The 69,915-nt window shown below is 50.7% G+C and overlaps 2 protein-coding genes and 1 non-coding gene across 4 annotated transcripts; 2 read left to right on the top strand and 1 right to left on the bottom strand.

The window, feature by feature from the left end:
* Positions 1–10,656: 10,656 nt before the first annotated feature.
* On the bottom strand, positions 10,657–63,503 carry ACIN1 (apoptotic chromatin condensation inducer 1). Its single transcript, XM_060255352.1, has 18 exons — positions 63,193–63,503; positions 57,583–57,645; positions 54,319–54,430; positions 46,077–46,165; positions 44,668–45,942; positions 38,630–38,848; positions 38,359–38,456; positions 34,420–34,558; positions 27,309–27,354; positions 25,376–25,518; positions 25,127–25,282; positions 20,610–20,757; positions 17,671–17,816; positions 17,477–17,584; positions 16,368–16,475; positions 15,130–15,448; positions 13,137–13,240; positions 10,657–11,337 (listed from the first exon to the last, which is right to left on the bottom strand). The coding sequence occupies exons 1-18, from the start codon at positions 63,328–63,330 to the stop codon at positions 11,044–11,046; spliced, it is 3,705 nt and encodes a 1,234-aa protein (XP_060111335.1). The 5' UTR covers positions 63,331–63,503; the 3' UTR covers positions 10,657–11,043.
* On the top strand, positions 40,255–40,329 carry TRNAS-GGA (transfer RNA serine (anticodon GGA)). The gene has a single exon. It is a non-coding gene; the product is annotated as a tRNA-Ser (tRNA).
* Positions 63,363–68,734, top strand: C15H14orf119 (chromosome 15 C14orf119 homolog). Of its 2 annotated transcripts, XM_060255405.1 has the most exons (3): positions 63,363–63,866; positions 65,358–65,427; positions 68,235–68,734. In XM_060255405.1, exon 3 carries the CDS (start codon positions 68,236–68,238, stop codon positions 68,581–68,583), a length of 348 nt encoding a protein of 115 aa, XP_060111388.1. In that variant the 5' UTR covers positions 63,363–63,866; positions 65,358–65,427; position 68,235; the 3' UTR covers positions 68,584–68,734. The 2 variants fall into 2 exon arrangements, with proteins under 2 accessions (XP_060111388.1, XP_060111387.1); XM_060255404.1 differs by lacking the exon at positions 65,358–65,427 and having other exon boundaries at positions 63,671–63,866.
* Positions 68,735–69,915: the final 1,181 nt, after the last annotated feature.

The following is a 69,915-nucleotide window of genomic DNA, read 5'->3' as shown; positions in this document are numbered from 1 at the left end:
CAAACCACCCCGTAAAAAGTCTGCCGTGAAAACGTTGTGAAAGCAACGTCACCCCAGAGTCGGAAACGACTGGTGCTTGCACAGGGGACCTTTCCTTTTCCTATACTCTCTGAGAGAAGAGCCCCGTGGTGCAGAGTGTTAAAGCTGCAATACTGCAGTCCTAAGCTCTGCTCACAAACTGAGTTCGATCCCCGGCGGAAGCTGGGTTTTCAGGTAGCCGGCGCGAGGTTGACTCAGCCTTCCATCCTTCCGAGGTCGGTAAAATGAGTACCCAGCTTGCTGGGGGGGGAAGTGTAGATGACTGGGGAAGGCAATGGCAAACCACCCCGTCAAAAGTCTGCCGTGAAAACGTGAAAGCAACGTCACCCCAGAGTCGGAAAGGACTGGTGCTTACACAGGGGATCTTTTCCTTCTTCAACAAATTCTAATTAGCGACAGAACACCGACGCCACCCGCTGGCCAAGAAAGGAACTGCAACCTGGGCTTCCTTCTCTTGCTTCCATCGTCCCCGGGTGAACTTACACCTCAATCTATACCACCTCTCTGCAGGTTCAGCCTAGGAGAGGCCTCCCCGCGGGCACTGCGGAAACCTTCTCTGACTTTCTACCGCTGTCTTCAGATAGCCAGGGCTTTCCTCAGTACTAAAAAAAAATAAAAAGCCCTACAAGGCACGATTCCTGCAAGATGAAATTTGAAAGGTGCAAAATTGTGTTTGCGTTTCTTTTTGGACGTTGCCTAGATAACAATTCTGCAATTCGAGAAAGACAATAAGTCCCGCCAGCTCCTGGCAATGCGTTTCAGCATCACACGAAGACCGTGTCAAGCACTGTCCACACGTTGCTGAAGTCTTATCTTCAAAGCTATAATGATCAGACAGGCATTCCTCATCCAAACAGAGCAAACAGATTCTGCAAATACTGCATTCTGGACCTTGCTGTTATTGGATCTCTGAAGACCCTTGCCCTGGGGACAGTGGTATCCGTGACCTTCCAGATCAGCAGCTAATCTCTGCGGAGGAGTCTCTACGTTGAAGGTGGGCCTGCCACCCCACCCCGCTGAACCCACTGCTTCCTTATAGAGCTCTTCTGGGACTAGCAAGCCAATCAGGCATGAGCAGTTCATTTGGGGCAACGAGAGGGCCATTGGGACTCCAAAACAGGTATTCCATGCTGGTAGCCTGCCTCCTAGTGGCCACGGAGGGCACAGCACCTGTAGCTGAACACTGCATGGTCCCAGACTCCCCAACAGGGAGAAAAACTAGGTCTGTTCCTGCAAAGGGTGTCAGAAGCAAAAGGTCTGATGCTCCCTCCTCCCAGTTTTCTGCATCAAAGCAGGAGGCTGGAACTGCTGGCTTCTGCCTGGATCGAACTCTGCCCCAGGGCAGGTGAGTCATAGAGCCAAATCCAATCATTCCAAGGAGAAAAACAGAAATCGATCCTGTTAACAGGCCCAGCCCAGACCTGGACGGCCTAGATTAGCCCAGTCTCATCAGATCTCGGAAGCTAAGCAGTCAGCCATGGTTAGTATTTCAATGGGAGACCCAGAGTTGCTACACGGAGTACGGTTGCCAGGTCTGTGTTGGGAAATACCTGGAGACTTTGGGGGTGGATCCAGGAGAGGGCGGGGTTTAGGCAAGGGAGGGGCCTCAACACGGTCCAATGCCATGCAGGGGTGGCCAACGGTAGCCCTCCAGATGCTTTTTGTGTACAACTCCCATCAGCCCCAGCCAGCATGGCCAATGGCTGGGGCTGATGGGAGTTGTATGCAAAAAAACATATGGAGGGCTACCGCGGGCCATGAGCAGTGGCTCCATAAGAACATAAGAGAAGCCATGTTGGATCGGGCCAATGGCCCATCCAGTCCAACACTCTGAGTCACATAAGAACATAAGAGAAGCCATGTTGGATCAGGCCAGTGGCCCATCCAGTCCAACACTCTGAGTCACATAAGAACATAAGAGAAGCCATGTTGGATCGGGCCAATGGCCCATCCAGTCCAACACGCTGTGTTACATAAGAACATAAGAGAAGCCATGTTGGATCGGGCCAATGGCCCATCCAGTCCAACACTCTGAGTCACATAAGAACATAAGAGAAGCCATGTTGGATCGGGCCAATGGCCCATCCAGTCCAACACGCTGTGTTACATAAGAACATAAGAGAAGCCATGTTGGATCAGGCCAGTGGCCCATCCAGTCCAACACTCTGAGTCACATAAGAACATAAGAGAAGCCATGTTGGATCAGGCCAGTGGCCCATCCAGTCCAACACTCTGTGTCACATAAGAACATAAGAGAAGCCATGTTGGATCAGGCCAATGGCCCATCCAGTCCAACACTCTGTGTCACATAAGAACATAAGAGAAGCCATGTTGGATCAGGCCAATGGCCCATCCAGTCCAACACTCTGTGTCACCTAAGAACATAAGAGAAGCCATGTTGGATCAGGCCAGTGGCCCATCCAGTCCAACACTCTGTGTCACATAAGAACATAAGAGGAGCCATGTTGGATCAGGCCAGTGGCCCATCCAGTCCAACACTCTGTGTCACATAAGAACATAAGAGAAGCCATGCTGGATCAGGCCAGTGGCCCATCCAGTTCAACATTCTGTGTCACATAAGAACATAAGAGAAGCCATGTTGGATCAGGCCAGTGGCCCATCCAGTCCAACACTCTGTGTCACATAAGAGAAGCCATGTTGGATCAGGCCAGTGGCCCATCCAGTTCAACATTCTGTGTCACATAAGAACATAAGAGAAGCCATGCTGGATCAGGCCAGTGGCCCATCCAGTCCAACACTCTGTGTCACATAAGAGGAGCCATGTTGGATCAGGCCAATGGCCCATCCAGTCCAACACTCTGAGTCACATAAGAACAAAAGAGAGGCCATGTTGGATCAGGCCAATGGCCCATCCAGTCCAACACTGTGTCACACAGTGGCAAAAAAAAAAAACCCAAGTGCCATCCGGAGGTTCACAAGTGGGGCTAGAAGCCCTTCCACTTTCCCCGCCCCAGCACCAAGAATACAGAGCATCACTGCCCCAGACAGTTTTAACAATATGTTGTTGCCTAATAGCCACTGATGGACCTCCCAACCTCATTTTCCTTGTCAAGGTCTTAGAGGCGTTGCCTTCTGCTATTTTTTTGCAGTCCGGACTGTTGGGGGCATCGTTCTGCACAACTTCTCTTCGAGAGAACACAGACCGGGATTACTTACGGTTTCATAGGAGTAACCTTCGTCAGTATTAAGAACATAAGGGGAGGAACATTAGGGGAGGGACGGTGGCTTAGTGGTAGAGCATCTGCTTGGTAAGCAGAAGGTCCCAGGTTCAATCCCTGGCATCTCCAAAAAGGGTCCAGGCAAAAAGGTGTGAAAAACCTCAGCTTGAGACCCTGGAGAGCCACTGCCAGTCTGAGTAGACAATACTGACTTTGATGGACCGAGGGTCTAATTCAGTATAAGGCAGCTTCATATGTTCATATAAGAGAAGCCATGTTGGATCAGGCCAATGGCCCATCCAGTCCAACACTCTGTGTCACACAGTGGCCAAATATATACACACACACACACACACACACCACACACACTGTGGCTAATAGCCACTGATGGACCTCTGCTCCATATTTTTATCCAATCCCCTCTTGAAGCTGGCTATGCTTGTAGCCGCCACCACCTCCTGTGGCAGTGAATTCCACATGTTGATCACCCTTTGGGCGAAGGACTTCCTTTTATCCGTTTGAACCAGACTGCTCAGCAATTTCATCGAATGCCCACGAGTTCTTGTAGTGTGAGAAAGGGAGAAAAGGACTTCTTTCTCTACTTTCTCCATCCCATGCATAATCTTGCCAACCTCTATCATGTCACCCCGCAGTCGACGTTTCTCCAAGCTAAAGAGCCCCAAGCGTTTTAACCTTTCTTCATAGGGAAAGTCTTCCAACCCTTTAATCATTCTAGTTGCCCTTTTCCGGGCTTTTTCCAATGCTATAATATCCTTTTTTTTTTTTTTTTTTTGAAGTTATAAATTGTCTTTATTAAGCAAATTCAACATACAGAATGTGAAGGCATCCTTACATGTATTCATAACATAATTAAAACAACATTAGGCAAAATTAAACAAAAAATCATATTAAACCAAACTATATCTAAATAAACAAAAATCCCATATCTTCCCTAATGTACCATAAATTAAGCTTTTACAGATAAATTAGTTTTTTGTAATACTCTTTACTAGGAAGGATGTTTTTTTCATAGAAATAAGAAACCAGAGGGAACCACACTGATACCACGTGTTTTTCATACTGTTCATATTTTATATCATAAGAATTGTAAGCTAATTTTATTAAAATAAAGATTTCCCATACTCTCTGGTGCCACATGTCCACTGTCGGGATAATTTTGCCCGTCCACCAAGTAGCAATAGTAAGTCTCGCTGTTGCTATTAAAATATGAACTAATTCTGCAGTACTAGAACTCACTTCTGGAACAGACCAATTATGGAGTAAAAATATATCAGGTTCTAGTGGCAGGTCTATTTGAGTGATTGAGTAAATTTGCTCTTTGATTTGTTGCCAGAATGTGGTAATGAATTTACATTTCCACCAACCGTGGAAAAAATCAGATTGAACACCACAAGATTTCTTGCAAAGCGGGTCTATTGAAGGAAATATTTTGCTTACTCTTTTTGGGGACCAATACCATCTTAGGAGAGTCTTATGAAATTGGAATTTTAAATTAAAAACCTTAGATTTGTTACAATAAGAACTCCAGATTATTTCCCAGTGATCATCTGGAATAACCTTTTGACAATCTTCATTCCACCTCTTTTGGTATTGGAGTTCTTGTTCATTAAAAAGAAGAAGGCATAACTTGTATGTTTTGGAGAGTATGCCCTTAGTATTGTCCTTAAGGTTTTTGATAAAATTTTCATATTCTGTCAATGGACGCTTAAAAGCTTCCCTCACTTTGACTGAGACAAACATGTCTCTGACCTGTAAATATTGAAACCATTTGATCTCATGGTCAAGTTTCTTTTCCAGTTGTCTTTTTTCAAGAAAGCTATTGTTAACACAAAGATCTATTAATCTAGAATAACCTCTTTCCCTCCACATTAGGTATTCATTATTCTTTTGTCCAGGAGGGAACCATCTCTGATTTAGGAAGGAAGAGTATCTTGACAGTTCAGGAACTAGTTTACTTCGTTTGTATCTCCAGAAAGTCAGTAAGGGGTATAAAAAAAGGTTGGTTTTGTTTCTGGTTTTATAAAGTAAATTGCTGTTCCAAATCACATCTGATACGTGATACGGAGTTAAATAATTTGCCTCAATCTGCTGCCAGTCTGATGTAGACTTCCCCATTATGTATTTAGTAATTTGTGCCAGTAAAGCTGCCCTATAATAGGTAATTAAGTTAGGGTAATCCATTCCTCCACGTGATGAAGGCTGAGAGATAATGTTTATTCCAATCCTTGACTTTTTGTATGACCACAGAAATTTATTAAGATCTGCTTGCCACTTGATTAATGTAGAGTTGGGTAAATAAATAGGTAAAGTACGAAAAAGAAAGAGATACTTTGGGATTATGAAATTCTTTATGAGATGAAATCTATCAGGCCACGAAAATTTTTTCTTGTCCCAGTTTTTTAATTGTTGTAAAATCGTTTTATGTAAAGTGTCATAGTTGTATTGTTTGAGCTTAGTAATATCCCTAGGGATATAGACACCTAATAGTCTCCAGGAACTTTCTGTCCAGTTTCCATGTCCTAATATAGTCAATTGTTGATGTGAAGCTTTAGAAAGATTAATAGGGTAAGCGTCTGACTTCTTATTGTTAAAGGTAATGCCAGAGATTAAACTGAATGATTTAAGTAATGTTTGAAGAGCTGTAAGAGACTCTACTGGTGAGGATAGATATAAGGTTAAGTCGTCAGCATAAACAGCTAGTTTGTGGATTGAGTGTCCTATCTCTATCCCTTTTATGTCTTTATTTTGTCTTATTGCCTCCATTAGGGGTTCAAAGGCCATAAGAAAAAGAAGAGGAGACAAGGGACAGCCTTGCCTCGTTCCTTTTTGAATTAAGAAGGGCTGAGAGGAGTTGCCATTTATGTAGAGTCTGGCCGAAGGGCGATTGTATATTGCCTCAATTGCATTTTTGAAGTTTGGACCAAATCCCATAAGATTTATGACCTCTTTCAAATAGAGAAATTCAACACTGTCAAAAGCCTTCTCTGCGTCTAGTGACAGTACTAAAGCTTCTGTTTTATTTTGAGTACAATGTTGTATTACGTTTATAGTCTTTCTAATTGTGTCTGTCATGTTGCGGTGAGGAAGGAAACCGGACTGTTCTATCTGTATATAGTTGTGAAGAATAGATTTAAGTCTGTTGGCCAGGATTTTTGTAAAAATTTTAGTGTCTAAGTTCAAAAGTGAGATAGGGCGGTAAGAGGCTGGAAGCATAGGATCTTTATTTGGTTTAGGAATGACAATGATATTAGCTTGAGCCCATGAAGGAGGCATAATCCCTGTATCTAGTATCGAGTTGCACAGGTCTTTCAATGGTTCAATTAAGTCTTGTTTGAAAGTTTTAAAAAATTCTGGAGGGTACCCATCATTGCCAGGGGAGGTTTGATTTTTTAATTGGCTGATCGCTATATCTATTTCTTGTGAAGTTATTTCTGATTCCATTAATTGGCAGTGTTCTGCCGATAATTTATTGATCAATTTGTTGTGATGTAAGAAAGTATTAATCTCCTGTGTGTCAGGTGATTTGGTTGAATATAGATCCGAATAATATTTTGCAAAACTATTGATAATTTGGTCTGTGGAGGTGTGAATTTTCCTGTATCATCTTTTAAGGAGTGGAGAAATCTAGATCTTTTTTGCTCTTTCGCTCTCCAAGCAAGGAGGCGGAGTGACTTTTTGGATCTTATGTAATATTTCTGTTTTGTATAAATTAAGTTTTTTTGGATTGCTTCATTTTCCAGAGATTCCAATATTCTTCTTTCTGCTAGTAATTTCTGATAAATTAAATTATTTCCTGTGTTTTTATGTGCTAACTCCAGATTTTTTATCGAGGTGTGCAGCAATGTAATTGTTTCTTTTCGCTCTTTTTTCAGGTGTGTCGTTATTGAAATGCATTGACCTCTGAGGGTCGCTTTAAAGGCTTCCCATCGAGTTAAATGAGATGTGTGTTCTGGCAAATTTTCTTTGAAATATAGTTGAATGTGCTTGGATAATTGTGATCTGACCTCCTCTTGTCTTAGGATTGAGGTCCTGAGTGACCATCTTCTTTCTGAAGAGGTCTGTTTGGTATTGTTAAGCATGCATGTTACTGGAGAGTGATCGGACCATGCTTTGATCTCTATCTCCGCTGATGAAATGTTCTCTGCTAGAAGTTGTGATGCTAATATATAGTCTATACGGGAGTAAGAATTAAATCTATGTGAGAAGTACGTATAGTCTCTTGTTATTGGGTTTTTAGCTCTCCATATGTCAATTAGTGGGATTGAGTCAAATAAAGATTGCAACTGAGTAAAGGTGTTTCTTTGGTGTGAGGTGAGATGTTTCGAGCTTGATCTGTCCATTTTCTTATCTGCAATGTAATTAAGGTCTCCACCTAATAGCACTTCTCCTTCAGCAAAATTTTGCAGCTCTTTAAAAGTGTGCTTTAAAAAGGTGATCTGGGCAGAATTGGGGGCATATATAGAGCCCAATGTTAACAGTTGCCCTTCTAGCCAGCCCTTCACAAAAATAAACCTGCCATGTGGATCTGTCAATTGCGCTTTAAGGTCAAATCTGATATTTTTTGCAAATATTATTGCTGTGCCCCTGGCTTTTGAGGAGCCTGGGGCTAAAAATTGGGGTCCAAACCATGTTGACTTGAAGAGCGTCTGGTCAGAGGATTTAATGTGGGTCTCTTGCAAGAATGTAATATGTGGTTTAAGTTTGAGTAAATGAGACTGAATTCTTTTTTGTTTTATACAATTATTAAGGCCACGGACATTGAGCGAAACAATTTGAATTCCTGAGGACATTCCCTAGTAATTGGATGTTACCGTAACACTAATCAATGAATAAACAGTTATATAATAGAAAAAACTGCAAAAAATAATAATAATAATAATAACCTTTTCGTTTTCTATGTTAAACAATTGCAGTATTCAGCAAGATCTGTATAATCTTCTTAATGAGTAAGTTTGCAGTGAAGCTAGCCAATATATATGCAGTTGTGTTCGCTACCAAACAGTTGTGATCCGAAGTAACAACAAATAGAGAATTACAAAAATTTAACCAAAAAAAAAAAAAAAACCCCAAAAAACCCCAAAAAAACCCAAAATAAAAGGAAACTTATTCAAAAATTCTAAAGTTCTTAACAATCTACCACTTATTTCCCCTTACCCCTCTTGCTAACTGTGAATCTATTTTCTACAGATCCTAAAGTAATAAGCTTGTATTTCAAAATTATTATTGGAGCTTAGGTCCTAACTTACTAAATCTCCCTCCCCCCCTCCCTTATAAAGGTAAAGTTTTTGCAATTCTAAAACGGACTTTGCATAAAATAGTTCTAATAACCATTAAACCCTTAATACAATTATAAAACTTTGCATCAATCCACCCTGCAACATATTCCTTTAGATAACCAACAGGCAGGTGAAGGCATGGCCATATTATTTACTGAATCTGTCCCCTGTCAGCTCACCATTGGTATTCAGACACAGACATGCACTAATGTCAATTAGTACTCTTTATCCTGGAATCTTGTTTGACTTCAGTGGAGGTGAAGAAAAGGGCAATTTTCTTTTGTGTGTTTTTGTAGGTAGATCTGGATTAGTGTCCAGTTTTAAGGCTTTAAGTAGTATCATACCCGACTGCTCATCAAATGCCTGAAAAGTCTTGCCTTGGTAGTGCACAGAAAGTTTCCCTGTTGGGTTCCAACGATATTTTACTTGAGCTTCTTGCAAGCGCTTGGTGACTGGCTTCAGAGATTTCCTGATGTTGAGAGCCTCTGCAGGTACATCAGGGAGGACAAGAATATGGGAGCCTTTAAAGTCCAAGAAACCTTTTTCTCTTGCCACCTGCATTAGAGCGTTTCTGATGCTTAAGTCCTGCAAAGTTATTAAAACATCTCTTGGGAAAGGCTTATTTGCAGCTTTAATAGATCCCAGCCTGTATGCCTTAGTAATAGCTATTGGGAAGGATTTATCAACATGGAGCACTGAGGAGAGCCATTGGGACATAAAGTCAGCAATATTTGAGTCTTGTTCTAATCCTTCCTCCATCCCCCTGAATTTTAAATTATTCTGTCTCACCGTTGATTCCAGTGTGACCATTCTGTCTTTCATAGTCATTATGTCTTCCTGAGTTTGTTTACAGTCATCTTTAAGGATCATGCTGAGGTTCATGGCTGATTCTGCAGTCTGTGCTGTGAGAGACAGAGCTTCTGATATTTCTTGTAGCTTCTGTGTTGTTGGTCTCAAAATTTCTTCCATTTTTTCAGTCAGAGTTTTTAACAAAGTAGCTTCCATTTCTTTAAAAGCGCTCTGGAGGGAGGAATGGAAAGACTCTTGAAGGGTGTCTTGTAAAGATTTGATGTTAGAGGCTTCCATAGACATCTCCTCTGTTTTTTCTGCCTCACCCGATTTTCCCGCCATTTTTTCTCTGTTTAGTGTCCTAGGCCGGGTTTTTGCTCTCAAATTTAGCGTGGTATAGTAGCTCTATTGTCTCAAACACGTAACCGCTACGTCTGTAAAGGTTTTAGAAAATGTCATCAGGTAAGGACGCTATTTTTATTTTTATTTTACCGTCCGTTTTAGTGAGTTTCGTGAGGGGGTTTGGGGAGCAGCAGGATCATGCGTCCACCATTACTCGTGGCTACGCTCCGCCCCCCATAATATCCTTTTTGAGGTGCGGTGACCAGAATTGTACTCAGTATTCCAAATGAGACCGCACCCTCGATTTATACAGGGGCATTATGATACCGGCTGATTTGTTTTCAATTCCCATCCTAATAATTCCCAGCATGGCGTCGGCTGGGTATGTTTACTGCGCTGCTGTTTCGTAATATTTTGTTTTTAGGATATTATTTTGACTCTGTTGTTTTATCGTTGCAAGCTGCCCTTAGCCCGCTTGCGGGATAGGGCGGGATATAAATCTAAAAAATTAAATTAAATTAAATCAGTACTTGGATGGGAGCCCACCCGGGAAGTCCGAGATTGCTGCAAAGGGGCAGGCAAAACGGCCTTGAAAACCTTGCACGGTCACAGCAGATTAAAAAGGTAAAGGCCATCCCCTGCGCAAGCACCGTTACCAATGCATGGGGTGACGTCACAGAATGGCGTTTTCACGGCAGACTTTTTTATGGGGCGGTTTGTTATCGCTATCCTCAGTCTTCTACACCTTACCCCCAGCAAGCTGGGTGCTCCTTGTACCGACCTCGGAAGGATGGAAGGCCGAGTCAACCTGGAGCCGGCGACCTGAACCCAGCTTCCGCCGGGTTCAAACTCAGGTCGTGGAGCAGAGAGCTCGGCCTGCGGTACCGCAGCTGACTGCTCTGAGTCGCGGGTGAATTAGCTGCTACTTAAACTTGACAACGTTTCGCCCCCGCCAACGGGTCCGACGGTCACCTCTTTCCCCCTGCGCAAGAAAGACAACACCGCGGGTATAAAACTAACGCCATCTCTTTATTATGCTCTCTTTTCCTGTATCATCGGAATAAAAAAAAAAAAACATTTTCCCAAAATAAAATACAAATTAATGGGGAGGGGCCTGGCCCCGGGAGAAGAGAGGAACGGCGGAGGGGGGGCGGTAAGGGATGAAATACGCTCCCTGGGGGGGGGGGTGGAAGAAAAGCCCCCCACAGCTGCCTCTTCCACGCACAAACACACTCTCCTCTTCTCCCTCACCCCCTTCTTCCATCACTGCTGGAAAGGGGAAGGCCAAATCTATCCGCCCCAGTCCCCGCCCCCCCCCCAACCGGGGCTAGATTTGGGGGAAGCCATGCCAACCCCCCCTCCCCCTCAAAAGGTCAACGTAAAGATGTTGGAATAGCTCAGCGACGCCCCCCCCTGTCCTGTACAGGTGTACTGCGACTCCGGCTCCGGCGGGTCTTGGCCTCGCGCCTCTCGCGATCCCGGCCGCTGCTGCGCTCGCCTCCCCGGCCTGCCCCGCCTCCTCCCGAGGCGTTGGGTCGCTCGCGCTCCCGTTCCCGGCTGTGTTCCCGCCGCTTCTCTCGCTCCGCTTGACGGCTGCGCTCCTCCTGGCGGGCTTCCTCCGCTTCCAGCTCTTTGCGCCGGCGTTCCCGTTCCCGGGCTCGGGCTGCTCGTTCCGCCTGCTTCTGGTTGATCTGGGTGGGAAGAAGCAAGAGTCACTGGTCGCCTGGAAACCGGGGCTCTTTCTGTAGCAGGAACGCCTTTGCGTATTAGGAGGCCGCGCCCCCTGATGTAGCCAATCCTCCAGGAGCTTACAGGGCTCTTAATGCAGGCCCTGCTGTAAGCTTCTGGAGGATTGGCTACATCAGGGGGTGGGGCCCAGGGGTGGAATTCTATTATTTGCATATCAGGCCACACCTCCCTGATGTAGCCAATCCTCCAGGAGCTTACAGGGCTCTTAGTGCAGGGCCTGATGTAAGCTCCTGGAGGATTGGCTACATCAGGAGCGTGTGGCCTAACGTGCAAAGGTGTTCCCGCTACAAAAAAAGCCCTGCCAGAAACACATGCAGCCCCTGGCCATCAGGGATCTGGAACAAATGCAGAATCCAGCATCATAATGCCCCTGTATAAATAGATTTGGAATACTGTGTGCAGTTCTGGTTGCTGCACCTCAAAAAGGATATTCTAGCATTGGGGAAAGTGCAGAAAAGGGCAACTAGAATGATTAAAGGGCTGGAACACTTTCCCTATGAAGAAAGGTTGAAACGCTTGGGGCTCTTTAGCTTGGAGAAACGTTGACTGCGGGGTGACATGACAGAGGTTTACAAGATTACGCATGGGATAGAGAAGGCAGAGAAAGAAGACCTTTTCTCCCTTTCTCACAATACAAGAACTCGTGGGCATTCAATGAAATTGCTAAGCAGTCGGGTTAGAACGGATAAAAGGAGGTACTTCTTCACCCAAAGGGTGATTAACATGTGGAATTCACTACCACAGGAGGTGGTGGCGGCTACAAGCATAGCCAGCTTCAAAAGGGGATTGGAGATATATATATATATAGGAGAGGGACGGTGGCTCAGTGGTAGAGCATCTGCTTGGGAAGCACAAGGTCCCAGGTTCAATCCCTGGCATCTCCAAAAAAGGGTCCAGGCAAATAGGTGTGAAAAACCTCAGCTTGAGACCCTGGAGAGCCGCTGCCAGTCTGAGAAGACAATACTGACTTTGATGGACCAAGGGTCTGATTCAGTATAAGACAGCTTCATATGTTCATATGTGCGTGTGTGTGTGTGACACAGAGTGTTGGACTGGATGGGCCACTGGCCTGATCCAACATGGCTTCTCTTATGTTTTTATCCTTCTGTTCTTAGCTTTCACTCATCTTTCTAGGACAGAAAAAAGCCACCCAGTGACCTGGATGGTTCTACTCCTTACCTACACCTAGCAACTGTACGATTTAGGAAAACCAAACTCCACATGGCCGTTGGCTTGATCTGCATCTTATTTATGCTACCTTACCCTACCCTTCAGCCCCTAACCCCCTCCCAGAAGCCCAGGGTCACAACACAGAGGCAGACAAAAGCAAACCACTCCTGAACGTCTCTCGCCTTGAAACCCCAACTTGGGTCACCGTAAGCCAACTGTGACTCGATGGGCCCTTTTCCCCACTGCCGCCACTCTCCAAAGAGAAAGAAGATCCTGCTTCTTTCGCGGCCACAGAGAAAAGCTGAAACCTTCAGCGCCGTTCCTTTCCCACACAAGACAGACGCCACCCACAAATTCCACATTTAGCAGCAGACACACACTGGCTTTCCTAGGTTCCCTTTCAGAATTGGGGCAGGGGCACCAAAATGAGATGGCCTGACCTCACGCTTTCTTGAAGGAAAGCATCTTTGGAAAACGGCCGGAAAAGGAGGAACTCCCTAAGGGCCCACAAGACACAAACCAAAGCCCGGCGTCTTTCCCCAGAGGTCACACAAAGGGTACCGTCTCTTACCTGGGAGTCTGTGAGGGGAAGCCAGTAGATGCAGGGAGCGGCCTTGGTTTTGCGGAAAAGGTCGTCCAGCAGCTTGGCCGGTGGCTCCTCCTGGGCCTTTTCTGCTGGGGGGGGGGGAGAAGAAGGGGGACAAAGGTCAAGGGAGAAGCGCTGAGCTTCCGCTTCAGACATCCCAGGCACACTGCAAGGGAAGACCTCCCTGCCCTGACCCAGGAGGGACAAGCCTTCAAACTCTGGATGATGCTGAATGTAGAAAGGGGGTCGTGGAAAGTGCAATCTGATAAGTCCAGGCTGTCCAAATAGCGGCTCAGGAACCACACGTGGCTCTATCACACATATCGTGTGGCTCTTGTCAGCCAGCTTGGAGAAGGCGTTTAAAATTAAAGTGGCTTTCTTTCCGCCTCCCCCATCTATTTTCCTTCCTTCCTTCCTTGCGGCTCTCAAAACATCTGACGTTCACGTCTTGCGGCTCTCAAACGCCCGATGTTTATTCTACGTGGCTCTTACGTTAAGCGAGTTTGGCCAGCCTTGCGATAAGCAAAGGCGGCAAAAACTGGGGGCGACGACTCATACTGGCACGGTTGGCTCCAATGTTGCCAGGGCGCTCGTATCGGGCGAGCCAACCTACGTGGCTTGGGACTGGGGTACCTGAAGGACTGTCTTGCCCTACGTGTTCCCACCTGTGAACTCAGGTAGCAGAGAGTGGCCCTCTTCTCTGACAGCCGTGCAATGATGGAGCCACCTCTCCAACGGAGACGGGCCCGGTCCCCTCGCTTCCGATCCTCAGGCCGCGGCAGATGGTTTTTATTCAGGGCTGCACGTGGCTCATACATATTGTGTGGCTCTCGAAGCCAGCGTGGAGAAGGCACTGCTCTCTTCAAATCGCATCGCCAAGCCAGCTGATGGCTTGGAGAATGCATTCAAAGTTAAAGTTGCTTTCTTTCCATCTCTCCTTCCCCCCCATTTATTTGCCTGCCTGCCTTGCAGCTCTCAAAACATCTGACTTCCGCGTCTTGCGGTTCTCAAAACATCTGACATTTATTCTATTTGGCTCTTACGTTAGGCAAGTTTGGCCACTCCTGAGCTAAGCTCACTAGGAGTTCTGGGTTGTGATTTTTAAATGGTTTTTTTTTTATGTTTTCAGGGTATTTTGTTTTATGGGCTTTATCTATACGGTAAGCTGCTCTGAGAGCTGTTAGGGAAGAAAGGCAGCTAACTGATCAGGGGTGTCAAACTCATTTGTTACGAGGGCCGAATCTGACATAACTGTGACCTCTTCAGGCTGGGCCTGGTGTGTCATAAAACGTCATGCCAGGTAGCAGAGATATAAATTTTATAAAGGACACAGACAAACACAACGATTTTTTTAAAAGCTTAAAATAACAACATGCTTAAAACAGCACTCGTTGGTCTTAAAGGTGCTTTCTTTGTATCTCTCCTGCGCGATCCAGGGAACTGGGCAAAGGAAGCTCCGGCTTTTTCCTTCCTTCCCCAGGGTACAAGGAGGGGGAGCAGCCTCAGCCAACAGAAGGAAGAGAGGCTTGGCTCAGTAGCTCTGCTGTGTGATTGAGAGAGCCTGGCAAAGCAAGCGCCGCCTCCCCACCTTCCTTCCCAAGGGAGGAGCCTCGGCCAATGGAGAAAATAAGAGGCTTTGCACAGTAGTTCCTGTGCAATAGAGCAAGCCTGGCCAAGCAAGCTGTGAGGCAGAAGGAAGCAAAAGAGAGGGAGAAGGAAGCAGATGACAGCCATTTCCTCAGAGTCCTGATAGGAGCCCTTTGGAGGCCCGATTCAGCCCCTGGGCCGCATGTTTGACACCCCTGCTATAAATGAATGATAATATAGGAGGGTCAGCATGGTTGGAAAGGGGTAACTCAGCAGGCAACGATCCTTTTTCTGAAATACCCCACCAGAATCACAAATCAGGCCCCCACAAGATGGTATGGGAGGGAGAGAACTTGGCATCCACTTCCATTCACACCAAACCCCAACCTACCCTTCTTCTCTGCTTTCTTCTCCTTTGACTTGGGCCGCTCCTTGCGGCGTCTCTCTCGGGAACGTGAGCGAGAGCGTGGCCCTTCTCGCACCTTGTCGCGGTCCCACTCCCTCTCCGCCCTTGTCCGCTCCCGGCGCTCCATCTCCCGCTCCCGTTCGGCCCATTGCTCTCTCACGGCCGCCTCCCGCTCCCTCGCTTCCGAGCGCCGGGACATCTCCCGCTCCCCTCGGGCTGCAGGGCCGACTCCTGGGAGCGCTAACGGCTCGTCTGCCTTGGCTTCCGCAGGACGCTCAGCCAGCAGACCCCGGTGGAAATCCAGCTGCCGAGGAGAAAGAAGGCAAATCAAATCCACGCGACAGTCTAGCATTGAGAACTTCCGCTGCTCAAAAGGCTTTTTTTTTAAATTGTAAGGGATTACTGAACAGCGGTTGGACAGATATCCACAGAGAGATTGCAGGGACTATCCCATCAAGCAGAAAAGCTCGTCCAGTGGGCACATGAGAGAGGGCCTTTTCAGTAGCAGCCCCACGGTTATGGAACAGCAGTGTTCTGGTGGATCGTGATATTGAAAAGTACTCTGTAGATGCTCAGGTGTACCATGGAGGTACACCTGGCCCCTCACTTTTTATCTTCAGGAAGCCACTGAAGATGGCTTTATTGAGGACTGCCATTTGACTAATTTATTTTTTATTTATCCGCAGTCCTAACAGAGATTTAAATGGTCTTTCATGTGTTCCCAAGGCTTTTTTTGTAGCAGGAACTCCTTTGCATATTAGGCCACACGCCCTTGATGTAGCCAATCCTACTGGAGCTTACAGTAGGCTCTGTACTAAGATCCCTGTAAGCTCTTGGAGGATTGGCTACAGCGGGGGCAGGGCGTGGCCTAATATGCAAACGAGTTCCTGCTACAAAAAAGTCCGGTTTATAACCATGATTTTATTTATACTATAAATTCCCAGAACCTGGCAATCACAATGACCCTAAACACCACTGTTCCCATTCCTCACCATCCTAGCTAACAGCCATCAGTAAGATAAATTCACCTCGTTTTTTTTTTTAAAAACCGACTTGATCTACAGGCCCTCCGCGCATCTTGTACCAAATAACTCCTCGAAAATACGCATCGAAGGAGAAATATTTCTGCTCTCGATCTCCCCAGCTGCACGATTCCCCAGGGCCGGCGGCATTTGTTCCCGCACATCCCTTCCCAAGGTAGATGGGAGCCCGGACGTTTGTACCTCGTCTTGTTCAGCGAAGTCAGCCGATAAGAACTTGGGGTTCGACTGCGGCCACTTGACTCCGTGAAGGGCATTGCGTGTCGCGACAGCTTCCTCCACCGTTGAATACTGAGGAGAGAACGGGAGGCAAAAAAGACAGACAGTTGGCACCGAAGTGTTAGCTCAGCTTTCCGACGTGCTGAGCAAGGCTGTCGTTCGCTGACACGGAAGGCATGGAAAATATCCTTGCAAAGAGACTTATGGGGGATTTCTGCTTCACGCTCATGCCTTACAGAAAGTTGAGTTCTATGCAAAACTTGACAGGTCAATAAAGATTTTTTTTCAATTTTAGTTCATTCTGCGAACTACCTCTCGGTATTAATAGCCTGGGAGCTCTCGTCTGTGCGTGCCTGTAATAATTTGTGTAGCATCCTTCTTAGCAGTGTTCCGGTAGATCATGATATTGAAAAGCACTCTGTACCTGGAGGTCCCTTCCAACTCTATGATTCTATATTCCACTCAGAAGGCAGGAGGGGTGTTGTGAAAGGTGGACTCAGGGTGTAGAAGTACAATGTAAGCTACCTCATGAACAGGCTTCCTCCTTGGGAGGTGGTGAGCTCCCCTTCCTTGGAAGTTTTTAAACAGAGGCTAGATGGCCATCTGACAGCAACGAAGATCCTGAGAATTTAGGGGGAGGTAGCTGTGAAATTCCTGCACTATGCAGGGGGTAGGACTAGATGACCCTGGAGGTCCCTTCCAACTCTTATGATTCTATGATCTAGATCAGGGGTGGGGAACTTTTTTTCAGCCAAGGGCCATATGGATATTTATAACATCATTCGCAGGCCATACAAAATTATCAACTTAAAAAAACAGTGCTCTGCTGAGGGAGAATGATTCAGAAGTGCTATCGTTCCAAGGATCGCTTAACACGTTTTTAACAAATAACCTCTCTTTCGTTTGTTATATACGTCTAGGACTGCCTGAAGACGCTGGTGTGAAACGCACAGGGGTATTGCTCTTTGGAATCAAGGATTTCTTCCTACTGCGCCATTGCTTTTTCTTCATCCCTTGCTCCGATCGGGGTGGCCCTTCCTTCGTCTCCCAGGATGCAAAACCGAACGACTCACCGTGACGTAGCAGTGGGACTTGATCTTGTCGATCCAGAAGGCATCCTCTACCAAGGTGCCTGTCCGGCCCAGCAACTCCTTCAGCTGCCCCAGAGTGAAGGGTCTCACCTGCGTGCCAAACATTCAAGGGTCAGGGAGGGATCAACAGACCCGCATCCTGTTTGCGTCACCTACGGCCTCCCCCGAGTACTCACCAAGTTGCAGATGTGGACGATGTTGCTGATCTTACCGCGTGGGGGAGAGGGGACCTGGGCCGTGCGGACGGGGTCGTCGATGGTGATGGAGACGCCCATGCGCTGCTGGCTGATAGACCGCCTTGTCAGCGTGTCGCTAAGTGTGACTGCGGGGTGGGAAAAGGAAGACAACGGCTTAGGGGGGAAAAAAAGCAGAATGAGGGGAGTTTAACAGAGGTTGCGTCAATCGTCCTTAAAAGTCCCGCCTCTCATCCAAGGCTCTGAGCCAATCCTTGTGATTTGGACCTCATGCATAGGCAAGTGACTGCCAGCCAATCAAAGCCCAGGGAACTCCGCTGGATGGAGCTCGTCCTTTGGAAGGAGGACGTTTTTATTTCAGACGGAGATTTCATAGCTCTGGAAAGGAGTCTCAGCTCAGCTAGGGTTTACCTGGCTTTTTTGTTAGGGTTTGAGGGTTGGCTGGGGTGGGGGGAAGCTTATTTTAGTGGTAGAAATAAGCATTCTGTTAAGGGCCCATCGTTGCTAGTGTGCGTAGGTTCTCTGGAAAGGTTCTTTGTGAGAGAAAAGAACCGTGGCACAGAGTGTTAAAGCTGCAGTACTGCAGTCCAAAGCTCTGCTCATGACCTGAGTTCGATCCCCGGCGGAAGCTGGGTTTTCAGGTAGCCGGCTCCAAGTTGACTCAGCCTTCCATACTTCCGAGGTCTGTAAAAATGAGTCCCCAGCTTGCGGGGGGGGGGGGGAGTGTAGATGACTGGGGAAGGCAATGGCAAACCACCCTGTAAAGTCTGCCGTGAAAACGTTGTGAAAGCAACGTCACCTCAGAGTCGGAAACGACTGGTGCTTGCCCATCATTGCTAGTGTGCGCAGCTTCTCTGGAAAGGTTCTTTGTGAGAGAAAAGAACCTGCTGAGGTACCCTGTCCAGACAAAGGGGACTCAAAATCTCCCCTCAGGGGCTATATACTTTTATTTGAGAGCCAACTTTGCACATCACGTTTACCTTACTAAATACTTCATTTCCTGTCAAGCAAACCTTTGTTGTTCGTCTCCATCTCCGTCTTGTCTGCCAAGTGAGAAATCTAAGAAGCGGGATCCCTGTCTACCTGACGTAAGTACAGTGCCGTCTTAATACGTTTCCAAATAAGAGACCTTTACGGGGAGGGCGTGGCTTACTTACATGCCACCAGTCATTAATTGAAAACTTTTAACCGATGGTGGGTGGGCGGGGAGGATCCACAGGGGAAGCCAGAGAGGGAGACTTGGGATACTTTTCAGTCAAAAAGGCAGATGCCTCAGAGCCTCCCCTCTCCCCTGCCATGTCTCTCACTCAAGAGCCACCACATAAGTCTATAAAATTAGGCATGGTGCCCTGAACCCTGGCAAGTACTTGGATGGGAGACCTCCTTGGAATACCCAAGCCGTGAGGGAGAGGCAGGCTTTAGTCAGCCACCTCCCTGAACATCCTCCAGGCCCCAGTAAGGGTCAGTCATCAGGAGTTGCCACGACTTCCAAGTAAACACAAACCCACACACACAAATAAAAAATACCAAAATAAAATATGCAGAGAGAGGACAGGGAGAAGACCTCCCTCGTAATCAGACAGTTAGGTGTCGTGGGTGAGTGCGCGGACTCTTACCTGGGAGCACCGGGTTTGATTCCCCACTCCTGCACTTGCACCTGCTGGAATGGCCTTGGGTCAGCCATAGCTCCTGCTAAGTGGTTAAGTGTGCAGATCCTTATCTGGGAGAACTGGGTTTGATTCCCCACTCCTCCACTTGCAGCTGCTGGAATAGCCTTGGGTCAGTCACAGCTCTTGCTAAGTGTTTAAGTGTGCAGATTCTTATCTGGGAGAACTGGGTTTGATTCAGCTCTTGCTAATTGGTTAAGTGTGCAGATTCTTATCTGGGAGAACCGGGTTTGATTCCCCACTTCTCCATTTACAGCTGCTGGAACGGCCTTGGGTCAGCCATAGCTCTTGCTAAGTGGTTAAGTGTGCAGATTCTTATCTGGGAGAACTGGGTTTGATTCCCCACTCCTCCACTTGCAACTGCAGGAATGGTCTTGGGTCAGCCAGAGCTCTTGCGAAGTGGTTAAGTGTGCAGATACTTATGTGGGAGAACTGGGTTTGATTCAGCTCTTGCTAAGTGGTTAAGTGCATGGACTCTTATCTGGGAGAACCAAGTTTGATTCCCCACTCCTCCACTTGCACCTGCTGGAATAGCCTTGGGTCAGCCATAGCTCTCGCTAAGTGCGTGGCCTCTTATCTGGGAGAACCGGGTTTGATTCCCCCCTCCTCCACTTGCAGCTGCTGGAATAGCCTTGGGTCAGCCATAGCTCCCGCAGGAGTTGTCCCTGAAAGGGCAGCTTCTGGGAGAGCTCTCTCAGCCCCACCCACTTCACAGGGTGTCTGTTGTGTGTGGGGGGAGGGAGGGGAAGGTAAAGGAGATTGAGCCGTTCTGAGATTCAGAGTGGAGACTATCACCAGTATCATCACCATCCTCCTCCTCCGCTGGAGCTGAAGGGCGGGAGATTCCAGACCGGCAAAAGGAAGAGCTTTTCCACCCAGCACAGAGTTAAACGATGGAACTCACTCCAACAGGAGAGGGCGATGGCCGCCAACTTGGAAGGCTTTCAAAGGGGGATGGACAAATGCGTGAAGGGCAGGGCAACCAATGGCTACTAGCCAAGGTGGAGATACACTCTCTCCAGAGGCAGCCTGCCTCTTTACATCCATCAGTGGGGAGCATGGGAAGGAGGATGCTGGTGCACTTATTCGCTCATGGGGCTTCCCAGAGGCCTCTGGTTGGCCACTGGGTACACAGAAGGCCGGACTGGGTGGGCCTTTGGTCTGCATTCTCAGCAAAGAAAGGGGCTCAGAAACGTAACGGTCATTTCTGACCCCCCCCAGCTCCTTTCCAATGTCCACATGCCCCCTCCTCACCTTTTTTCACTTCGTGTTCTACGGGGGGTGGCAGCACTGTCTCCACGGCGACGACAGGAGGGGCCTCCGGCGGCTCTTCCTCGCGGGCCTTCTCCTCCTCTTCCTCCTCTTCTCCTTGGCCATTCTCTTGGCCCTCAGCCGGCACAACCTGCGGAGAAAACGAGAATGAGAACGGCCTGCCCCCCCCCCTCTGGACAGAACGGCACCCCATGCCTGCTGTCCTCCAAACCGGGGGTGGCCAAACTGCGGCTCGGGAGATCTTGGGGAACGAGAGAACGGCACGCCCCCCCCCCCCCTTCTGGACAGAACGGCACCCCATGCCTGCTGTCCTCCAAACCGGGGGTGGCCAAACTGCGGCTCGGGAGATCTTGGGGAACGAGAGAACGGCCCGCCCCCCCGCCCTTCTGGACAGAACGGCACCCCATGCCTGCTGTCCTCCAAACCGGGGGTGGCCAAACTGCGGCTCGGGAGATCTTGGGGAACGAGAGAACGGCCCGCCCCCCCCCCTTCTGGACAGAACGGTACCCCATGCCTGCTGTCCTCCAAACCGGGGGTGGCCAAACTGCGGCTCGGGAGATCTTGGGGAACGAGAGAACGGCCCGCCCCCCCCCCCCTTCTGGACAGAACGGCACCCCATGCCTGCTGTCCTCCAAACCGGGGGTGGCCAAACTGCGGCTCGGGAGATCTTGGGGAACGAGAGAACGGCCCGCCCCCCCCCCCTTCTGGACATAACGGCACCCCATGCCTGCTGTCCTCCAAACCAGGGGTGGCCAAACTGCGGCTCGGGAGATCTTGGGGAACGAGAGAACGGCCCGCCCCCCCCTTCTGGACATAACGGCACCCCATGCCTGCTGTCCTCCAAACCGGGGGTGGCCAAACTGCGGCTCTGGAGACCTTGGGGAACGAGAGAACGGCCCGCCCCCCCCCTTCTGGACATAACGGCACACCATGCCTGCTGTCCTCCAAACCAGGGGTGGCCAAACTGCGGCTCGGGAGATCTTGGGGAACGAGAGAACGGCCCGCCCCGCCCCCCCCCCCTTCTGGACATAACGGCACCCCGTGCCTGCTGTCCTCCAAACCGGGGGTGGCCAAACTGCGGCTCTGGAGATCTTGGGGAACGAGAGAATGGCCTGCCCCCCCCCCCTTCTGGACATAACTGACGTCCTCCAAACCAGGGGTGTCCTGCTGTCCTCCAAACCAGGGGTGCCCAAACTGTGGCTCGGGAGATCTTGGGGAACGAGAGAACGGCCTGCCCCCCCCCTTCTGGACATAACGGCACCCCATGCCTGCTGTCCTCCAAACCGGGGGTGGCCAAACTGCGGCTCTGGAGATCTTGGGGAACGAGAGAATGGCCTGCCCCCCCCCCTTCTGGACATAACTGACGTCCTCCAAACCAGGGGTGTCCTGCTGTCCTCCAAACCAGGGGTGCCCAAACTGTGGCTCGGGAGATCTTGGGGAACGAGAGAACGGCCTGCCCCCCCCTTCTGGACATAACTGACGTCCTCCAAACCAGGGGTGTCCTGCTGTCCTCCAAACCGGGGGTGCCCAAACTGTGGCTCGGGAGATCTTGGGGAACGAGAGAACGGCCTGCCCCCCCCTTCTGGACATAACTGACGTCCTCCAAACCAGGGGTGTCCTGCTGTCCTCCAAACCGGGGGTGCCCAAACTGTGGCTCTGGAGATCTTGGGGAACGAGAGAACGGCCTGCCCCCCCCCCTTCTGGACATAACTGACGTCCTCCAAACCAGGGGTGTCCTGCTGTCCTCCAAACCAGAGGTGCCCAAACTGTGGCTCGGGAGATCTTGGGGAACGAGAGAACGGCCTGCCCCCCCCTTCTGGACATAACTGACGTCCTCCAAACCAGGGGTGTCCTGCTGTCCTCCAAACCGGGGGTGCCCAAACTGTGGCTCGGGAGATCTTGGGGAACGAGAGAACGGCCTGCCCCCCCCTTCTGGACATAACTGACGTCCTCCAAACCAGGTCCTGCTGTCCTCCAAACCAGGGGTGCCCAAACTGTGGCTCGGGAGATCTTGGGGAACGAGAGAACGGCCTGCCCCCCCCCTTCTGGACATAACTGACGTCCTCCAAACCAGGGGTGTCCTGCTGTCCTCCAAACCGGGGGTGGCCAAACTGCGGCTCCAAAGATCTTGGGGAACGAGAGAACGGCCTGCCCCCCCCCCTCTGGACATAACGGCACCCCATGCCTGCTGTCCTCCAAACCAGGGGTGGCCAAACTGCGGCTCTGGAGATCTTGGGGAACGAGAGAACGGCCTGCCCCCCCCCTTCTGGACACAACGGCACCCCATGCCTGCTGTCCTCCAAACCAGGGGTGGCCAAACTGCGGCTCTGGAGATCTTGGGGAACGAGAGAACGGCCTGCCCCCCCCCCGGACATAACGGCACCCCATGCCTGCTGTCCTCCAAACCAGGGGTGGCCTGCTGTCCTCCAAACCAGGGGTGGCCAAACTGCGGCTCTGGAGATCTTGGGGAACGAGAGAACGTCCTGCCCCCCCCCTCTGGACATAACGGCACCCCATGCCTGCTGTCCTCCAAACCAGGGGTGTCCTGCTGTCCTCCAAACCAGGGGTGGCCAAACTGCGGCTCTGGAGATCTTGGGGAACGAGAGAACAGCCGCCCCCCCCCCTTCTGGACATAACGGCACCCCATGCCTGCTGTCCTCCAAACCGGGGGTGGCCAAACTGCGGCTCGGGAGATCTTGGGGAACGAGAGAACGGCCTGCCCCCCCCCCCTTCTGGACATAACGGCACCCCATGCCCGCTGTCCTCCAAACCGGGGGTGGCCAAACTGTGGCTCGGGAGACCTTGGGGAACGAGAGAACGGCCTGCCCCCCCCCCTTCTGGACATAACGGCACCCCATGCCCGCTGTCCTCCAAACCGGGGGTGGCCAAACTGTGGCTCGGGAGACCTTGGGGAACGAGAGAACGGCCTGCCCCCCCCTTCTGGACATAACGGCACCCCATGCCCGCTGTCCTCCAAACCGGGGGTGGCCAAACTGTGGCTCGGGAGACCTTGGGGAACGAGAGAATGGCCTGCCCCCCCCCCTTCTGGACAGAACGGCACCCCATGCCCGCTGTCCTCCAAACCGGGGGTGGCCAAACTGCGGCTCTGGAGACCTTGGGGAACGAGAGAACGGCCTGCCCCCCCCCTTCTGGACATAACGGCACCCCATGCCCGCTGTCCTCCAAACCGGGGGTGGCCAAACTGCGGCTCTGGAGATCTTGGGGAATGAGAGAACGGCCTGCCCCCCCCCCTGGACATAACGGCACCCCATGCCTGCTGTCCTCCAAACCAGGGGTGGCCTGCTGTCCTCCAAACCAGGGGTGGCCAAACTGCGGCTCTGGAGATCTTGGGGAACGAGAGAACGGCCTGCCCCCCCCCCCTTCTGGACATAACGGCACCCCATGCCTGCTGTCCTCCAAACCGGGGGTGGCCAAACTTTGGCTCGGGAGACCTTGGGGAACGAGAGAACGGCCTGCCCCCCCCCCCCTTCTGGACATAACGGCACCCCATGCCCGCTGTCCTCCAAACCGGGGGTGGCCAAACTGTGGCTCGGGAGACCTTGGGGAACGAGAGAACGGCCTGCCCCCCCCCCTTCTGGACATAACGGCACCCCATGCCCGCTGTCCTCCAAACCGGGGGTGGCCAAACTGCGGCTCTGGAGACCTTGGGGAACGAGAGAACGGCCTGCCCCCCCCCCTTCTGGACATAACGGCACCCCATGCCCGCTGTCCTCCAAACCGGGGGTGGCCAAACTGCGGCTCTGGAGATCTTGGGGAATGAGAGAACGGCCTGCCCCCCCCCCGGACATAACGGCACCCCATGCCTGCTGTCCTCCAAACCAGGGGTGGCCTGCTGTCCTCCAAACCAGGGGTGGCCAAACTGCGGCTCTGGAGATCTTGGGGAACGAGAGAACGGCCTGCCCCCCCCCCCTTCTGGACATAACGGCACCCCATGCCTGCTGTCCTCCAAACCGGGGGTGGCCAAACTGCGGCTCGGGAGATCTTGGGGAACGAGAGAACGGCCTGCCCCCCCCCCTTCTGGACATAACGGCACCCCATGCCTGCTGTCCTCCAAACCAGGGGTGGCCAAACTGCGGCTCTGGAGATCTTGGGGAACGAGAGAACGGCCTGCCCCCCCCCCTTCTGGACATAACTGACGTCCTCCAAACCAGGGGTGTCCTGCTGTCCTCCAAACCAGGGGTGGCCAAACTGCGGCTCGGGAGTCGCATGTGGCTCTTTCAAATATATTGTGTGACTCTCGAAGTCCCCACCACCGTTGGCCAGCTTTGAGAAGGCAGCTGTCTCTTTAAATTACTCTTCCAAGCCAAGGCAGCCAGCAATGGAGAATACATGTGACGTTATAGCTGCCTTCTTTCCAGCTCTCCCTCCCCCATCTATTTGCTTTCCTTCCTTCCTTCCTTGCGGCTCTCAAACATCTGATGCTTATTCTACGTGGCTCTTGCGTTAAGCGAGTTTGGCCACCCCCGGTCCAAACCCACCTGAGTCACGGTGCGGCAGATCTTGAGGGCCTTCTCGTGGGCCGGCTCCTCCGCGTGCCGCTCGGCTTCGTCTTCCGAGATGCGCGAGTCGTCGGCGTGAAGGTCCACCACCACTTCTTGGCCCCCCGGGGGTGGCTTGATCTCAGGGATCAGGCTCTGGGAAACAGCGGAGCAGCACGGGTCAGGTTACGACGACCGGGACGAGAACGAGCCTAGCTCCGCCCATGCCCTGGATGGCTGCCCAAGTACCTTGAGGGACTCCGTGGTGATGCTGATGGAAGGTTTCTTCTGCGTGGCAGCCGTGCTGGACCCCCAGCGCCGTTTCCGGCCTCCCGTCTGGCTTCCTTCCGCATCACTGTTTGTCGCGGGTGTCCCCTTGGCCACTGCCGACGCTGCAGCCGAGAGACGAGACCCGAAGCTGAGACTCCCTTGTTGGGATTCCGGTTTCCCATGAGTTTCAACCCAAGGACCTCTTGAGGACCGAGACCCAATCCTTAGATCGGTCTCCAAGCTCGAGGCCCAAAACGGGAAAGCCCAGCGTCGACTCTCTGCCCGCCTCACAACGCTATACGTGGAGCAATCTTCCCTCTACGCTGCAGAGCCTTGTGAGCAAAAAATTCTACTTTTGTGAGCTGCTGGCATTCAAGTTTGTGAGCTCCTGCATCGATCGGCGCGCTCTGGGGTCGTTCTTCCCGAGCTAAGACAAAACTGTTTGAGCGGGAGGCTAAAAATCTGTGAGCGGGCTCACGCGAACTCCGCTCCAAGGGAACACTGACAGGAAGAGCAGCCGCAAAGAGAATCAAACTAATTACCCGTGACAACATTACTAAAGGCTACAGTTGCAATCATGTCCTTAGCGCAGTGTGTTTGTTTGAACGCCCATCTCTTGCCTGAAGAAAGATAACTTTGAAACGGGCGTGCAAGTCTGCTGCACGTGAACGGGATTTTGGGGTACGAAACAACGCTGGAAGGACTGACACGCTCATTCCTATACATACATTGGAGAATGGAGTGTTACCGGAGGAGCTGCCGCTTTAATTCACTCTGTCTGGCTCTCCTTCGACTCGCTGCGCAGCACCCACCAAACTTCTGATGCAAATAATTTTTTCCTTATAAAACTGTGGGTTATTGCGTGTTGGGACCGTTTGTTTGATCTCTTTTGGGTTAATATTAAGCTAAGTATGGAACTGCGATTATAAAAAGATAAAGGCGGTCCCCTGCGCAAGCACCAGTCGTTTCCGACTCTGGGTCAATGTTGCATCGCTACAGCAGACTTTTTAATGGGGTGGTTTGCCACTGCCTTTCCTGGTCATCTACACTCCCCGCCCCCCAGCAAGCTGGGGACTCCTATGACCGACCTCGGAAGGATGGAAGGCTGAGTCACCCTGGAGCCGGCGACCTGAACCCAGCTTCCACCGGGATCGAACTCAGGTCAAGAGCAGAGAGCTCGGACTGCAGCATTACCACTCTGCGCCTTTAGTAATTTTGTCACAGGTACTTAAGTAAGAGTTTGGCTCACATCACTAGCATCAGGTACTGCAACAATAAGCCGCCTGGGCTGGCACCCCTTTTTCCTCATTCCAGGTGAATGGGGGTCAGCTCTGGGGGAGATGGGAACGGCACACGCTCAAAGGCAAAGGGTTTCATTAGCCAGTGTGGTATAGTGGCTGGAATGCTGGACCTAGGATCTGGCCAACCCGGGTTCAGTTCCCCGCTCTGCTATGGCAGCTTGCTGGGTGAACCTTGGGCCCGTCCCATACTCTCTAACCTACCTCACAAGCTTGTCGTGAGGGAGGAAAACGGAGAAAGAAAACGATGTGAACTGTTTTGGGTTCCCGCTGGGGAGAAAGGCAAGGTATTAAACGAGGCAAAATAAAACATTTTGCACGTTCCAGAGCGCGAGCCCAACAACGGCTGCGAGTTCAAGAGTTGCTTCAACACTGAGCCAAGTGGTTACTAGACTTCTCGTGCCCTTGCAGCCCTACAGAGGCGGGCGAAGATCGAGGCCTTCTTTCTAAAAGCTGACCGAAGCCACATCTCATAGCCACACAGATGAAAGCCTCAGAATTCACCAGAAAGCACAACACCCCCTGCCCCGTCGGTGAACTTTCCCCCTCCTCAGCATGCTCGGAAGGCAGAGAAAGTCAATTCTGCGGTCGCAGAAGGAGCCCCTGGTACTTACAGACAACAGATATCTTCCTCTTGAAGGCTTTAGGCTGGGTTGAACCCTGTAGGCAAGGAGGGAACAGAAACAGGGGGAAAAAGGAGGGAGAGAGAGAGAGAAAAGCCCCGCACAGAGGGGGTAGTCAGGTCAGCGTCTGGGGTCTGGAAAGTGGCTGCCATATCAGGGGGGGGGGGGGGGAAGAGGGCATCAATAATGAAGGAGGGGCCCAGATGGGAATACGGGCAAAGGATTCTCTGCTCATTCAAGAATAAAGTGGTTGCAGAATTCCCCGCTCTATGGCTACGTGAGCCAGTTTGGTGTAGTGGTTAAGTGTGCGGACTCTTATCTAGGAGAACCGGGTTTGATTCCCCACTCCTCCACTTGCACCTGCTGGAATGGCCTTGGGTCAGCCATAGCTCTGACAGAGGTTGTCCTTGAAAGGGCAGCTGCTGTGAGAGCCCTCTCCAGCCCCACCCACCTCACAGGGTGTCTGTTGTGGGGGAGGAAGGTAAAGGAGATTGTGAGCCGCTCTGAGACTCTTCGGAGTGGAGGGCGGGATATAAATCCAATATCTTCTTCTTCTTCTTCTACGTGCAGACCTAACCTCTTTGAACGCTGGTTTCAGCTCAGAGATCAGGCAGATTTCAAAGGAATACTGAGGCTTTCTCTGATGAGTTCCAGTCAACGCTGTCCAAACCGACTTGTGGTTCCTAGCCCCTTTAAGTGCTGGTTAGGACTACAAGGCTCTGAAACTGATTTGGTACTTGCTGCAGGCTAGATCATGTGCAGAAACGATAGTCCTGTAATCTAAGGGAAGGGGTAAGGAACATGCCCCAATTCAAGGCGTTGGTTTTGTCCTTTTAAAACCCTGCATGGCTTGAGACTCAGGTCTCTGAAGGAGGCTCTTCTCCCTTACGTTCCTGCTCAGAAAGACCGCAGGGAGAAGCCCTCCTAACTGTCACGTCTCAAAAATGCTAATTTGGTGGGCACACAAGACGGGGCCTTTTTGGTGCCAGCCCCATGATTATGGGATTTTTCCAGGGAAGCGTGCCTGTCCCTCACTTTTGATCTTTTGTTGGCAGCTGAAGAGTTTATTTTGGACTACGCTTATTTACTGGCAATCCTAATTGAGATCCTAAATTGTGGTCTTTTATGTGGCTTTTTAAAAACACACACACACACACTTTTTGGGGTCTTATTTACATTGCAGCTGCCATATCAAGACGGGGTCTTTTTGGTGCCAGTCCCATGATTATGGAAGTAGTTTTCCAGGGAAGCGTGCCTGTCCCTCACTTTTGATCTTTTGTTGGCAGCTGAAGTGTTTTGAACTATGCTTATTTACTGGCAATCCTAACTGAGATCCTAAATTGTGGTCTTTTATGTGGGTTTCTTTTTAAAAAAAAAATCACTTCTTTGCTTATTTACATTGTAAGACACCTTGAGTTCCCCAAGGCAGAAAGGCAACTAAAATGTTTTCAGTTAATTAAATGAACATGCCACTACAGCAGGGGTGGCCAACGGTAGCTCTCCGTATGTTTTTTGCCTACAACTCTCATGGGAGTCGTAGGCAAAAAAAAAATACGGAGAGCTACCGCTGGCCACCCCTGCACTACAGCATGCCTACAAAAAATCCCTAAATATCAAGATGATCTTGATATTGTACAGACAATTGTGCGCTATTTTGACTTCATAGGACAAGCACTGAGTAAGGTCAACGGATACCTCCTGGAATCACAGCTGAGAGAGGGGAGGGACGGTGGCTCAGTGGTAGAGCACTGCTAAGCAGAACGTCCCAGGTGTGAGTAGCCGAGCCCAGCCCACGGTGGGTGCTGCTTTCAGAAGGAAAGCGGGGGAAATATCAAGCGCCAGTAATGAATTTAAAGCCCAGTTTCTTTTTAATTTGCATATAGCCCATAGGTCGGAATGGCAGCGGTTTTAAGAAGATGATACTGGATTTATATCCTGCCCTATACTCTGAATCTCAGAGTGGTCACAAGCTCCTTTACCTCAAACCACCCCCCCACAAGAGACACCCTGCGAGGGTATATTACAGTATAATAATAGAAATAAAAGTGCACAATTGTATCATTCCGGAACCATCGCCCTGCCGCCCCCCCCCCCCCCAGCCTCGGTTTGTGGAAAAATTGTCTTCCACAAAATTGGTCCCTGGTGCCAAAAAGGTTGGGGATCACTGCCTTAGAGGGGCTATTGGTGGCAGCCCAATAAAACCCCTTCCCTGTAGCTTGGTTCTGCCTCATGCTGGTAGCACGAGGCACTTGCCTAGGGGTGGCTGTCCACTGCCAACATACCCTGGGAGGAACTGGAGTCAGGGTCTATCATGCCACTGAGCTTAACGCCTCTGGTTAAAACCAGAAGAGACGGGGGGTGCTCTAGCATGTCTGCAAAATCTCTATGGTGAATCCAGAGAGTTTTTGTGGTTTGCTAGACTGTCCCCGACGCCGCTTCCGGCGTTCCTTATTTTCTTTGCGGAGGAGGAAGATGTCAGCAAAACCAAGCGGGTGGCCACTGGAGTATTTCCCAAGTGCCCCTGCTTCTTTGTGGGTATTGGCCTTCGAAACTGAGGGCAGCTTTTTGGGTGCAAAAAAACCAGGGCATCTTTAACCTGACCAGGTGGGATCCTGCCATCTGGCACAGCTACTTCATTTTTCCAACCTTAGCTAGTCCTGCCAGCCCGGTGGCTGTTGGCCTGTCCTCTCTGCTTATTTGCATAACAGCGCTGTTACCTTCAGCGCGTCCCAGAATCTTATGGGTCTGTCCGGGCTAGCAGGGTCACTGCCATGTGAGTCTCCCAAATTCGTGTTTATAATAAAACCTAAAAACCTTTCTGAATCTGTGAACTCAGGAACCATTCCAGTTGCTTTGGGAATTGAGAGCGCCAGTTTGGTGTTAGTGGTTAAGTGCACGGAATCTTAACTGGGAGAACTGGGTTTGATTCTCCACTCCTCCACTTGCACCTGCTGGAATGGCCTTGGGTCAGCTATAGCTCTTGCTAAGTGGTTAAGTGTGCGGAGTCTAATCTGGGAGAACCAAGTTTGATTCCTCACTCCTCCACTTGCACCTGCTGGAATGGCCTTGGGTCAGCCACAGCTCTCGCAGAGTTGTCCTTGAAAGGGCAGCTGCTGGGAGAGCCCTCTCCAGCCCCACCCACCTCACAGGGTGTCTGTTGTGGGGAAGGAAGGCAAGGTGATTGTAAGAAAGCCTGCTTAGTGTAGTGGTTGAGTGCGCGGACTCTTATCTGGGAGAACCGGGTTTGATTCCCCACTCCTCCACTTGCACCTGCTGTGAGAGCCCTCTCAGCCCCACTCACCTCACAGGGTGCCTGTGGTGGAGGGAGAAGATATAGGAGATAGTAAGCCGCTCGGAGTCTCTGATTCAGAGAGAAGGGCAGGGTATAAATCTGCAGTCTTCTTCTTCTATCAGGCCACGGACCAGTATCAGTCAATTGCCCGGGGGTTGGGGACCCCTGCTCTAAGGTATGGAGTCTTGTGAGCAAAAATTCTACTTTGTGAGCTACTGGCATTAGAGTTGTGAGCTCCTGCATACATTAATTTGCCGTGGGGCCATTTTTTCCTGAGCGGAGACAAAAAAACATGTGAGCCGGAGGCTAAAAAGCTGTGAGCTAGCTCACACTAGCTCAGCTTAGAAGGAACACTGCCTGCTACTTTAGCCAAACAGGACCGTGCTCTTTAACAACTTGCAAAGGTGAAGAAAATGTATTGAAAGACATTGAAGGGAGCCTAACTTCCATTCATCCTGCTTTCTGCCCCACGCAATGAGTTGCCTCCCAAGCTTACTGCACGTCCACTTTATTCCTGAACAGCAGGTCCCTTGAGCAATGGATAGAGCAGGCGGTTGGGTGTAAAGCCCCATCCCGATGTCCAGAACACCCCTGAGTTCAAACAAGGACGGGGAGCGTGGCCAAACCGGGTTGACACACAAACTAAGCTTTAGGTCCCCATGGATTCCTTGCTCCCCCATCATAAAAACCAGAAGGGGGGCAAACCCTCCATTTATAACTAAAAACAGGATCCACCCGCCCCCCCAAGGAGAAGTAGCAACTGATTCTTTTTTCTTTTATTAAATTAAAAAAAAAAACCCAAAAAAATTAGGACAAGCGCTCCAGGTACCCTCTCACACCTGGGGCAGGGTCTTCTGTTCAGCCAATTGCACCTCAGTGTGTGCGCAGTATCTAGGCAACGGCTGGTCCAATCGGAACGAGCCCTCCCTGGCCTGAAAGGTGCGTGCTTGGTTGGGTTGGGTGACAAGAGAGGTGGTGGTTGATTGGTGGTAGGTAGGAACCTAGCGCTCGATTGGATGGTGGTCGGAGTCAAAGTGTCCCGGGAGGAGAGAGGGCGAGACAGAAGTACCGCCCCCCCCATTAGCAAGGCGGGGGGGCGGAGGGAGGATCAAAGCATCAGTTCTTGGTGGGCCGAGATTGAGCCAGTAAGAGAACTATGCAATGGTGCAGGAAGAGTCCCATACGTGATGGGACCCTTGCGGGATTAGGTAGAAAACCCCAACAAGCACGATGGAGAACTGAATCTGTAAGTGGGGTTAACTGTCCAAACGCCAGGTGAAAACAGGATAACTGGCGGCAAAAGTCCTTTTCTGGAAGAGATCCCAGAGGTGGCAGAAGGAGATGGACATCGCTGGAAGCCCTTGACGGTGAGAACTTCCAGGCGTAGAGAACCCTAAGGAAACCAAGTCCTCTTAGGCGACACTCTGCAATTCCAAAGAACTCCGTGGAGGTGAAAGTCCCTGCAGCATGATGGAGGAAACCAGGACTCGAGAAGAAACATGGTGTAAGATATGCAAAAACCGGTGAACTTTTACACACCCAAGATACCACTGGCGAGCTGGATGGAGATCTCCAAACTTGCAGAAGCTGAACCACCAACGGAGCAGCCCAGGTTTCCAGGAGGCAAATATCTGAGAGACCGTCTACTTTTGAGATGCAGCAGCTGGCCAAGCAAACAACATACAAAGATGCAGGAGTCTCCAGAAGTCAGCTGAAACTCCAAAGCGGTGGACCAAGTTCTCTGGGCTGCTTCCGTGTGAAGGAAGAAACCGAAAAACGCACGACAGCGGTTTCGCTGGTGGCAGAGAACTCCAAAAGAGCTTGCAATCGCTTTGCTCCGGAGACAGATTCTACAGCAGGACCTGAAAAGTCTCTGAAGCTTTATCTTGCACAGGTGGAAGCTCTGGGTGGTGGCAGAAGGTACAGATATTTCGTACGCTCAGCTGAGATCTATCTGGGAATGCCAAAGAGCACCAAACGGACAACAGGAGGCCCCAAGTAGCGGCACAACCTTGGAACCAATTTCTTTCCTCCGGCAGACTTTGCAACCGACAAAGTTCAAATTGCGGCACCCCAATTTTGGAGCTCATCTCAAAATCAGCTGAAGGCGGGTGCAGTCGAAGGCATGCAGCGTGGCCCTCTGACCCCACAGAAGAACAGGACAACAGAATCAGAAAGACTCCCAGAGTCACGTATTCCTTAGCAGAAAGCTGTGCACGTATCGAACCCAGAGGCTCCCGCAATGCAGGTAGCAGAAATGGTCCCAGGAAATGCCAACTGCGGAAGGCCAAAAAGGTGGTATCCGAAATCTCTCATCCACCTCCACGGGTGTCGCCTGCCCAAGTACGCTCGCGCTCTCTCTCTCCGGTCCTCTCTCTCTCTCTCTCTCTTTCGTACTTCCGGTGGATTGGAGCCTCTTTAAAACGGGGATCAGAACAAACGAGTCCAGAGGAGAACGTCAACGAGGTTGGGGAAGCTATCTTTAAGACGGGGGGGAAGCAAGCTCTGGCCCCACCCCTTCCCTCTTCTTAGCAGCATGAAAAGAGGAGTCTTGTGCATGTGTGCGTGTGTGTGTCTTTTTGCGTCCCCCCCCCAAAAGAAGCTTTCCCCCACCCTAGCCACCAGCCTCCTTTCTGCCGAGCAGACTGTGTATGGGTGGGGGCGGGACTCAGACTTAGCGAAGGGGCCAATCAGTCATCGGAAACCACGAGGCAGGGAGGAGGGTGGGTAAAACGAACCTTTTGGTAAAACGACAGCCAGCATACAAATGACATCCAACCCACCCAAAATGAAGGGCAGGTGCTAGCTAATAACTACTGCTATGAGACGTTGGGAGAGGGGCTTCCCGTGCAGCCGTTACACAGTGTGAAATATTTATATGAACCATTGGCTTTGAGGCAGGGCGACACACACACACAGGGTTGTATCCAACAGTTTTCACAGACAAAACTTTCCTCCCTCCCCCCCAACGGCTCCAAAAGGCCCCCCCCCCCACAAATGTTGTTCCGGGAGAAGAATCTTGAGGGGGCGTTTGGAGCTGCAAACTGGGGAAGGAGAGAAAGCTGTGTTCTACAAATGCGCTGTTAGATTCAAGCCATAATGTCCTAATCATCGGAAGCTAGGTAAATCTTTCTTTTTTAAAAAAAAATCAACACCTAACATAAATTATGCAAATCAAGCTGGTTTACGCGGCTTATTCTGTTTTCACTCATTTGCATAATTTATTCCAGGTTCCGCTAGGCAGGGGGGTGGAGAAACAAACTCCGCAGAGCGTTGGAAACCCTGCACTCAGCCAATAGAGCTCGTACTTAGCCACCTCGATGGCTTTCGAGAGCCCAGAATATGACCGTCTCGTACAACTTCAAGCTGCAAAGGACTAGAGACTTTCTGCTTTTTTTTTTTAAACCAAGGTAAACGGAAACGTTTGCGCAGCACCAGACTTTGGGTCTGCGGTGCTCCTACAGACAGAATCCTGCTGCAGCTGAAACCCCATGTCCAAAGGTGACAAAGGAGAAGCGAGGGGTTGGGTGGGATGCCAAAGAGGGCAATCCCCTAAGGCTCCAAGGTTCGGCAAAGGAACAAGCAAGGGTTCCCTCTCCTCCTCTTCTTCAAAGACCCCCTCCCTTCAAACCAGGCCCCCAAATGCAGGAGCTAACAGAGAGACAGACAGACAGACAGACAACAGCTCTGCCTGGGGCCTTTCTACGCGTTGCGGGGGGGCCCCCCAACCTGCCCTCTCTACCCCACACCCCTCTGGACGCTGGGGTCCCCCCTCCAACCCAGGCTGCAAGGGGAGCCCCGACACGCTACCTCTTTCTTCTCCTCATCGTCAGGGACTGCGTCGGGGCCACCGGGCTCGGCAGAAGGCTGGTCGTCGGAGCTGGGCTCGGGGACCTCGCTCTCGGGACGGGGCTCCGACTGCTCCATGGGCACCTCTTGCTTCTCCTCGCTGCGCAGAGAGAGGGAGAGGCGGTCACTTGGGGGCAAGGCCTGTCTGAGAGGAGGCCCAGGGCTGTTCCCTGGAGGCCAGGAAGTTGCCCCATGTTACAGCCCCGGGGGTTCTCGGGAGCTTCCTGCCCTGCTCCTCCAATGACCCCTACTCTGCCCCTTCCTTCCTTCCTTGGTATTCCACCCCGTCCCCCCAGTGAATGAACACCACAGATGGCCCAAACCAAAGTTCTGCACTGCCAGCTGCTAGAAGCCACCCAACCACCACAAGCTTTCCGCATCTCCAAAACCCTTCAAATTCCTTTCCCGTTCTGGAAACTGATCTAGAACGAATGCATCCCTTCTCCCTTCTTCCCAGACCAGAGCCCACCTCCCACACCCCACCAAATCTTCCCAGCAAAACTGATTTGCCCCTTTGCCCACCAAGGGACACCCCTCCCCCCCCTCCATAAGGGAAGGCCAAAGCCCCATCGCCTCTCTTCTGAGAAAGCATCCGCATAGCCGCCCCCCCTCCATGTGTTGCCCCAGCACCCGCTAACTAAATTGCCGGTCCCTTCCCTCTCCCCCAGAGGCACCAGCTCTAAACACCAGGTAGGAAACTGCCTGAGTGGCTACGGAGGGGGAAGCTAGAGGACCGGTGGAAAGAAATGCAGCCGGAGGGGAGAGGAGGGGGTTAGCCAGAAAGCATCTGGAAGCCGATCTAGGAAGAAAGGAGGGGGGGCAGGAGCACGTGTGGACCAGGGCGCATCCTGGGAGTCCCAGAAGCGATGGAGGAGGGGAGGACAGCAGATGGATATGGGGGGGGGAGGGCTGGGGAAGGGGAGAAATGGATGGCAGAGGGGCCCGGAGGAACACAGAAGGAAGGAAGGAAGGAAGGCGGGGGGGGGGGCGCAGCGAGGCAGAGAAAGGCAGGCGGGGGAGGGGCAGGGGTCGAATGAATGGAGGCGGGGAGGGGAGGGGGCGATCGCGCGTGCCTGCGGGAAGGAGCGGGTTGAGCATCGGAGTGGGGGGGACGGGAAAGGGCGCGGGCGGGAATGGCGCAGGGAGGAGAGCAACGTGGGGAGGGAGGGAGGGAGGAAGAATGAATGGAGGGGAGGAGAAGCAGGTCGACCCGGCTGCGAAGGACGCGGCGAGGCCGCCCGGGCGGAAGGGAGGGGAGGGCTGGGGGGGGGGGAGGGAAGGGCGGGCGGGATGCGGGGCAGCCTCCGCTCGCCGAGCCAGGCCGCGGCTCACCCTCCCTTGCTCTCCGACAGCAGCATGGCCGGGCCTGGCCGCGCTGCCTCCGCTCGGCCTTCTAGTGCAGCAGGCGCCGCAGGGGCGACGCGGGGCCGGGGGGTGGCGGCGGCGGGAGCGGCAGCAGCAGCGCGCCGGAGATGCGGACGGGCTGCGGAGCCATCTTGCCGCCGCCTTCCCAGCAGCCCCCGGGAGGGAGGAGGGGAGGGGAGGGGCGGAGAGGGGGGAGGAGGAGGACTCGACCCCCCGCCACCCCCACTCCCACCGGGGGCTGGGAGGGAGGGAAGCAGGCGGCAATCCAACTGGCCAAGAGGGGACCTTCTGCAGAGGGCTGAGAGGCAGGCAGCAATCCAACCGGCCAAGAGGGGACCTTCTACAGAGGGCTGAGAGGCAGGCAGCAATCCAACCGGCCAAGAGGGGACAGGCCCGCCTTCTGCAGGGGGCTGGGATACAGGCGGCAATCCAACTGGCCAAGAGGGGACCTTCTGCAGAGGGCTGAGAGGCAGGCAGCAATCCAACCGGCCAAGAGGGGACCTTCTACAGAGGGCTGAGAGGCAGGCAGCAATCCAACCGGCCAAGAGGGGACAGGCCCGCCTTCTGCAGGGGGCTGGGATACAGGCAGCAATCCAACCGGCCAAGAGGGGACCTTCTGCAGAGGGCTGAGAGGCAGGCAGCAATCCAACCGGCCAAGAGGGGACCTTCTGCAGAGGGCTGAGAGGCAGGCAGCAATCCAACCGGCCAAGAGGGGACAGGCCCGCCTTCTGCAGGGGTCTGGGATGCAGGCGGCAATCGAACAGGCCAAGAGGGGACCTTCTGCAGAGGGCTGAGAGGCAGGCAGCAATCCAACCGGCCAAGAGGGGACAGGCCCGCCTTCTGCAGGGGTCCGGGATGCAGGCGGCAATCCAACAGGCCAAGAGGGGACCTTCTGCAGAGGGCTGAGAGGCAGGCAGCAATCCAACCGGCCAAGAGGGGACCTTCTGCAGAGGGCTGAGAGGCAGGCAGCAATCCAACCGGCCAAGAGGGGACAGGCCCGCCTTCTGCAGGGGGCCGGGATACAGGCGGCAATCCAACCGGCCAAGAGGGGACCTTCTGCAGAGAGCTGAGAGGCAGGCAGCATCCAAATGGCAAAGAGGGGACAGGCCCACCTTCTGCAGGGGGCTGAGATGCAGGCGGCAATCCAACCGGCCAAGAGGGGACAGGCCCGCCTTCTGCAGGGGGCCGGGATGCAGGCGGCAATCCAACCAGCCAAGAGGGAACAGGCCCGCCGTGTGCAGGGAGACAGGCGGCAATCCAACCAGTCCCAAAGGCCCAACGGCTCGCGCGCTGCTGGCAGGCAAAGTGAGTCTGGTCGAGAAGCCCCCCCCCCCCTTCCACGGGCATTTTGCACCCAGGCTGCTGCTGGAAATTGCACCCTCACGCCCCCCCACACACGTGTAGTCAAGCAGGAGAGCGATTCTCTTAAGCTAACTCCCTCCCCACCCCACTCCCACCCCCGAAGGCTGCCAGGGCCAAATCCTAGGAGCACCAAGAGCTCCAAGCACTCAGCCTGGCTGCTCTTGCTCACGTTTGCTGATCTGAATCTAGCATCTCTAGGTGTGGATTTAGCACCAAGCATCTCTAAGTGTGGAAGCTAGGATCTTAAAGTCCCCCCCGCCCCCACCTCTGGCTTGGGACAAACAGTTCCTAGCTTTTTATCTCCCACGTGGCAGCCAGCTAGCTCAGATCCCAGGCCTTCCATCACACTGGGGAATCAAGGGGCGAGGAAATGCCTTCACTGGAAGAGAGAATGCACTGGTTTTGGCACGGAAACTTCAGATCATACAAGAATTAGAAAGGGCTACTTCAGAGTTCTAGGGAAATATGGCTGAAACAGCTAGATTCCAGTGGCCAAACTGCAGCTTGGGAGCCACGAAGCCCCCACCGCCCTGTTGGCTGGCTTAGAGAAGGCATTTGTCTCTTTAAAACACTTCTCCAAGGTTCAGCCAGCTAGCGGCTTGGAGAATGTGTTTAAAGTTGCTTCCTTTCCACCCCTGCTAAAGACCAACAAGATTTTCAGGGTGAGCTTTTGAAGGTCGAAGCTCCCTTCGTTCAATATTCTCAAAGGCTCATTCCCACCCCCCAAAATCTTGTTACTAAGGTTCACCTGGACTCCAATCTAGCTGTCCGACTGCAGACTCGGCAGGGTGCCCTCAGAAACTATCTTCAAGTCTGAAACAGGGACTTCATGGCTTATCTGTCCCGAATTTCAAAATCAAGAGGTCCCCCCCCCCCCGAGTTCATAGCAGCCTGGAAATGAACCCCCAAACTGCCTTATCATTTAATGGCAATGCGCTCAGTTAGTGATCTGAAGCTCCCCATTTGCTCGTGTGGGCTTGGACTGAAACGCATTATGAAAAGGAGATGCTGGAAATCCCAACGTGGACCGAGCTAGCTCCTGGGGTCTCTTCCTATGCTCAGATCCACCCGGATGGTTCCTTTCCTAGGCTCCTTGTCTGCAAACGGGCCGGGGTGTCAAGCGTCCCGCCGACCTTGCGCGCTCCCCGCCCAGGCTCTTCCATCCATACTTACTTTTTGCTGTGCTGCCCCTCCGGAGGATGCTGTGGCTCTGAGACAGAAGCCTTGCTGGCTAGGCCCGGAGCCTCCGTGGGAAAGGACTCTGAGTGGTCCTGTGGGGAGAGGGTGGTGCGTTTAGCGGGAAGGGGCCGGGGGAGGAGGGGGTCTGAGGCCTCGAGGTCTCCAACGCCCCCCCTTGTGCGCCTCCCCCCCGAAGCTAAGCTGCAGTGAAGCTGGCACCCTTAGAGACCACCCCCCTTCCCGCCCGACCCAGTCCACTTCGTACTCGCTCCGGCACTGTGCTCTCCGGTTCCGCTTCATGCTGCTGCTTCTGTGTATGGCTGGGGTGTCTTTGGGGCTCCAGAGGCGGGGAAGGGGTTCTCCTTCCCTCTTCCCTGGGACTTGACGACACGTCCTGGTGGGCTGGGGGGCTCTCCCCTGGCGGGGAGGACTCTTTGGTGGGAGGGTAGCTGGTGCTGTCCCTCGAAACTTCGGGGCTGCGGGACTGAAAGCAGAGAGACAGAAGCGTTGAGATGCCCGGCTCTTGAGCATCCGAGCAAGGAAGGGGGTTCAGGAATTAGGAACAGGAGAATTCTGTCCGGTGCAACAACAGACGGGGTCACCAGCTCCACGTGGGGAAATTCCTGGGGATTAGGGGGTGGAGCCTGGGAAGGGAAGGGACCTCAGCTAGGTATAACACCATGAAGCTGGCCCTTCAAAGCTGCCGTTTTCTCCAGGGGAACTGATCTCTGTGGTCTGGAGATGAGGAATAATTCCATAAGCTCCCCAAACCTGGAGATTGAAACAATCACTGACCTAAAACGGCTACTGCGACTCAAGATGACTACAAATTACAATAAATAATGGAATGTTAATACTTCTGGACCGGGGGTGTCGAACTCATTGGTTATGAGGGCTGGATCTGACATGAGACCTTGCTGGGCCAGGCCATGTCAGGTTGGCTCAGGCTGTGTGTGTACCTATTTAAGATTAGGTAGCAGAGATATAAACTTTATAAAGGACACAGACAAACACAAAGATTTTTTTTTAAAACATGCTTAAAATGTTAGCACTTGTTGGTCTTAAAGGTGCTTTCTTTGTATCTCTCCCATGGAATCCAGAGAACTGGACTAAGAAAGCTCTGGATCTTTCCTTCCTTCCCCAGGGAACCAGGAGGAGGGGGAAGCCTCAGCCAATAGAATGAAGAGAGGCTTGGCTCAGGAGCTCTGCAATTCAGAGAGACTGGACAAACAAGCTCTGCCTTCCCCCCCTCCTCCCCAAGGGAGGAGCCTCAGCCAATGGAGAAAATAGAGGTTTTGCTGTGTAGCTCCTGTGCAATTCAGCAAGCCTGGCAAAGCAAGCTGTGATGCAGAAGGAAGCAAGAGAGAGGGAGAAGGAAGCAGATGACAGCCAGTTGCTCGGGGGCATGATAGGTGTCCGGGGGCCTGATTCTGCCCTCAGGCCGCATGTTTTGACACCCCTGTTCTAGACTGTACAGGTATACATTTAAAAATACATATCATTCAATTTCAATCACAATGTCCACAAACGAGATTCACAACAGAAAGTAAATTTCTATTACTTTCACCATATTCCCATGGGGTCAAAAGTCCCCACAATTCTCTGTCTGAGCCATCTCAGTGTTTTGCCTGCTGCAGAGAATTCTGGAGACTTTTGGTCCCATGGGGATATTGTAAAGTTGAGTCTTAATTGACGTTTCTAATAATCCCATGCCTGAGGAAATTATTGAAACAGGAAATGATAGCCGACGGTCCTGTCGTATACAGTGATTCATGGGATTAATGGAAATGAGCGTCAGGATGGCCGAAAGGTCCAAGGTGCTGCTTTCAGGTCGCAGTCTCCCCTAGAGGCATGGATTCGAATCCCACTCCTGTCAAATGCAATTTTAGGGGAGGGATGGTGGCTCAGCGGTAGAGCGTCTGCTTGGAAAGCAGAAGGTCCCAGGTTCAATCCCTGGCATCTCCAACTAAAAAGGATCCAGGCAAATAGGTGCGAAAAACCTCAGCTTGAGACCCTGGAGAGCCGCTGCCAGTCTGAGTAGACAATACTGACTTTGATGGACCAAGGGCCTGATTCAATATAAGGCAACTTCATATGTGTTCATATGGACTTTCTACTGTGAATTTCGTTCGTGGACATTGTGATTGAAGTTTGACGTCAAATAGCGAACGCTACGCGTTTCTAAATGTATACCTGTTCTGTCTAGCGGTACTATTAGAATTGTATTGTTTGTCGTAATTCACAGTAGTCTTGAGTCGCGGTGGCCGTTTTAGGTTAGTGACTGCTTCCAACTTTTTGTGACTCCTCTCTTAGTATCGTGTTTGCCACCCGGAGGTTGGCAGCCCAGGCCGTTCTAGCAGGCGGACTCCTGCTTCAAAGGCGAATGGAACGTCCAGAAGGATGCGCGAGTGAATGGGGTGTCTGAGGAAAGCCTTCCTAAACGCTGCGGAAGAAAACCTACATCTGCGGGGAAGACAGACGAAAGCACGCTAGCCAAGGTGGCTTCTTCCCTCCCCTCCCCGCCATTCTGGTTTGAAAACTGTGGGTAAATCCCAACTGCATTTGCGTTCAAGCTGGGCGCGTGTAAAGCAGGGGTGGCCGCGTAGCCGCGCATGGCTCTTTCACACACGTGTGGCCCTAGAACAAAGAAGGAGCCAAGTTGCACCTTTAAGACCAACAAAGATTTTATTCAGAATGTAAGCTTTCGGGCGTGCGTGCATGCTTCTTCAGACAAGGAATCAGGTACATGTAACTGGTAGGCAGCGGTTTAGAATGCAAAATGGTACAAATTTAAAATCCAATGGCAGAAGAGTAAAATTAACAAATTGAGCAAACCTTTGATTTGTTAATGCTACTGTTCTGTCACTGGATTTTAAATATGCACCATCTTGCATTCCGTACCGCTGCCTGCTGGCTGTATGTAGCTCTGCTCACTGTACCTGATTCCTGATCTGAAAAAGTGTGCACGCACGAAAGCTTACATTCTGAATAAAAACTTTGTTGGTCTTAAAGGTGCACTTGACTTCAACTTTGTTCTACTGCTTCAGACCCCTCTGGATGCCCACCTGGATCTACTGTGGCTCTCAAAGCCCCCAACTGCCCTGGCGCTCTTTAAATCACTTCTCCAAACCAAGCCAGCTGGTGGCTTGGAGAACGCATTTAAAGTTAAAAGTTGCTTTCTCTCCACCTCTCTCCTTCCCATCTCTTTTCCTTCCTCGCAGCTGTCAAACAACCAACGTTGATTCTATGTGGTTCTTACGGTTAAGCAAGTTTGGCCACACCGGAGTAAAGGATTGTTTGTTCACGGCTTCCGCGTGCTAAGGTTGAAAAACTTGGCCGGGGGCAATCTCTGAAGCTCCGCGGCCTTGCATTGGCCAGGCGCCCTTCCCCATCCTGTCTCCCACGGATCAGCCCGCCCAATGCCGGGCACGCCCTTCTGCTTTGAGAAGCTGCCTGCCAGAAGCTGCTCTTTGCCTGCCCCGCCCTTAAGAGAAATGTTCTCTTCCCCAGCAGTTCCAAAAAGGCACAGTGTCTCGCCCACAGAGCCAGCTTGGTGTAGCGGTTCAAGTGTCAGACTAGAATCTGGGCAACTCAGGTTTGCTTTGGCCGTGGAAGCTCACTGCATGAGCTTTGGCCAGTCTCGGCCTAACCTACCTCACGGGGCTAACCTACCTCACGGGTTGTAAGGGTGAAATGGAGGCGAGGAGAATGATGTAAGCTGCTCTGGGTTGCCACTGAGGAGAAAGGCCGGGTATAAATCAGGAGTGGCCAAACTGTGGCTCTTTCACCCATATTGTGTGGCTCTCAAAGCTCCCGCCAGAGAAGGAATTTGTCTCTTTAAATCACTTCGCCAAGCCAAGCCAGCCAGCAGCTTGGAAAATGTATTTAAAGTTGCTTTCTTTCCACCTCTCCCTCCAGAGACTGACCAAGAGAGAGATCTTGGAGTCGTGGTAGATAACTCACTGAAAATGTTGCGACAGTGTGCGACTGCAATAAAAAAAGGCCAACGCCATGCTGGGAATTATTAGGAAGGGAATTGAAAACAAATCAGCCAGTATCATAATGCCCCTGTTCAAATTGATGGTGCGGCCTCATTTGGAGTACTGTGTACAATTCTGGTCACGGCACCTCAAAAAAGAAAAAGGGCAACTAGAATGATTAAAGGGTTGGAACACTTTCCCTATGAAGAAAGGTTAAAACGCTTGGGGCTCTTTAGCTTGGAGAAATGTCTACTGTGGGGTGACATGATAGAGGTTTACAAGACTGTGCATGGGAAAGAGAAGGTAGACGAAGTACTTTTCTCCCTTTCTCACAATACGAGAACTCATGGACATTCAATGAAATCGCTGAGCAGTCGGATTAGAACTGATAAAAGTACTTCTTCACTCAAAGGGTGATTAACACATGGAATTCACTGCCACAGGAGGTGGCGGTGGCTACAAGCATAGACAGCTTCAAGAAGGGATTGGATAAACATATGGAGCAGAGGTCCATCAGTGGCTATTAGCCACAGTGTATTGTTGGAACTCTCTGTCTGGGGCAAGTGATGCTCCGTATTCTTGGTGCGGGGGGCGGGGGGCAAAGTGGGAGGGCTTCTAGTGTCCTGGCCCCACTGATGGACCTCCTGATGGTGCCTGGTTTTCTGGCCACTGTGTGACACAGAGTGTTGGACTGGATGGGCTCCTGGCCTGATCCAACAGGGCTTCTCTTATGTGACACAGAATGTTGGACTCGATGGGCCTTTGGCCTGATCCAACATGGCTTCTCTTATGTGACACAGAGTGTTGGACTGGATGGGCCACTGGCCTGATCCAACATGGCTTCTTGCGTTCATTTGCCTGTTTTCCTTCCTTCCACGCAGCTCTCAAACATCTGATGTTTATTCTATATGGCAGGGGTGGCCAACGGTAACTCTCCAGATGTATTTTTGCCTACAACTCCCATCAGCCCCCGGCAGCATGGCCAATGGCTGGGGCTGATGGGAGTCGCAGGCAAAACCCCCCCCCAAACATCTGGAGAGCTACCGTTGGCCACCCCTGCTATATGGCTCTTATGTTCAGCAAATCTGGCCATCCTTGGTACAAATAAGGTAAATAAATAAACCTAAATGAAAACATTTGCAGTCCGCACGTCAAAGGAGATCCTGGGATAGGCGACAGTCACCGTAGTGCATGTCGTGGAAAACATGGCACGCTGCTGAAGTGGTGGCCTCACTGCTTAAAAGGCTAGAAGTAAAGCCAGGACAGAGCGGTCTGTCCCCAATGAGGGCACTATCGAGAGATGGATAGAAAGGTGTGGCGCAGAAGCGACAGCTGCAGCGCACTACTGGATCGCCTTGGGGTGTCTCCAGAAATAATCCTCATCAGGTTTTTGATGAGCACCCGGTCTCACAATGTGGCCAAGCAGTTCCTGTGGAGGTCAGACGACAAGCCCCAAACGCTAAGGCCTTTCCCTGATTTTGTCTCCTACCACTGGGATTCAGAGAGTGACTGACTCTGAATGTGGAGGTTCCCTTTAGTCACCATGGCTAATAGTCACATATACCTGTCCTCCTTGAATCTGTCTAAACGCTTTTAAAAAGCCATTGAAAAGCCTTTTTAAAAGCCATCGCCACATCCCCTGGCAGTGAATTCCACATTTTAGTCACTTGCTGTCCAAAGGACCTTTCCTTTCGTCCATCCTGACTCTACCGTCCATCAGCTTCACTGGATATTCTTGAGTTCGAGCAATTTATAAGAGGGAGAAAAAAAACATCTCTTTGCAAACTCTTTCCACCCTACGCATAATTTTATAAACCCCTATCATGTGCCCTCTCAATCGCCTCTTTTCTAAATGGAAAACCTTTCCATCTGGATGACCGATGCTACTTTTGAAAATGGGACAATGCTAACAACAACTCAACTTGCCGCACTAAATCTACATAACTCTCTAGCTCGGAAGTCTGGAACGTTGCCAGAGTGCCAGTTTGGTGTAGTGGTTAAGTGTGCGGACTCTTATCTGGGAGAACCGAGTTCGATTCCCCACTCCTCCACTTACAGCTGCTGGAATAGCCTTGGGTCAGCCATGGCTCTCACAGAGTTGTCCTCAAAACGGCAGCTGCTGTGAGAGGACTCTCAGCCCTACCCACCTCACTAAGGTGTCTGTTGTGTGGGAGGAAGGGAAACGAGATTGTGAGCCACTCTGAGACACTGAGATTCAGAGTGGAGGGCAGAATATAACTCCAATATCATCACCATCAGATTGAAACCACCTCCACTGCTATCGAGTTCGGAAAGAAGCCGGGCACCCTAGACTCCAGCTCACCTTCCTGCTGCTCTCACTGCTGGAACGAGACCTAGAACGGGATCTAGAACGAGACTTGGAGTAGGAGCTCGTACGAGAGCCGGAACGGGACCGAGATCTCGGGGCCCGCCGTTTCCTTGGAGGCGACTCAGAGGAGCCCGAGCGGGGTCTTCTGGCGCCGGACTGTGGCTGTGAACTGCCCTGGGAGCGAGAGCGGGACCGGGAGGAGCTGGATGCTGAGGAGGACGAGGAGCGGGAGGAGCTGTTGCCTCCGGGCCTCTTGCGGTCGGGCTGCGGGAGCGGCAAGGGAGAGGGTGAGCGGCCAGCCTGGTCCTCTGGGATGCCGGGGCTGGTTGCGGCTGGGAGTTCCTGAGAGGGGGGAGATGGCCGAGAGAGCTGAGGAGGGGCTTCGTCCTCTGCAGGGCTGGATCCAGCTGGGGCTTCCATGGTCAAGATGGGAGGAGGGGGCTCATCTGCCGCTTGGTCTTGCTGGGGGTGCTGCGCCTCCGTCAGCTGGGGGGGCGACGGGGACGCCTGGACGAGGGCAGCCGCTGCGGCCGCCACCTCCTCCAGTGTTCTCAGGGCCTCTGCGGCTTCCTCCTGGTCCTCCTGCCTTAGGGACTCCTCCACCTCCGGGAGGGGCTGCGGGGGACCAGCGCTCCCTTCCCCCCGATCTGCCTCTGCCGCCTCCGCCGGTGTCTCCTGGATCTCGGCCACCCCTAGCTCCTCCTGCTGAACTACTTCTTCCGCCGGTCTACCCTCCGGGGCTTCTGGTGGCTCGGCTGCAACCTCCAGTTCTATGGCTTCGACGGGCTCCTTTTCCTTTTCCGGCAGCCCGGGGCCCTCCTGGTGCTCTTGGCCGAGCGTGTCGTGCTCCTCTTCTCCCCTGCATTCCGGCACCGCGGGTTCCAGCTGCCTCTCCGCCGGGCTCTTGGAGAGGGAGGGGAGCGGCATGGCCGCTTCGCAGCCCTGGGCCTCTAGGGCCTGAGCCTCTTTCAGCTGGGCCTCTGGAGCCACGGGGGTTGAAGCCTGGCCCAAGCACGGCTCTGGGAGAGCGGCCCTTTCCGGCTCCGCCTGCCTCTGCGGCAGAGGCGCAGAGTCCTCTTCTTCCTCCTCCTCTTCCTCTTCCTCCTCCTCGTCCTCCTCCTCTTCTTCCTCCTCCTCCTCTTCCTCCTCCTCCTCCTCCTCTTCGTCTTTCACGGGCACTTGCTGCACAGCCCTCCGACTCCTAAGAGACGTTTCCCGCTCTTCGCTGCCCAGGCCGTGGGCACCTCCGGAGGTCTTCACGGCCCTGGCCTGAGTGGGAGAAAAGAGAAGAATGAGTCCACGGCGGCTCCCCGCCAACCAACCATCTGTGCCGGCGGCAAAGCTACACCCTCGGCCCCTCTGCCCTGCGGGGCTTCCCCCTCTGACCCCAGAGGGTCGTTTACCTGTCTGACTCGGGAAGGATGCTGTTCTTGCCTTCGGGCTCCTTCTTCGTCGGACTCGCCTCTCTCCCGGGACACGGCGCATCCCTTGCCTAGCAAAGGAACAGGAAACCCATCAGCGGGGCTAGACCGGACATGGGTCCCCCGAGGGAAAAGGGCAAGCGGCCGCTGGGCCCAACTGACCGAACCGGGCCTGCTTTGAGGATGAAAGCAAAGAGACTCGAGCCCCGTCTATCCCCGGGGCCAGTGCAAATCGGTTTGGCTCTGCTTCCCCCAAACCCCGTTTATTTTGTCCTTTCGCATCCCGCAGTGTCAAACAGCAAAGGGATCGCACGTTTCAAACAGTGAATCAATGCAGCCATTCGGAAAGCTCATTTCCCCCGCAGTAAAGCCAACTACATGTTAAAACCAGCAGTATAAAATGGTCATGAGCGTAAAAGGAAAGGGAGGCCCGTAAAAGCCATCAGCAGGAAAGGCTGGTCAGGATCGATAAAGCAAGACGATGTACTGTTTTAGTAAAAAAAAAACCTAGGTGAATAGAAGAGTAAGTCAATTCCAGAAGCACCTTAAAGACCAACAAAACGTCCAGGGTATAAGCCAGGGGTTGGTTCCCAATGTGGTGTGCCAATGTGGTGTCCTCAGCACCGGCTGAGACCTTTCCTGGTGCACCCCAAGTGTTTTTAGAAAGGGGGTGAGGCCAAAAGAGCTCCTGATTGGCCACCGGAGAGCCGACGGATACTGCCAAGTGAGCGTTTCTTAGGTTCTTCCATGTGTATACTTGTGCGTATGCAAGAAAGAGTTTCAACAACGTGACCGCTTTAAGAAGCACCCTGCTAAACAGAGCTTCTGTCTGAAATGCCCAACGGTTACGCTTAAACCTCCCTACCCGACATTCTGCAGTTGGCTCTGCGTTCCGGGACACCGGCCTGTGTCAGATTTCCAAAGGCTTGGGACTTTGGAATCTGCTGTCTACAGTCAAAAGTCCCCTTTGACAGAATGTAAAGTGTTTCGGGTGAACAGAAGCGTCTGAGCCTGGCAACTGGGTGCTACCACGGCAGGCGACCTCGAAGGCGCTTTGCAGTCGGGGAACCACCACCGAGAAGGCCCTTCTCCGCTTACCGCCCGCCTCATTTCTGCAGGAAGGGGCAGAGACAGTAGACCTTGACTGGGCAGCAGCAGTGTAGAGGGGGGGGGCACGTTCCTTCAGGTACCCCCACTCAGTTTGCATTGCATTGTCTTAGAAAGCAGTGATGATGTGCAAGAAGTCACACACGGAGAGAACACGTACTGCGCTTGAAGTGAACGACATCTGCCTGCTAAGGACGACGGCATCGTTTCGCCACCGCCTGTCCTGTCCTCTCCAGGAAGGAGAAAGAAGCAGCAAAGGGGGCTGATTTTCATTCTACAAGAGGCCTAAAAGGGGGGGGGGGCAGGGTCCTCTCTCACAAAAGTAGCACCCTGAAAAGCTCAAGCTCATTGTGTTGTGTACCGTGTTCGCTATAAAGTGCTGGTTATTACCTTTAAAGCCCTATATGGCCGAGGACCTGCCTACCTAAGGGACCGCCTCTCCCCATATGTGCCCCAGAGAGCACTGAGATCTAGCTCTCAGAACTTACTAACAATCCCTGGGCCAAGAGATGCTAGGTTGAAGGCTACTAGGGAGCAGGCCTTCTCAGTGATGGCCCCTCGTTGGTGGAACCACCTTCCAGAGATGGTGCGAGCCCTGTGGGACCTGAACCAATTCCGCAGGGCTTGCAAAACATTTCTTTTCCAGCTTGCTTTCGAGATAGAACCCGATTAATCTGACATGTGGACATCTAGCCATCTTGTGGATATTATGATTACAGTATTTAGCACCCATTTTATACATTTTATCTATTTTAAATAATTTATTATGCAATTGATATATTTAAAATTGTTTACATTGTTTTATATGAATCATGGGATCTCCATGTCTGTTAGCCGCCCTGAGCCCGCTTCGGCGGGGGAGGGCGGGATATAAAAATAAAGTTATTATTATTATTATTATTATTGCATCTTGGAAGCTGGGCAGGATCAGCTGTGGTAGTTACTTGGATGGGAGACCACCAAGGAAGACCAGGGTTGCTACGCGGAGGAAGGCGATCGCAAACCACCTTTGCCTTGAAACTCGCCCCCCCCCTTCCCCGTTAGCGGATTGCCATAGGTTGGTTATGACGTCATTGTTATTTCCAGACACGTTGAAGTCTTTCCCCCTTACCTCCAGGAAACAAATAGATCCGGAAACTGAGAAAAACGGAAATATGGGCAACGTTTGCTTTCCTATCCAGCCCAAACTCGCTTTGCTGCTTTAATGTCTAAAGCTTGGCATACAAAATCGTAATGTGGCATGTTTACCTAAAAGTATTAACGCCAATACTAGAGAGCGCTACCAAAGAAAGTGGCAGCACCGTCTATAACAGAAGAAAAAGCAACCAGCAACTGTGTACAAACCACACAATAAAAAGTAAAGGTAGTCCCCTGTGCAAGCACCAGTCGTTTCCAACTCTGGGGTGGCGTCGCTTTCACAACGTTTTCACGGCAGGCCTTTTACAGGGGGGGGGTTGCCATTGCTGTGAAAACATTGGGAAAGCAACGTCACCCCAGCGTCGGAAACGACTGGTGCTTGCACCTTTACCTTTTTCGCCATTGCCTTCCCCAGTCATCTACACTTTCCCCCCAGCAAGCTGGGGACTCATTTGACCGACCTCAGAAGGATGGAAGGCTGAGTCAACCTGGAGCCGGCTACCTGAACCCAGCTTCCGCTGAGATCGAACTCGGGTTGTGAGCAGAGGGCTCCGACTGCAGTACTGCAGCTTTACCGCTCTGCGCCACACAATAAAAGATGCAAATCGTATGAAGTCTCTCTTCGTTGTCTCTGTTTGTTTTGAAATACCAAATACACAGTATACAAAAATATCACTAAGGAAAAGGATCCACAAGGCTCAAAAATCAAATGTCCAGAAACTGCTTAGTCCTTCACTCCTCTTGTTCACTTCTCTGTGGTATCCAAATTCCTTGAAAATCCAGGCTCCAAGGGTAATTGTCCTTTACATGCCTGTCAACTTTTGGATCACGTTTCGCATGAGAATGCTTCCTCATAGACCCAATCTGCCATACTTTGCCTTTTGACGTCAACTAAGACCACTTGATCACATCTCCATTAGGCACCAGCTCAAACTTTGATTTTTGAGCCTTGTGGATCCTCTTCCTTAGTGATATTTTTGTATGCTGTGTATTTGGTATTATTTCAAACAAGCAGACAACAAAGAGAGCCAGTATGGTGTAGTGGTTAAGTGCGCGGACTCTTATCTGGGAGAACCGGGTTCGATTCCCCACTCCTCCACTTGCACCTGCTGGCATGGCCTTAGGTCGGCCATAGCTCTGGCAGAGGTTGTCCTTGAAAGGGCAGCTGCTGTGAGAGCCCTCTCAGTCCCACTCACCTCACAGGGTGTCTGTTGTGGGGGAGGAAGGGAAAGGAGATTGTGAGCCGCTCTGAGACTCTGGAATTCGGAGTGGAGGGTAGGATATAAATCCAATATCATCATCTTCTTCTTCTATTTACATGTTTTATTGTGTGGTTTGTACACAGTTGCTGGTTGCTTTTCTTCAATACTAGAGAGCGCAGCAAACTGCTGTACCGTTTCCTACCTTTGGGGGGTATTTTTTATTTATATGTGCGCGCGTGTGTGTGCATGCACACCTGGAAGTAATGGTGACTGACCCCTACTGGGAGCCTGGAGGATATTCAGGGAAGTGGCTGAATAAAGGCTGCCTCTGCCTCCCACCTCTGGTATTCCAAGGACGTCCTCCCATCCAAGTACTTGGCAGAGTTGAACCTGCTTAGCTTCCAGGATCTGACAAAATTGGGCTTGCTTGGCCTATCCAGGTCAGAGCTTACCTTCTGCTACCTGGAGCGCAGGAGAGGCAGGAAAAATAGAAGCTGAAATTAGAAAGCAAACTTTGCAGCAAAGAAAAGAAAGTATATCCTTTGGAGAAGGCTATCCCAAAACGTTCACGCAATACGTAAGACTACCGGCATATGCGGATATCAAGGTCAACTTCGTAGCACCAAAAAACCCCCACTCTTTAATAATTTATTATCAGACTCACTAAAGACCAGAGATATTCATTGCAGCCAGTATAGCTGACATTCAAATTAAGGCCAGCCTTGAAAACATGGCTGTACATCAGAATTAGAATTACTATTATCTAAAACTGTAGACAGTGCTACATAAAAATGATTGTGCTGCACGTTTTTAGACCAGTAGTGTCAAACTCCTTTGTTATGAGGGTCGGATCTGACATAAATGAGACCTTGTCGGGCCAGGCCAAGTCAGGCTGGGCCGAGCCATGTCGGGCTAGCAGAGATATAAACTTTATAAATGACACAGACAAAGACAACTAACATGCTTAAAGAAGCGCTCAGTCTTAAAGGTGCTTTCTTTGTACCTCTCCTGTGCAATTCAGGGAACTGGGCAAAGGAAGCTCTGGCTCCTTCCTTCCTTCCCCAGAGAACCAGGAGGGAGAGGAGCCTCAGCCAACAGAAGAAAGAGAGGCTTGGCTCAGTAGCTCTGCTGTGCGTTTGAGAGAGCCTGGCAAAGCAAGCTGTGACGCAGAAGGAAGCAAGAGATAGGGAGAAGGAAGCAGATGACAGCCAGTTGCTTGGGGGCCTGATAGGAGCCCTCCGGGGGCCTGATTCGGCCCCCGGGCCGCATGTTCGACACCTCTGCTTCAGACAGCTGGCACGGGATGGTGGTCATTGTGTCAGACTAGGATCTGGAAGACCCAGGTTCAAATCCCCCCTCTGCCAGGGAAGCTTGCCTGATGATCGTGGGCCAGTCACGCCCTCTCTGCCTAGCTGACCTCACAGGGGTGTTGTGAAGATGAAACAGAAGAAAACAATGTAAGGTACTTTGGGTCCCCTTGAGGGAGAAAGGTTGTGGATAAATTTACTTAAATACCATAAGCAAGTAAAACATTTCCTTAAAAAAAACTCATTTCACTAATTCTAAAAGGGGATAGGAGTCTTCCCCCCGCCAGTATTCCCTCCACCCCCAAATCTCTCTCTTTTTTTTTCATGGGAAAGACTGAAAAAGAGTTCCTGGGATTTGGGGGGGGGGGGCGGAGAAACCCACCACCATTCTGAATTTTTTTTTCTTAGTCTTTCACATATCTAATGCCCGCCTTCTCCTATCAGCGCCCTCAAAAGCTGAGCTACAACATTCTACATCATCCAGGAACATCAATGGTTTTAGGAAAGTTCAACCCCTGCTTGGGACAGTATCGTGTGTGAGCGCTGTATCAAAACTACCATAGGCAAAATGTCGATGTGCAGATCCCCACACATGCAACTGCAAAAGAGGAACAGCTACACTTTGAGGGTAGCATTTCAAATCCCACTCAATGTAACACACCACCTCAAAGTCCCCCGGTGTGTTCTGTCGACCCACGTCAACCACATCACTCCTCCCCCCAGCCTTCTGAAACAGACCCCAAAACAAGCACATTCTGCTGAACTAGATGCATGTCAAAGAGGAATGGAGATTTCTGGCCCTCAGAAGCATCTTCTCCCAGCATTCGTGTTTTGCCTTAAGAATGCTCATTTCAGCGAGGCAGTGCGCGTGGTGAAGCAGAATGCTGGTTTGGAACATGGGAGAGCCAAGAAATCTTGTATCGAGCGTATCAGAAATTCTCAACAATTTGGTAAGAGAAAGAGAAGCAAAAGCAGATTATCTCAAGTACTGCGGAATGGCCTCACAGCTACTTAGAATTACAGAGTTGAATTATTTCATAGTAAAGAAAACTAAAGCGGGATAACCCAACCCAACCGAATCGACCGTTTTAGGATAAATCAATTTATTTTATCATTTAGAAATGTTTTATGATTGTTTTTTTCCCAGCCGCACAAGTACTTCCAGTAAACCTATACCAATCTGAACCCTTTCAATCATAAAGAAAAAAATCGAATTAACAAAAACCCAACTAGCTTCTGCATATGCCACTTTTCACAATGCGTAAGTAATAAACGCGTAATGAATAAACACTCTGGCGTCACATCTAACCTCACAATGCATCATGACCTCTATTTTGATCTTTGAAAGTTATCTTGCTAAATATTTACTTTCCTGCACAACCGTGTCTGGGATTATACTAGTATTTCCTTCTGTGTCACTGCAGGTCAACGATGGCTCAGACAGGGCAATAAACACGTGACTTTCTTCTTTAGTATGAATGTAGACTAGCCAGTTTGGTGTAGTGGTTAAGTGTATGGATTCTTATCTGGGAGAACCGGGTTTGATTCCCCACTCTCCACTTGCACTTGCTGGAATGGCCTTGGGTCAGCCATAGCTCTTGCCAAGTGGTTAAGCGCGTGGACTCTCATCAGGGAGAACCGGGTTCGATTCCCCACTCCTCCACTTGCACCTGCTGTCATGGCCTTGGGTCAGCCATAGCTCTCTTATCTGGGAGGACCGGGTTTGATTCCCCACTCCTCCACTTGCACCTGCTGGCATGGCCTTGGGTCAGCCATAGTTCCAGCAAAGGTTGTCCTTGAAAGGGCAGCTGCTGTGAGAGCCCTCTCAGCCCCACCCACCTCACAGGGTGTCTGTTGTGGGGGGAGAAGATATAGGCGATTGTAAGCCGCTCAGAGTCTGATTCAGAGAGAAGGGCGGGGTATAAATCTGCGGTCTTCTTCTTATTCGACTGCCTGTCTTTTCTAAAAAAATAATTAATGTTACCCAAGGATTTTCTACCAATTTCTTTTGGGCTTTTCCCAAAAATATCCTTTCCTTAACAGCATACCTTCTGCTATGTCCTTGTGCAAGTGGGTCCATTGAAACTGTGTCTCATGTGTTATTACAATGCTGTTATTGTGTTATTATTCAGCGCAGCGCTTTATCGTTAAACCTTGATAGGATCTTAGAGCTTCCAGGTTCATATAAACTGCTGTCTCTATTAAACAACAATGATGGGAACACGACTGATGCCGTGGCAAAGTTTTTGCAGGCCGCTCTTCTTATACGCAGGAATGTATTACAATTTTAATTTGTATTAGACAGACTGACTTTTAAATTATTTTTGAACAGATTTCAGACCCTTTTAGAATGTTCTTTTGTCTTGACTCATGTTGGCATGTTTTATCCATTTGTGTGCACATGTGTGTACATCTATTTTTGTCCTTTCCTCTTTTATCTCTCCTTTAATGCCAATAAAGGTAACTGAACTGAAAATAATAATACATTCTTTTTAAATATTGCATCCTTTTATCTACCTTTCTGTCTGTTCCTCCAATTGTAATTGTATTATTTTCCCCAAAAAACTCTTGCATTCTGAAATGAAGGTACTTTAATCTAGAACCTGCCACTATTACCTCTATCGTGTCTTTCCCCTGTTCAAACTGACTGTCTGCGGTTGGACCTGGGAGACCTGAATTCGAATCCCAACTCTACCAAGGAGGCTCATTGGGTGACCGTAAGCCAGTCACTCTCTCTATGCCCGGCCTACATCACAAGTCTGTTACGATGTTGAAATGGAGGAGGATAAAATGATATTATAAACTGCTTTGTGTCCCAGTGGAGAGAAAGATCATGGTACAAATATTTAAACAAACTCGTTCCCTTTCATAAATGGCCATGAACTTAGGTATCTGAAAACATATTGACAATAAAGGATGATTTATCTGTGAACAAATCTGTGAATGAATCAGTAGTTTTAGAGGTGGTACCAGTTCCCAAATTTCACAGAAACTCTTTAATAGATAAAAAAGGAGAATTAACTCCTTAGATACACACTCAGAGCTTATCTAGAGAATTACATTTGCAGGGGGGGAAAAGGCAAACTTGAATCCTTCTGCATCAGAAAGTATCTGTTTCTTAGATTAACAGAAGAGAGCCCAAGGAAAACAACGGAATACAGTTTAATTCTTTGGCTCTTTAAAACAGATTTGTGGAATACAGAATGGGGCACATGCTTGTTGCTGGCATACTGCAGTGGAATGACTTGCCACTGGGGAGATCTCTACCAAGATTTTACTCGATGGCAAGTAGGCAAGTCAGAATGCCAAGACTGAGATAGTCTCAGTGTCACACTCTCCCCCACATAGTGCATTACAGGAAGAATACTTGCCTTCCTTGCAGGGCTGTTGTAAGGGCCGCAACCAAACAATGCACGTGGCATTCTTTGAACAAGGAAAGCTTTATGTGCATGCTGGGTAGGCGATACTCACTCTCTGAATCTGCAGCCTCCCGGGCCTCCCGTTCCAGGCGCTGCCGGAGCAGCTCCTGCTGTTTTTCCAAGTATTGTTTGATGAAGCTGTTTTGGCTCATCTCCTCGCCAATCTGCTGGGACACGAGAAAGCAGGCCTGAGAAGGGCAGGAGTCCACAATTTTATCCAGTTTAAAGAGTTTTATTAAGATTTACAACAAAGGGGAAGGAGGTAGGAAGGGAATGGGAAAACAAGAATGGATACGGAAATGTTACATTCTGCATATCATAATACCAAGAAAGGAGAGATGATTCAAAAGGATTCAAGATGCATTGAGATAAAGGGCAAATACTGTAAGTCTTAGTTTGTATCCATCCGAGTCAGTCATGTTACAGATACAAGAAGTGACAATAGGAATTTTCATCGGGTAGCAATAATGTGGGATTCAAGCAGAAGAGCCAAGCCAAGCATATAGCGCAGGGGTGTCAAACATGCGGTCTGGGGGGGCCGAATCAGGCCCCCAGAGGGCTCCTATCAGGCCCCTGAGCAACTGGCTGTCATCTGCTTCCTTCTCCCTATATCTTGCTTCCTTCTGCATAACAGTTTTCTTTGCAAGTCCTGCTCAGCTGCAAGGAGCTACAGAGCAAAACCTCTATTTTCTCCATTGGCTGAGGCTCCTCCCTTGGGGAAGGGCGGAGGCAGAGGTTGCTTTCCAGTCTCTCTGAATCGCACAGCAGAGGTACTGAGCTAAGCCTCTCTTCCTTCTCTTGGCTGAGGCTCCCCCCAGTTGCCTGAGGAGGAAGGAAGGAAAGAGCCAGAGCTTCCTTTGCCCAGTTCTCCGGATTCCATGGGAGAAATACAAAGAAAGCATCTTTAAGCCCAATGAATGCTAACGCTCTAAGCATGTTTTAAGTTTTTAAAAATATATATTTGTGTTTGTGTTCTTTATATAATGTATATCTCTGCTACCTAATCTTAAATAGGTGCACATATGGCCTGGCCCGGCCCTCATGAGTTTGACACCCCTGATATAGTGGTTCCCAATATTTTTTAGCATCTTCTACAGTCTTGCCTCTCAACAGAGAAGATAGATAGTCCAGTTCAGCTGTCCACAATTTTATATCCACCCTCGAAAACTGGTGTCTTAGTGAGTCAGAATGGGAAGGCTGCTTTCCAGCACCCAATCTCCCAGTCACTTTTTTCCTGGTTCAAGGAGGAAAGTCCCCAATGCGGGTGTGCGTTGGAAGGAGGAGGGGGGGGTTCCGGCAAGAGGCGAATGATTCTTTCCCGCTAAGGTGTTCAGGCCCTAAGCTAGATGGCCCGGGCTAACCCCGTCTCATCAGATCCCGGAAGCTACGTGGGTCAGCCCTGATTGGTATTTGGATGCCACCAAGGAATTCAAGGGTGGCTATGCACAGGAAGGCAATGGCAAACCACCTCTGCGAGCCTCTTATCTCTTGAGGTCACCATATTTCCATTGCAACTTGATGCCACTTTACACACACACACATGTGGGGTTCAGAGGCAAATGTGCAAAAAAAAGGTAACTAAAATCGTCAAGGGGATGGAACACCTTCCCTACAAAGAAGGGTTAAGGAGGTTCGGGCTCTTCAGCTTGGAGAAACGACAACTGAGAGGTATAGAGCAGGGATGTCAGACTCATTTGTTATGAGGGCCGGATCTGACATAAATGACACCTTGTTGAGCCGGGCCATGTCGGGCCGGGCCATGCGTGCATCTATTCAAGATTAGGTAGCAGAGATATCACTTTTATAAAGAACACAGACAAACACAAATATATACTTTTAAAAAATTAAGACATGATTAAAACATGTCGTAAAATGTAATGCTAGGTAGCAGAGGTATAAATTTTATAAAGGATGCAGACAAACACGACTATTTTTTAAAAGCTTAAAATATAACATGCTTAAAACATTAGCACTCGTTGGTCTTAAAGGTGCTTCCTTTGCATCTCTCCCATGGGATCCAGGGAACTGGGCAAAGGAAGCTCTGGCGCTTTCCTTCCTTCCCCAGGTGACTTGGGGGGGAAGCCTCAGCCAACAGAAGGAAGAGAGGCTTGGCTCAGTAGCTCTGCTGTGTGATTGAGACAGCCTGGAAAAAGAAGCTCTGCCTCTCCCCTCCCTCCCCAAGGGAGGAGCCTCAGCCATTGGCGAAAATAGAGGTTTTGCTCTGTAGCTCCTTGCAACTGAGCAAGCCTTGCAAAGAAAACTGCTATGCAGAAGGAAGCAAGAGAGAGGGAGAAGGAAGCAGATGACAGCTGGTTACTCAGGGGCCTTATAGGAGCCCTCTGGGGGCCTGATTCAGCCCCTGGACTGCAGGTTTGACACACCTGGTGTAGAGGCTTACAAAATTATACATGGGACAGAGAAGGTAGAGAAATAAGTACTTTTTCCCCTTTCTCACAATACAAGAGCTCATGGGTATTCTATGAAATTGCAGTAAGTTTCGAACAGGTAAAAGGAAGGACTTCTTCACTCAAAGAGTAATTAACTTGTGGAATTCACTGTTGTAGGAAGTGGTGGCAGCTACAAACATAGCCTCAAGAGGTGATTGGATAACCATATGGAGCAGAGGTCTAAGAGTGGCTCTTAGCCACAACATATAGAGGGAACACTATGTCTAAGGCAGTGATGCGCTGTATTCTTGGTGCTGGGGGGGGGGCACAGTGGGAGGGCTTCTGGCCCCACTGGGGGACCTCCTGATGACATCCGGGTCTTGGCCACTGCATGACACAGGGTTGGACTGGGTGGGCCATCGGCCTGATCCAACACGGCTTCTCGCATGTACTTAAGTAGTGAAGGGAACTGACAGATTTTACTGAAATCTTTCTGGTGATTCGCAGCAAAGAAATGAAAAAGTTATTGCCAGGAACACCCCAAAAGAAGAACCAGACACCTGAATTTGGCTAACTGCATAAAGCTGCTCTGCAGTTTGGTCTGAGCTGAGGTCTGCTCATTGTCATTTTGGGGGATCCCCAGAGACAGGAGGGACATAAAGAACATCTCTGCTTTTCTTACTAGAGAGATTTCCATAAAAACCTGTTTTCTGCACCACCTGTGTGTTCCTTGCCACCAAATCCCACAATGGAAAAGAACCCCTTTGATCCTTGACAATACATGCGGGTAGTTGAGAGCCCAGGATTTCAGGGTTCCAGTTTTAAGGCAAGGCTTTTGAGACCGACAGTTGAGAGCGGAGAAAAGAACGGAATTGCTTCCTGCACCCCCAGAACTCAACCATATTCAGCCGGCAACCGGCGGCTCTCACCTGGGAGTTGGGTTGGAAGGTGGTGTGGGGTGTCGAGTGCTTGAGGTTTTCGAGCATCAGAGCCTGCAACAGAAAGGAAGACCAGGTCAGGGAATCCCCAGCTTCCCAGAACTTTGGGCCTCAGCCCCGTGCCGAGCTGCTCCGCAAAACCCATCCCAGCCTCCGTGAACACCTCGAGCCAATCGGTCGCCTACCCGAAAGCAGGATTTTGCCGTTCCCTGCTCAGCCCAATAACAGACAGCCAATTTATTATCGACCTTGGCTTAAGGGCCTGGCACCAAACCCCTCTCCCTGCCGCCCCCACTTCAATTGTCTCAAGAAGGATCACCCACCTAGGCCAGCTTGACATTTCCCGACCTCGTCCAAACGTCATAGCAAGCCCAACTGCCAACAAATTCAACCCCAATGTTTCTGCCTAGCCTGCTTTCCTGAGATTTCGGAAGTCAGGTTGGTCCAGGTCAGTACTTGGATGGGAAACCACAATGGAAGTCCAGGGTTGCTACTCAGAGGCGGGCAATGGCAAGCCGCCTCTGAATGTCCCTTGAAAACCCTGCAGGGGTCACCAAAAGTCAGCTGCAATCTGATGGTGCTTTTGACCACCATCCTAACATACCATGTTGGGGAGGGACAGTGGCTCAGTGGTAGAGCATCTGCTTGGTAAGCAGAAGGTCCCAGGTTCAATCCCTGGCATCTCCAAAAAAGGGTCCAGGGAAATAGGTGTGAAAAACCTCAGCTTGAGACCCTGGAGAGCCGCTGCCAGTCTGAGAAGACAATACTGACTTTGATGGACCAACGGTCTGATTCAGTATAAGGCAGCTTCTTATTCCATATGTCCCAGGGCTGGATCTGGAGGGGGGGCAGAAAGGGGCTGCTTGCCCCAGGTGCCGACGGGGGTGGGGGGCCCAAATTGGGTATGGAGTCCATTGTATTCTATGGGACCATAAAACAGAATGGTCCATAAGGGGTTGTCATTTTTTAATTTTGCCCCCCCCCTTCAAAAAACATGTCGATCCGGTCCTGCCCCTTCGGACCTGTTGATGAACTACTTCTGACATCGCAAATCCCGTGACTCAAATCGATCTCGCATTCTAAGCCCAGATTTCCCCAGGTTCTCACCGCCATTATGCAACAGCCAATCGCAAGTCATTGCTTTATGTCTTTTGCATCTTTTTACCCTGCTCAGCATCGGTCTCATCTAACCACCCAATCTTGTGCCCTTGATCTGACTCAACTAAAAGCACAATTTTTCTCAATGCAAAAACTCAACATTTTTTAATTTATATCCCGCCCTCCCCGCCGAAGCAGGCTCAGGGCGGCGGGGTTCGGTTCAGTTTCCTTGCGTCATAACCAGTGCTCCCTCTAACCTGAGTTAGCGTGAGCGAGCGCACAGATTTTTAGCCTCCAGCTCACGCATTTTTGGCTTAGCTCAGGAAAATTGACCCCAGAGCACCAATTTATGCTGTAGCTCACAACTTTTAATTCCAGTAGCTCACAATTTCAATAGCTCACAAAGTAGAATTTTTGCTCACAAGATTCTGCAGCTTAGAGGGAACACGGGTCATAACCGAGCACACAGTTCCATTGGAACCTGGGCTCCAGAGCAACCTTTTTAAACCCCTGCTCCCTTCTGATCTTCAAGGGAAACTCACTCCTGGCCCCCAGTTAAGATCCCAATGAATCAGCCAGCTGACATCAACCATCACACACACACACACACTAATAATGATGCATCTCAGGGGAGAGGGGGTTTGTCAAATGCATCATAGAAGACGCCTCTGCAACTCCTTGTCAGTATAGATTTGCAAAAGAGTGTCATTTTTTAAGGCAAGTCTTGGTAACAGTGACATTTTAAAGATGCAAAAACTGAAGCCAAGGCACAGCAGCTGGCTCAGGCTCACACAGAGATCCGAATCTCCAGATCCAAATTGCTATTTGATCTGCCGACAATTAAATGTAATTTAGAACCACCACAGTCAGTCCTCACCCAGAGACCGTCCAGCCCAGCAAGCCAAGAAACAAAACAGAAAACGCTTCCATCCCCAAAGCAACCCTGTTCCCCTTAAAAGAAACTCTCTGGTCGGACGCAACTCAACCACCCCTTGGATACACAGGCTGCAACTGAATGCCTGTGAAGCCCGGTTATTGGAAAGCATCTTACATCTTTACCAGGGCTGTAGCCAGCAGGGTGCACTGTGGGCATTGCCCCTACAAAAATTTGCAGCAATCCCGGCCTTTCTTTCTTACTGGGAGCACCTCACTGGCTACAGCCCTGACCTTTACATTTTTTCAAGCCTAGAACAGGAAGTCTGCCTCATAACAGTGGGCAAAAGACCAGCAGACAGAAAGCAAGCCGTGAAATAAGGGAAGATTCCTTCTTCCCATCGTTCAAAACCAATTTGGGCCAGCAGAGAAGAAATAAACAGTGGCAGCCAGGAATGTATCTGAGCAAAAACTACATTTACCAGGGTAGACAGACATTCATCATTGTCACGTGAAGTCACCATTTATGTAGCACAAGTACTGCTTCACAAGTCACGCTTAATATTTCCCCCGGTGGTTTCCTCTCGACAAAACAGAACTTATCTCGAAATCTAATCCCAAGTATGTTGGGCTGGAAGTGGTTGCCTTTGGTTGTTCCCTTGCATAGAATATAAGAGTTGGAAGGGACCTCTGGGGTCATCTAGACCAACCCCCTGAACAATGCAGGGAAAATTACAAGTACCTCCCCCCTACATACAGCCCAGTGACCTCTACTTCAATCCCAGAAGATGGCAAAAAAAAAAAAAAAAGGATCTCTGTCAAAACTGGCCTGGAAATAAATTGTTGCCTGACCCTAAAGTGGCAAACAGCATTTCCCTGGGCATGTAAGAAGGGACCACAAGAACTATGCACTGATGCAACCCTCCTGCCCTCCCTCTCATGATCTGCTGGAGAGCCAGTTTGGTGTAGTGGTTAAGATTGCGGACTCTTAACCGGGAGAACCGGGTTTGATTCCCCACTCCTCCACTTACACCTGCTAGCATGGCCTTGGGTCAGCCATAGCTCTGGCAGAGGTTGTCCTTGAAAAGGGCAGCTGCTGGGAGAGCCCTCTCCAGCCCCACCCACCTCACAGGGTGTCTGTTGTGGGGGAGGAAGGTAAAGGAGATTGTGAGCCGCTCTGAGACTCTTTGTTGTGGAGGGCGGGATATAAATCCAATATCATCATCATCTTCTTCTTCACAGAATCAGCATTGTTGTCAAGATGGCAATCTAGCCTCTGCTTAAAAACCAGAGCCCACCTCCTCCCGAAGAAGCCTGTTCCACTGAGGAAACGATCTAACTGTCAGGACATTTTTTCCTATTGTTTAGCCAAAAACTCTTCCGACTGAATTTCAACCCACTGGTTCTGGCCCTACTTCTGGGGCAACAGAAAACAACTCCACACCATCCTCCACATGACAGCCCTTCAAGTACTTGAAGATGATGACCGTATCACCTCTCAGTCGTCTCCTCTCCAGGCTGTATTCCAGGGCAACGCTCACGAGCGACTGGTCCAATTAAAGACCCAACTCTCACCCAGACAGAATCTATTTACTAAATAGGACAGTATGTACAACACAGAAGGAGGCTTAATCCCATCTCACCTGCTCTAAAGTACACACATGCGCTAAGGCTGCCAAGTCCCCTCAGCCACCAGCGAAGGATGAGGAAGCAGGGTTGCCAGATCTAAGTTGGGAAACTCCTGGAGATTTGGGGATGGAGCCTGGGGGAGGACAACAAGCTCAGCGGGGTACAACGTCATAGAGTCCACCCTCCATTTTCTCTAAGAGCCAGCTTGGTGTAGTGGTTAAGTGTGCGGACTCTTATCTGGGAGAACTGGGTTTGATTCCCCACTCCTCCACCTGCACCTGCTGGAATGGCCTTGGGTCAGCCATAGCTCTGAAAGAGGTTGTCCTTGAAAGGGCAGCTGTTGTGAGAGCCTCTCAGCCCCACCCACCTCACAGGGTGTCCGTTGTGGGGGGGGGGGGGGAGAAGATATAGGCGATTGTAAGCCGCTCTGAGTCTCTGATTCAGAGAGAAGGTGGGTATAAATCTGCAGTCTTCTTCTAAGGGAACTGATCTTTGTAGGCTGGAGATGAGTTGTAATTGCGGGGAATCCCCAGATCCCACTTGGAGGCCGCCATCCCTAACACGCACGCACGCGCACACGACCGAGAAAGCCACACGCCTTGTGAGCAGCACCGAGACAGACTGTAATGGCGAGTCCTCAATCTGCAACTCCCCTTGGCTTTGAACCCAAAACGTGGGCTCAGGTAGGCCGCCCTGTCTGAAATGCAACCACCTTCTAGTAATCTGCTGGAAAGGAAAACCGACCGACCGACCTAACAGGTTGTCGGATTACTGCAGTTACAGGATGCGCTAGGAACATTCTGAAACGGAGCCAAAAATGCAAAGCGGGACCACGAGAAGCCACAGGTTACTAAGGGAGTGAGGACGGAAAAGGCCAGTATCTTGTAACCAAGGAGAAAATCCCCATAAAACGGACTAAGAGCTGGCAGCATCTGCCCCTTGCTTCGATGACCACGGTACCCAACGCAAACCCTCTGCTATCAAGAAGCACAGCTTTCCCCTTTTCCCTCTTCACCTCACCCACAAGGAAAGTTCCTGCAAGGTCCTAAAATTCCTCATGGTAGGCCCCTACCCCGGCCTCCCCTTCTCTTTCACATGCAACAACTGCTGTGTTTATTCAGCTCCTATCTCCCATCTGTATTAAATATTAAATACTACACAAAGAGCGACATAGTGTAAATAAACAGGCCAGGAAGGGAGTCCTGCGTTCTTTCATGTTGCTGTTCTTAGTTTGTGCAACTCCAATCCGAACCGACTCAGGAAAAAAAACTCATGCAAAACTAAACCTCTCTCTATTCTGAAAGGAGGGCGGAGAGAGAGGACGTTAGCAAGTACTTCGGCTAGAAAAACTTTCAAGACCGGTGCCACTCGCATGGGAGATCCAGAGTTCTGACAACGCACTTAAACCTCTTGCAAAGCTTATTTCGCTTATCCACCCCCCCCCCCCCCCCGCCGGCCTGTAACATCTTGCAGGGAACCTTGACGAACAAATCAACAGCCACGGGAAGTTCCTCGGAGCAAAAACCCAACGGGTGAGACAAGATACGAAAAGAGTAGACAAGCAGAGGAAGGGGTCTGCCCAGAACCGCCCCAAAAGCTAACTTCCAACGGCAACTCCTATCAGCCCGGAGATTCGCGCAACCCCAACCCAGCAACAGGATCCATTGATATGACCGTGATGGTTTTCCGCACTAATTTTGTTTTAAAGGAGACCCTCCTTTCCCTCCCCTCGCTGGGCAACTCGGAAGCGACGTCCCAGGCGGCACCCCTATCCTCCCCCAACGCGAGAGCAGATCCTCTCCAGACATTCATGCAATCCCAAATTCCCACCCAGCCTCTTGGTGGCAGTAGTGGGATCCTGCCCCGCGCATGCGTGTGTCATCCCTCTGCACCCCGGGGCCCCGGGCCCGTCGCTTGGAGGCAAAAACTGCGTGCTCGTCTGCGCATGCGCGGAGCAGCCTGGGCCCCGGGGCCCCCCTCCACAGGCCCCTTTTTCCTCACCCCGCGAAGGCGCTTGATCAACGTGCTCTTCTGCCCGCTCTTCGCCAGGCCTCGCTGCACCAAAGCCGCCCTCAAGTCGGCGACCCTCAGCGCCTGGAGCGGCCTCCCGTCCAGAGTAACCTCCTCCCCGTCCGCCATCTTGTGTGGCGCCGCTGCCTGCCCTCCCCAGAGCTTCGGAGGTGTTCGGGAGCTTCCGGAGGCGGCTTCGGCAATCTGAGGTGACCTCCGCCACCCTTTTCGAGCGCGCTCGTCGATCTTCGCTCGCGCTTCGGGAGCAGTCGTTTCTTTCCGGACACTTCCGCTCAGCGCCCGACTCCAATCGGGGGGAAGCGCATCCTCCGTCGCCTCCCTCATCTGACAATTCTTTCCGGCCTGCTTCGGGTGTTTCCGGTTCACCCGAAGAGCCTTTCGCTCTTTCCTCCACGCCGAGCCCCCCTCCCGGAAATAAGTTCCGGAAGGGGCTCGGTAACCTCCGGAATGTTTTACTTCTGCACGGAAACACTCGGCAGTTTCCGCCTCGGCGGAAGGGACTGGGCGGGCGGCCCGTGCGAAGTTCGGGGATTTCCGCCCCTTCTCGTCCTTTTCCGTCTCTCCTCCGCCCCCTGGGTCGTGTACCTCGCGAAGATGGAAGAGGCCGTGGGAGGCGCGCGCTGTTGAGCCAGGAGCGGACGCAGGTGAGGACCGGGCAGCCCTTGGGCGTCGCGTGCATGCCTTGCTGGATGCGCAGGTGGGGGAGAAGGAGTCGGCCGTGCCTTGCGGGGTGGGAAGGGAAAAGCCACCGAAAGGCTGCCAGCCTAATTCCATCTCTCCTCTCCTCGAAATGCATGGGTCAGCTGCGGTTACCCACTTGTGGAACACACCGCACGCACAGTGGCGGACTGGCTCTAAAAATATTTAGTATTAACATTTTATTACTTTTTTTTGGAATATATATATATATATATATGTATATAAGTTTTAAATTGTCTTTATTAAGCAATTTCAACATACAGAGTGTGAAGGCATCCTTACATGTATTCATAAAATACAAAATTAAAACAACATTAGGCAAAGCTAAAAAAAAAAATCATATTAAACCAAACTATATCCAAATAAACAAAAATCCAATATGTTCCCTAGTGTACCGTAAATTAAGCTTTCACAGATAAATTAGTTTTTTGTAATACTGTTTACTAGAAAGGATGTTTTTTTCATAGAAATAAGAAACCAGAGGGAACCACACTGATACCACGTGTTTCTCTCCTCTCCTTGAAATGCATGGGTCAGCTGCGGTTACCCACTTAGGGAACACATCGCACGCACAGTGGCGGACTGGCTCTAAAAATATTTAATATTAACATTTTATTAGTTTTTTTGAATATATGTATATATTCATTTGTATTCTTGCAGAAACAGGATAAGAAAAGCACAAATTCTTGCATGCATATAGTAAAATATTTTTTAAAAGACATATAAAACTGTATAGGTATACAGATATAGGCAGAATTAAAGCAGTATGTCAACAGCAGATTGATCAAACACTTGACTAAGTATGAAACATATATCTTTTTCATGGAGCGAGGTCAAGATTTACGTAGAAATAAAACTATACAAGTAATGTTGTATTGAAAAGTCTGGAAAAAAATAAAAATATTGGTTGCCCAGAGACATCAGGGTCCACCCACAACTCTAAGGCTGTCATTTCATTTTCGTAATAACATTTTCAAAAAATATGTTCGTGGGACAAAGGTACGATTAAAACTTGTGAAATGTATATGTTAGTAATCACAGTGTGCATATATTGTACATATTACTGGCAGTATGCGGTAGATGTTAAAGGGAAATCCAGATTGCATTTTCTCCAGGGGAGCTGATCTCTGCCAGCTGGAGATTAGTTGCAAAAGCAGATCCCCAGGCCCCGCCTGGAGGCTGGCAACCCTAAATACAATGTAAATTGTAGTTGCATTTCAGCAACAATACTGGGAATTCTATTATATTTTCAAGCTACTAAAAGGTCATTAATGTTTTTAACATATTGCCTAATGTTTAAGGGGGCCCACTTGCCATCAAGCAAGCTGATACCCTGGCCAGTCCGCCACTGCACACACACACCTTTGCACATTCTAGCACACACACAGCCTTTGCACCTTCTAACTGGTGTTCTGCATGTGCATTTTCCGGTGCAGCCTGAAACAGAGCCTGGCGACTGAGACCTGGCTCCCATTCACTTGAAATCTGGTCACCCCGCCGTCCTGGGTAAGAAATCTCTTTTTTGTATTATATCTTTTGGAATGCTCCAGAAGGGCTTAGCGCTACTTAGAGCAAGCTCTTTCCCGGTTCTGCCCCTACTGTGGTTGAAAAGCAGCTGACTTTAATCAGATTTCCACTCAGTTAAGAAGTAAGCGTATGGGCTGGCAGAACTCAGCATGGAGCCCCGCTCTGACTATTTTTCGCCCTTGGCAAATATCGGATTTGAAGCCAAGTTACTCACGGGACCGATACAGACCCTCTCCCCTCACAAATAATCTGTTCGAAACATGCTCATTTTCAGCAGCTCCTCTCTGCTTTTTGCAGGAAACTGGCCATTTTTTTCCCTCATGCAGATTTTCCGCTTTCTCACACACTTCTTGGGAGTACAAGGATGTAGCCTTCCTTTCCCTTTTCTCCCCATATTGGGGATACCAGAACAGAAACAACCTGGCTTGGCTTCTGCCCGTCACGTTTATAGCACACATTCCCGCTCTGGGTGCCAGGGTGTGACATTTCTGCAACAGAACGGCCGCTTCTGTTCTTCAGAAGAGCCTGCCACAATAATGCCCAGTTTGCTGTAGTGTTGTAGAGCAGGCATTGAATGCAGGCTTCTCTGTACCCCCGGACGGCCGCGTCTGTTCTTCAGAAGAGCCTGCCACAATAACGCCCAGTTTGCTGTAGTGTTGTAGAGCAGGCATTGAATGCAGGCTTCTCTGTACCCCTGGGTTAAAGGACCTGGGAGAACCTCTGTCTGAGAACTTGCAAGCTTCCATGGCAGAAATGGGGATTCAAACCTGGGACTCCCAGATCCTAGCCTGACACTCGAACTGCTATTCTGCGCTGGGTGTCTAATTGTGTGCCACCAAGTTGCTACTGACTTATGGTGAACCACCCCATGGGGTTTTCAAGGTAAGAGATGAGCAGAAGTTGTTTACCATGGCCTTCTTCCGCATAGGCTTCCATCTGAATACCAAGGCTGTTGTGATTACACATGCTAAATAATATAGTGTCAATCCACTTTCAATGCACTTTCCAGCTGGATTTTACTGTGTGAATGTCGACTGAGAGGTGGCATGATAGAGCAGGGATGGCCAAACTGAGGCTCAGGAGCTCTTTCACACACATTGTGCGGCTCTTGGAGCCTCCACCCCCACTGGAGAAAGCATTTCTCTCTTTCAATCCCTTCTCCAAGCCAGCTAAAGAGCCCTGCGCCGCAGAGTGTTAAAGCTGCAGTACTGCAGTCCTAAGCGCTGCTCATGACCTGAGTTCGATCCCTGACGGAAGCTGGGTTTTCAGGTAGCCGGCTCGATGTTGACTCAGCCTTCCATCCTTCCGAGGTTGGTCAAATGAGTACCCAGCTTGCTGGGGGGGAAATGTAGATGGCTGGGGAAGGCAATGGCAAACCACCCCGTAGAAGGGTCTGCCGTAAAAAGTTGTGAAAGCAACATCATCCCAGAGTTGGAGATGACTGGTGCTTGCACAGGGGACCTTTCCTTTCCTTCCAAGCCAGCTTGGAGAATGCATTTAAAGTTAAAATTGCTTTCTTCCCACCTCTCCCTCCATTCCCCATCTAGTTTCCTTCCTTTCTGTGCCTCTCAAACATCTGACATTTATTCTGTGTGGCTCTTACATTTAGCAAGTTTAGTTTACATTTGGCCACCCCTGCATTAGAGGCTTACAAGAAGAAGAATTGCAGATTTATACTCCGCCCTTCTCTCTGAATCAGAGACTCAGAATGGCTTACAATCTCCTATATCTTCTCCCCCCACAACAGACACCCTGTGAGGTGAGTGGGGCTGAGAGGGCTCTCACAGCAGCCGCCCTTTCAAAGACAACCTCTGCCAGAGCTATGGCTAACCCAAGGCCATTCCAGCAGGTGCAAGTGGAGGAGTGGGGAATCAAACCCAGTTCTCCCAGATAAGAGTCCACGCACTTAACCACTACACCAAACTAGCTCTCAAGATTATGCATGGGATAGAGAAGGTAGAAACATTTCTTTTCTCCCTTTCTCACAATACAAGAACTCGTGGACGCTCCATGAAATTGCTGAGCAGTCGGGTTAGAATGGATAAAAGGAAGTACTTCTTCACCCAAAGGGTGATTAACATGTGGAATTCACTGCCATAGGAGGTGGCGGCGGCTGCAAGCATAGACAGTTTCAAGAGGGGATTGGATAAACATACGGAGCAGAAGTCTATCAGCTATTAGCCACAGGGTATCGATGGAACTCTGTCTGGGGCAGTGATGCTCTGCATTCTTGGTCCTTGGGGGGGACAACAGTGGGAGGGCTTCTAGTGTCCTGGCCCCACTGGTGGACCTCCTGATGGCACCTGGGTTTTTTGGCCACACAGGGTGTTGGACTGGATGGGCCGCTGGCCTGATCCAGTGTTCCCTCTAAGCTGCAGAGTCTTGTGAGCAAAAATTCTACTTTTGTGAGTTACTGGCCTCAAAGTTGTGAGCTACTGATATTGAAGCTGTTAGCTGCAGCATAAATTAGTGCGTTCCAGGGCCATTTTTCCTGGGCTAAGACAAAAACGTGTGAGCCGGAGGCTAAAAATCTGTGAGCTAGCTCACGCTAACTCAGCTTAGAGGGAACACGATCCAATGTGGCTTCTCTTACGTTCTTAAGCTTGAAAGTGCATTGAAATTGCTGTATGTTGCATGCATGATCACTGTCTTAAGTGCGGCTGATCCTGCTCAGCTTCCACGATCAGGGCTAGTCAGGGTTATTTCACTGCCGGGTCTGTTCCTGCTTCGTCCCTTTCCCTGCCTCTCTCCAGTCTCCTGCCATGTTTCTCCGCTGCTTTCCGCAGGATGGCCGAGCCACTGCCCCTGTCGTACGTGACCGCTCAGGAGATCCGCTGCCTTTTGCACTGGCTGTCGGGCTGGGCCCCTGCGCAACGGGAGCGCTTCCTTCACGACCTGGTGGACAAGGCCGTGCCCTGCAAGGTGCTGCCCCTGCTGGAAGGGCTAGCGGGACTCAGCATGGAGCCCGGGAAGCCCCCGTCGATCTTTGAGTGCCAGATGCGCCTGTGGGACCAGTGGTTCCGGGGCTGGTCGGAGGCCGAGCGGAACGAATTCGTGCGGCAGCTGGAGGAGGTGGAGCCGGGCCTGTCCTCCCGCTTTTATCAAGAGGTGGCCAAAACGGCAGGACAGGAGTAGTGACGAGACTTCTCTCCTCCTCTGGTTTCCCCCCCCAAACGCAGTGAACTCTCTCTTGTTGTGCTGGACTGATGCGACCCCCCCAAGGAATTGTCAACCCATGTATGACCAGGAGTCATCGCGAAAGAGAATAAAAAGGATATGCCAGATATTCAGCTGTTTATTTTTTAAAAGCAGTCTTATGGTGGAAAGTACCATCAGGTCTAACCCAAGGCCATTCCAGCAGGTGCAAGTGGAGGAGTGGGGAATCAAACCCAGTTCTCCCAGATAAGAGTTCACACACTTAGCCACTACACCAAACTGGCTCTCAAGATTATGCATGGGATAGAGAAGGTAGAAAAATTTATTTTCTCCCTTTCTCACAATACAAGAACTCGTGCACGGGAGGGAGGGAGAGGTGGGAAGAAAGCAACTTTAACTTTAAATGCATCCTCCAAACTGCTGGCTGGCTTGGAAGGAAAGGAAAGGTCCCCTGTGCAAGCACCAGTCGTCTCCGACTCTGGGGTGACGTTGCTTTCACCACGTTTTCACGGCAGACCTTTCTACGGGGTGGTTTGCCATTGCCTTCCCCAGTCATCTACACTTCCCCCCCCCCCCGCTAGGCAAACTAGGTGATCATCTAGGGCGCCGGCCTTCTTTGGGCACCTCCCATGTGACTCGGTGATGATGGGGGCGGGGCACCAGAGCGTTACCTAAGGTGTCAGACAGCCTGGGGCGGGCCCTGCCTCTCGAGGCAAGAGGCGAGCAGAGGTGGTTTGCAGTTGCCTGCCTCTGCACGGTGACCGTGGACTTCCTTGTTGAACTCTCATCCCGGTCCTTACCAGGGCCACCTTTACTTAACTTCTGAGCTCTAACAAGATTGGGCTAGCCTGGGCCTTCCAAGTCAGGGCATTATGACCTCTGGTGGTGATGGGAAGTGCTGTTAGAGAGCCAGTTTGGTGTAGTGGTTAAGTGCGCGGACTCTTATCTGGGAGAACCGGGTTTGATTCCCCATTCCTCCACTTGCACCTGCTGGAATGGCCTTGGGTCAGCCATAGCTCTTGCTAAGTGGTGAAGTGCGCGGAATCTTATCTGGGAGAACCAGGTTTGATTCCCCTCTCCTCCACTTGCACCTGCTGGAATGGCCTTGGGTGAGCCATAGCTCTGGCAGAGGTTGTCCTTTAAAGGGCAGCTGCTGTGAGAGCTCTCTCAGCCCCACCCATCTCACAGGGTGTCTGTTGTAGGGGAGGAAGGTAAAGGAGATTGTAAGCTGCTCTGAGTCTCTGATTCAGAGAGAAGGGTGGGGTATAAATCTGCATTTCTTCTGTCAAGTTGCAGCTGACTCACCGTGAT

The sequence above is a fragment of the Heteronotia binoei genome, chromosome 15 (genome assembly GCF_032191835.1).
Source record: "Heteronotia binoei isolate CCM8104 ecotype False Entrance Well chromosome 15, APGP_CSIRO_Hbin_v1, whole genome shotgun sequence".
In the NCBI taxonomy this organism is placed as follows: Eukaryota; Metazoa; Chordata; class Lepidosauria; order Squamata; family Gekkonidae; genus Heteronotia; species Heteronotia binoei.
The sequence above is the reverse complement of the archived record's forward strand: the minus strand, read 5'-3'. Positions and strand labels throughout refer to the sequence as shown.

Excerpts from the sequence above, each read along its gene's own strand:
- C15H14orf119 (XM_060255405.1), top strand. The coding sequence starts at position 68,236 with ATGGCCGAGCCACTGCCCCTGTCGTACGTGACCGCTCAGGAGATCCGC.
- ACIN1 (XM_060255352.1), bottom strand. The coding sequence starts at position 63,330 with ATGGCGGACGGGGAGGAGGTTACTCTGGACGGGAGGCCGCTCCAGGCG. Across the intron at positions 38,849-44,667 it reads GCAGTGAGAGCAGCAGGAAG|TCCCGCAGCCCCGAAGTTTC; the intron begins GTGAGCTGGAGT and ends CTCTGCTTTCAG. Across the intron at positions 13,241-15,129 it reads GAAGAAAGCAGAGAAGAAGG|CAGAAAAGGCCCAGGAGGAG; the intron begins GTAGGTTGGGGT and ends CCCCCCCCCCAG.